The following is a 72089-nucleotide window of genomic DNA, read 5'->3' on the forward strand; positions in this document are numbered from 1 at the left end:
AAAATAAAGCTATGTAGCGAAACTTATGAGATAGGCAATTGATTTAAAATTATAAAAAAAACATATGTTGAGCTTTACAGATTCGGAGACAGTATCCTAAAGAAGCACTTAGTCCATACAAAATAAACGATCAAAATACATATCAAACAGTTCATGTTAAGGAACTGTAAGTAAGGAGCGACTCGGCTCAATAATAACCGAAACTCTAAAAAACGGAATTTTAGTATTAATAGATACATCAAAATAATCAGCTAATTATAATGATTCCAAATATATAAAATTCATCAAGTTTAGTGATACTCATCAAAAGTTATGAGCCTGAGAAAATTTACCGAATTTTTGAAATAAGGAAGAAACACCCCCTAAAATTAAATGAAAATTAACAAAAATCGCACCATCAGATTCAGCGTACCAGAGAACCCAACAATAGAAGTTTCAAGCTCCTATCTGTAAAAAAGGTGAATTTTGCTATTTTTGCAAGAAGACAGATCACGGTTTTTGTTTTTGTTGTTTTTTTCCCAGGGGTGATGGTATCGAAATAATGGTCATAGAAGATCTAGAGAGGGTGCACTGCAATTGGAATTATAAGTTATAGTTCCCCTTTTAAGTTAACAAAGATATTGGAAAGTAACTGGCTCCCCTCCCACGCGCACTTTTCCCCATTTTACCTGATACAAATTTTGAGATAGCCATTTTGTTCAATATAGTTATAAATTAAATAATTATTTCTTTAGGAGTAAAATGGCCCCCCACAGTCAGTGGGGAGAGGCCTGTAAGTTATTAAATTCGCCCATTGTTTACTTATAGTATTTGTTATTGGGAAGTATACGTGCATTTTTTTTTTGGGGGGGGGGGGTTGTGCTTGGGGTGGATTTCAATAGGGAGGATCTTCCATGGAGAGGGAAATTTCTGGAGGGTGAATATTCCAGGGGAAATGCTACACTGGGGAGATTTGACAGAATTACTATGCGAATTTTTTTTAATTGTCTTACATTCTTTTTGCCAAATTTTTCATATGGAGATGTTCCGGGGGAATTATCCAGTCTTTTTTCCGCGTGTTTTGATTTCTGGGAAATAATTTCAACTAAAGGGGGCACTTCTGGAGTGATGAAGAAACTGATTAGAGATTAAAGTCTTATTCAAATGAAATAACGGTAAGGAGAAATTTTCAGACTGAATCGTCCACAAGCAATTTTACAGGGAAGGAGATTCTCAGCGAGGAGTGAACTGTCTGGAGGGAATTTGACCGGGGTGGGGGTGGGTGCACTTTACGTTGGTTGAATTTCCACGGAGTTTTTTTTGCGAGTGGGAGGCATAGATTTCATAGACGGTGAGCAAGATTTACCGGCATTATCTGAAAAACGAACAGAAATTGCTCCACATATGAAGGGCTGCCACCTCCTCAATATATTTCTCTTTGCGCTAAAGATTGACTGTTTGTCCCAATTTTTTAAGAGCGTCTACTGAAACACGGAGGCCGTTTAATTAGAATAGGAAGCTTTTTCATAAAAGTGCTAACAGCTTTAGCATAAAGAGCAAGGTATTGAGGAGGGGGCAACCCTTCTTATACAGAATAAATCTGCCAAAACTAATATATAAATTTTGTTTTAATTTTTTATGTACGGTGAGCCAAACTCGAACCTGCATTAGTGGAAAAACGTTCAGAAATTTAATAAAAACAAGTTTTTTTTAACTGAAAGTAAGGAGCGAGATTAAAACTTAAAACGAACAGAAATTATTCCGTACATGAAAGGGGCTGTCCCCTCCTCAACGCCTCACTTTGCGCTAAATTTTTTATTTTTTCGAAAAGTAGAGTTGTGACAAAGAGTCAAGCTTTAGCGTAAAGAGTGAGCCGTTGAGGAGGGGACAGCCCCTTTCACATACGGAATAATTTTGTTCACTAAGTTTTAATGTGGCTCCTTCCTTTCAGTTAAAAAAAAACTTGTTTTTTTTATTTAATTTATTTTAAATTTCATTTAACTAAGTTTATTCGTGTTAGGCTTGGTAAAATTACCTACAGTGGTATATAATTTTGCGTTAATCCTTATGAAGGATGCCCCTACTAGTATCCATGGGGGATTTGCCTAAGAAAAAGGTTGGTTCGAGGAATCCACCTTGAAATCCGAGGAAACGATGCCCTTTTAATTAGATTTTGATATTTCATGCCCTCCTCCTTATAAATAATTGAAGGGGTTCTTTTTCTCAGGGATGATTATCATTGTTGAATTGTTTTTCATACGAATATTAAACGACGTATTCGCTTAGGCATCTTAACCCCCCCCCCACAAACACACACAATGATATAATGCTCTTCCCTAATAATACATCGATGTGTTGTGAAGCAAATCACTAGTTAAATAAAGCATTAAAATAAACACCAAAAATTAAGGGTGATGTCACCCTGCAGCACCTTTGTGGACATTACCACATTTTCCACGGAAAAATCCTTCCTGACAATTTGATCCCCGCTAAAATTTGATCCCCGCTAAAATGCCTGCGGGGGTAAAAGGGATATGGGAAGGAGCTAGTTGCCCTCTATTATGTTTGGTCACTTAAAAGGGCAGTTAAACTTTTGTTTTTGTTTGAATGAGCCCTCTTCCGATCTTCAAGGACCCTTGATTTGACACAATCATCCCTGGAAGAAATAAAAAAAACACATATCTATGATTCTTTCTTTGGCAAAAAATACACAATTCCAAATATTTATAGGTGAAAGCTCGAAACCTCCACGGTAGGGTTCTCTGATTGTTTTTTGGTTAGGGAGGGGAACAGATGCCTCAAAGTTTGCATTTTATTGACAAAACATTCTAACTCTCACTGAGCCTTCGGATAAATACAGAATAAGTTCTGAGGAAGGGAGAGGGGTGGAAGTAGAAATTAATATAAAATCCCTTTTGATTTCTGGGAACATTTCTTGTCTACGCTGTTATTATGAAAGTAAAGAGTAGCATTAAACCTCAAAATGAGCAGAATTTATTTCGTATAGAAGAGGGGCTGTCCCCTCACGGTCGTAGAAACTTTGAAAGATGGTCGTTCGATTGGAAATTGAGAGTTCTAGTCTTTTTTTTTATAGTCAAAAGTGATTGGAGACCTACCGGCCCCTGTCCTGGGACTGTTTTGATATTTGGTCCTTTTGTTGCCACATAGGACATCTGATTGATATCTTGAGGTATCTATTTTATACTTTCTTTTTCCGTGGGGGAAGTTTCCGCGTCAAGCGAAGACGTCGGTAATTTGAGAAATCACAGACTAAGGACAAGGAAAGGAGGGCTCTAAAGGGGAAAAACCCTTTTTATTTGAAAAATATTGCGTTCTTAGTTTTTATTGTGTTTAATCCTTGTTTTTATTCCGTTCGGGAATAAAACTGCCGAATCGAATTTCATGGAAACTGTCCTAAAAACTAGCTCTTGGATCATTTTCAAATATAAGCTAACCTCCCAATGTTTGTAAAACTAACCAGTGTTTGTTATATTAAATGATCCGTAGCTCCTAGGGTAACTTTAAGACCTCAAAAAAAAGAAAAAAAATGAGAAAAGTTTAAAATAAACAAACTATTTTATTTCCGTTCCAGCGATAGGAATAAAAATAGATCTAAAATTAAAATCACTTAATTTAATTAACTATGAAAGATCCATCCTGCTGCGTCACTACATGACTAGAAAAGGGAAGCTTATAATAGCTTATCTCTTTTTCTAATGTCGCAATTTCCTGTTTAATCTTACTAATATCTTCCTTTAAAAGTATCCTGTCAAACATTTTATTGATTCCGTACATCTTAGCACTGTGTGCGCTCCTTGATTTTTTGTCTAGTAAGGGTGTCTCTTCTTTATTATTCTGGTAGCTATTTGACTTTCTTTTTCGACTCTTTTCCTGTGGAGCTGTAGCCTTCTTCTTTTTTTATTTAGTTGCTAAAGTCCACTTTCACTTTTTGAAGAAAAATCAATTACTTGGTCTTCAATATGGTTTGACGGCAATTTCCTTTTTAGATATGTTCCCTGAGCCATCGTATCTTTGTTTTTGCGTAAACTAACAAATTCATCATCACAGCGATCTTCATTATCTGCTTTTGGTAGCTTTAATTTATCTCCCTTGTCTTCGCAGTTACTAGGATCGTAGACGCTCCATCTAGCAAATCTCGCAAAATCTTCATCATCTTTTGGTGGTTTCAACTCATCTGTACTACCTTCCATGCCATTAAGATCATCCTCGTTGGTTAGCTTTTTTAGTAATTCTTCATCACATTTCGTTGACTTCAATTCAACTCCCCTGCCTTTCACTTGATCAAACATGCTGTTTACAGCTCTAAATAAATCATCATCATCACCTTCCACTTGATCAAACCCACCTTCCACTTGATCCCTTTCCACTTGCCCCTTGAGCTGACCACTTTCTCCTTGAAACACATCACCTAACATGGTGTTTACAGCTCTCAATAAATCATCATCATTACTTTCCTCTTGATCAAACTCACCTTCCACTCGACTACTTTCCACTTGCCACTTGAACTGACCTGTGAATAAATCTTCATCATTACATTCAGCTGGCTTCAATTCCTCTGCACTGTCTCCCAAGATACAAAGATCAATAGCGCTTTGTAATATATCAGAAGACATGGGATTGGAAGTTCCTTTTATTTGCAAAAACTGACTCGACTGTCCTGGCATTTGTGCTTGCATAATTTATTAAGCTAATTTGATTGTTTGTGATGTATCTTGCAACAAATTGATTTTGATACTGTGAACTTTGATAGTGTTGTAGCAGTATTTATAGCCGTTTATATGACGTCACGAAAATGACGTCATGTATGCATAACTTTTAGCCCTTGGATCCGATTTCTTGAGTTTGCTAATGTCAGAAAATGACGTCATCTAAAAACTGTTGCTATTAACTAGGTAACTTACACTAAGAAATAACTTTAGTTTTCTTTTTTGGTCATGCTTTTATTTTGAGTTGTATCGGTCTTTATATTTGTTATAGCTTTATTTACGAAAGAAAGAAAAAGAAATGAAACATTCTAAAGTTTATTTCATTAGAATTATCAAACTCGTCAGTATAGAGCAAGCAGGCAACTCTTTCTTAAAAATATAGTTTATTTTTTTATGAACTATTTCACTTGTAAATTAAAACATATAAAATGATACTACAGCACTACCTGTTAAAAATAAGAACAATTTCCTTTTATTCACATAGAATAATATAATTGGAAAAAAGATCTGTATTTACTTGTAGGCAGGGACGAATCCTCAGCAATTTTATTGGGGGGGGGGCGGTTGAGGGGTCTATATCTGGATCGTTAAGGGGCATGGGAAGTTTCATATTTTTTTTCTTCACATTATTGGGGGGGGGGGGCACTGGTCCCCCTTGCCACCCCCAAACGACCCCCCTGCTTGTAGGCTACTAGGGTACTGTTTTTTTTTAATTATTCCAGGGGAAATAGCCTACTATCTAGTGGCTAAGTTAGAAACAGGTGAAGTCTCAGTTGAAGGGCCATTTACTGTTTTGGAAAGTAAATTTGGCTATTTAGATGGTCTTGTTGAATGACACTTTCAGGCAGGGGCAAATCTCCAGCATTTTTATTGGATGAGGGGCAAGAGAGGTCCGTATCTGGATATTCAATGGTTATGGGATATATAATAATTGGTAAATTTCTACCAAATCATATTATTGAGTTAGGAATAAAGTAGATACACCATTTGATGCCTTTTTTTATGCTGATTACAAATATAATAGGCTAGTCATTTCTATTGGAAATGAATTTCAACCCCCCTCCTATATATGCCAATTCAGGGTTAGGTTAGGTTGTAGAAATATATACCCTGAATTGGCATATATAGGGAGGAGTGGGGCTGAAATTCATTTCTGATAGAAATGATTACTATATTCATAATTGGCATAAAAAAAGGCATCAAGTGGTATAGCCTATTCACTTTATGCGTAAGTCAATAATATGATTTGGTAGAAATTTACCTAGTGTAAGATACCCAGTAGTCAGCCACCTGCCTATTCTTGGACATAAATCTTTTATACTATTTTAATCACTATTTACAATGAGCCATTTGTATGTCCAACTTTAGGCAGAATTGTCACTTGTTAGTAAATTCAAAAATAGGAGACGCTATACAAGTGAAACTATTTGAATTAGTAACCTACTTGTTCAGAAATTCTTCAGAAATTTTTTGATACAAAAATTAAGTTTCTAGGTGGTATAATACAGTAATTAGAGTAGTTTAAATGTCAAAAAGTTTTCAAAGTGATTAAAGTGTCGGACTACTGGGTGTCTTACCCTAATAATTTTTCTGTATTATTGGGGGGGGGGGCAACTGCCCCCCTCCAAAAAAACACCCCTGCTTTCAGGAATGAATCTAGGGCTTAAAATTCATTCTGAAAATGTCTTATCAAACTAATATCTTTACCCAGTTCTTGTCTCAGTAAATATTACCTATACCAGATTCCACTGTTGATGTAGAGACAAGGTGACCACATTGCTTGATGTCTTTTTGCTCTTAATAGGCCGTATAGGCTAATTAGCTTGCTTGCAAATCAAATTTGAAGCCCTTAAGTGAATTCTGAAGTAGGCCTAATATCTAATTCCTTACTTTTTAAAAGCTGGTAAAATTCTACTTCAGCTACTTTTGGCTATCTTGGAAAGGGGTTAGGTTAGGAAAATGAAACTTTCAGGGATGGGTCTACAGGCTATAGCCTAATGGTGTCCAGGGAAGGTATTTTGAAGTACCTACCTCCACTCCTCCCTCTAGAGGGTCCTGAAATTTGCCTACATGGCAGGTCTTTAGGCTACCTATTGAAATTTTGACAAATAAACATTTACCTTAATTTTCAGGTATGAATTTCTTTTTCTATGGCTTTAGTTCTGAAAATGTAATTCCTGAGTAGAATTTTAAGCCATATCAATATTTTTTTTTCAAAATTTAGGAAATGTATTTGCATATCTTTAAAACCTTAAAAATTGGGATTGAGCAAAGTTGTGAAGCTGAAAAAAATTATGTTGCACTTCATTAAAGCAGAACATCTATTTTGCATAGATTCACTTTTATAAACACATCAAATTTTTAAATGTCATCAAAGGTCAGGACCCTTTACAGGGAGAAGAAGCAGAGGTAGGTGCTTCAAAATACCATCCTGGGACATACTTTAGCCTGTAGACCCATCTGTGAAAGTTTTTATTACCAAAAAAAATTTAAAATATTATAAAATGCTTAGCCTACTTAGGCTAATCTATCTTGTTTCAAAATGCAGACTGCTTTACTTTGCCCAATAGCCCCTCCCCCCCCCCCACTCACACTGAGACATACATCATTGTGCAAATACTTATATAGGCCAAATCATTTATCCTCATTATAGTTAGTTTATTATATTTTGATAAAACATGAAAAAAGGCATTGTCATAGAATAAAATCAGATGCACATTTACCCTTTGACTATTTCTATAGTTTTGGAGATTGCTTGGATAAGGGGTAAATTCTTACCTGAATTTTGACAAAAAATGTTTTCTAGATTTTGGGTTTTCAGTTTTTTTTTCATTTGCTCTAGTTTTGGAAATACAGTTCCCATTATTTCAGCAGGATTTCAAGTCATATCCAATTTTTTTTTTAAGTTTAAGAAATGGATAAAAGTTTTTATTTTAAATCTAATAAAGCAGAATTGAGCAAAGATGAGGCTCAAAATACTTTCCTTGTAAAAAATAAATAAATGACAAATGGTTTGGTAAAGGTCACCAAAGGCCACTACACAATAGAAAGAAAAGAGATGGAGGTTGGTGCTTCAAAATACCTTTCTAGAGGCTTGCCAAAGCTCTGGAACCATTTCTGAAAGTTTCATTCACCTTTCTCAACTATTTTCTGAGATAGACAAACTCATCTAGAATTTTAACCAAAAATATATTGTTAAAGAAGCATTATGCCTGTAGGCATAGGCCATAAATCAGGTAAGAAAAACAAATAGCCTACCACTAAATTCTGCATTCAGTGCTCTTTTAAACTATTACAATTGCTGCTATTGTAATGGTGTAACAGCTCCCTTTTCCCTGATAAAGCCAGATATAGCCCTAGGCTGTATGTAAAGGCTTGTGGAGTTTCAGAGGCCCCAATATACAAATATATAGGGGAGCAACCATGTTTTTCAAAATCCACAAGGCAGTTAGTTTTACATTTTTTTTTCTTCAATGAAAATATCAAAAAAACTATTGGTTCAAGTTTAGTAGTTGACGGATTATAAAGGAAATGCACAAATCAAAACAAAAGTACATTCATTATTTTATGTTCTTTCCAAATATCATGGTTGTTTTTCTGATAATGCACCCCCTTTTGTTGTCCCAATTGTCCAAGATATAGCATAAGAATGTCTTTAATTCTTATTACTCAGACAAAACTAGATTTCAGAAAGACTTGAGAATTCAGAAACCTCTTTTAACAGAGAAGCATGATGTATCACACAGAAGCATGATGTATCACAAAAAAAAAAAAAAATGTATATTGTCCGGCACTGGCTCAAAGCATCTTGGTCAGGGGGAGGGGGGTGACACCCCCTCATTTAAACAACTCCTAGATACCAGTATACAAGCCATTAAAATTTATCATACATTAATCCTATATCATTTATACTTATCTACAGAGACAAACAAGAAGCTGAAATAGAATATCTCATGTTTAAATGCGTACCTAAGAACAGCTATATTTGTATTCAACTCTTCTTTAAAGCGGACCACCACTGGACAATTTCGTTTAAGTCAATGGCATTGGTGAGTTCTTTTTCATTTGCCAACAACATGAGGGACTCTAGTCAAGAAACAATAATGGTAATTCCCAGGAAATTCTCAACAAAGCTGAGCTTGCTAAATGTTCTTTCTACAGCAGCAATTACATCAGGTACAAGTTGCAGCCAATTTTCAAAGGCAATCAGTGTGCTTAAGTTGATGTTGCTGGCTATTATCTTTGCCTAGGACATCTCTGAAACAAGAAGCATCTTGGCAAAACTGAAACAGAACTTCAAATTCTACTTAAAAAACAGTAGAATCTGGAGTTCTTTCTTGGTGTGGAAAAAACGTTGTTGCTAGCTCAATATCTTCAACTGAAACCCCATTTTTTTAAGGAAGCAGAAGTAAGGAGTAAAATAGCTATAAATCGACAAGGTAAGCTCTGAGATTATCTCCTGTAATTGTAGTCAACCTTTCAAGCAGGATTCTCAAATTTTGTCTATGGAATGGATACATTGGTATCTCAGCTTGACTGAGCTGGGCTGTCAAAATAAGATGGTCCAAGTCACAAACTATGATGTCTGACCAAATCTGCCTCTGGATTGACTTCTCTCATTCTGGCTAAAGCTTTTGTATTGTCAATGAAATTGTTCATTTCATCCTCCAATATTCTTTCAAAAGCTTCTGTCAAAGTTTCAAGCATCTCAATTGCATTGATAATGTGAATCTCCTCTTCTTCAAGTTTTTTGTTGCTACTTTTATTGTGCACATTGTTTTTCATAAACATGAGGCAAGCAATAAATTTGAAGTTTAGAATCATTTTTAGAAGGCTGCTACCTTGTGCCTTTGTCTTCACATTGGTGTTCTTTGTCTGTTTTGTAAATGGCTGAAACTATTTCTTAAAACAAAGTAACTACTGCTTGTATGGTTTCAGTCCTTACAGTTCACCAAGTCTGTGATAAGTTGTGGAGATTAAGGCTGTTTTCAATCAAAGATAGTTTTTCTTTAAGGGTGGCGAAGTGCTTTGTAGCTGAAGAGAAGAACACATATTTGTTGTCAAGGATGTTGAAAAGCTCAAGTATAAAACAAAGTGAATTGTAACTATGTTTATTCACAGTGTTTAGCCTAGGGGCCTGGCAGTGAATATAAGGCACGTGGCAATCAAGATGTTTAGATATTTTCTGCTGGGCTCCATTAAATTGACTAGACATCAAACTTACATAGTCATAAGACTGCGAAGCTAGTTTATCCAGAAGAATTCCTCTCCTTGACTATGTTCCTATTATTCTTTCTGCCATACCCTGCCAATTTTTTCATTAGTCTTGCTAACATCATAGTTTCCTTCAAGGTGTCTCTTCTGAGTTGATATTGTAGATTATGACCCCAAGGTTATCAGAATGTGATGCATTGGGTATTGTATCTGTTATCAAAGAATAAAGTTCTGAACCCTAGACTTAGCTGAGGATCTTCTCCCTAATTTCTGCTGAAAGAAAGTCAATGAAATCGTTCTGGGGAATTATTTGTAAGTAAGTAAATTTGTATGGTCTATATTGGGTATCAAGAGCTGCCACATATCTTGCTAGAAGTTGAACAGTTTGAAAAAAGTTGTGTTTTATTTTTCAATTCTCCTAAAGCAAATACTTATCTTGTTAAGGTCCTTGCAATGTCCAACAAATTTTCACAATTTTTCTGTTTGTCTCTTCACCTTTTGTTTGCTGCAAAACCTTAGTTTGAAGGCTTTTTTCAAGTAGGAAATCCATATAATTACTGTTACTGACAAAAATGACAAAAACAGGACATAGCTGCTTTGTGTAGCCCAACGAAAAAATGACTTGCTTGTTTTTTGCAACTCAGAGGTGTGTGTGACTTGGAGGAAAAATGACCTGCTAGTTTTCCTTTTTTTTGCCTTTACTTTACTCTTAATTTTGTGATATTTCTGCAGACCGTCTTCCACCTAAGCTTTTCTGGATTGGTTGCTCCTGAAACCACTAGAGAAAAGAAAACACACAAAGGAGAAGGCAGTATCTTTCTCAATATTGTATTCTAAGAACTGGTAATCCTTATACCATCCTGAAAGAAATCGCCACTGTTTCCTTTTTTATATTGAAGGATGAACTGGGAATACACTCAGCTTTGGCTGAATAGGACCACATGAAATAAGGTACTTCCTTTGGTTTTGCTAGAGATTAGCTTCCTTATTCCTGGACCCTTGTGAGCTATAATATAAAAATTGTCACTGTGACTTTTGAAAAGAACTCCACTTCTTGTTGAAATATTAAGAAGTTCTTCAGTGCAATCGACTGCTAACTCTTTACACAGTTCAAACACAGAAGATGATGTGGATCGTATTTTCACCATGATATGTCTTGCATTCTACATACAATTTTATTGGGCAGTCTTAACATTATCATTGGAATCAGTAACTATTGTTATAATGTATTCCAGCTTGGTAACACATGTAACAATATCTTGTTGGGTCTTTGATTTGAAGTGTCTTGCCCTATATTTGACTTCTTCTCATCATCTTTTCAATTGATGATGTGATATCAAAAAATACTGTAAAGAGCCATAGGCATACATTTGGAGTAATTTCTTATCTAATTTCTGTTCCTTGGAACTTTTAATGTTGCTCATAAATTTTGTCCCAGGCAAAAACTTACCTCCCAACTTGAATGAGCTATCCCAGCGTCTTCAAAAAGAGCTGTTGTCCTGGGGAAAAAAAATTCTGGGTACACAGACAAATCTTGCTTCCCCTGCTCAAGCATTGTATTTGTCTCTACCTCATATTGTAATTGAGTTTTTTTTTTCACTGTCCTGTATACTCTTATTTTGAAAGAGTCTCGTGGAGCTCCTTTTCTTTGAATTTTAATCGCTTTTCCATTGTGTACAGTAATTTCTTGCCTTCTTTTCCACTTGTTGTGAAAGTTTGACCAACACTCCATACATATAACCCTGTCTGTTGCTTTTGGTTTTTTCATATTATCTTGTCAAGCTTCAGTTGAATTTTTCCAAACTACTGAACCACCACACAAAGGCAAAGGCACATTTTTAAGGCAAGTTGCAAGGCTATCCATTCAAGATTGTTTTATATTGAACGACTCTTTTTAAATCCTAAATTATAAAAAAAATTAATTAAACAATAAAATAAAACGACCCTGTTCTATTAACATGTAAACTTGGTTTTTGGTATCTACAAATGAAGGTAAGAAGTGCTAAAATCAACCATTTCTCTATTCAGAATTCTGAAAATTCCAAAGTCTTTTCAGGAGAAGGAAAATGCAACAGACTATCTCTGACTGAATTGAACATCTAGAAACCGGACGAGGCCAAAATAAACGACTTAAATGACTTCATAAAAAGTAGCGGCTAGTTCTTAATGACCAGACAAAAACAAATCATAATCAAGCATAAGCAGGTTTTTGAGGCACAAGCTGCTACCAGTCCTGTCCCTTTAATCCTGGTTTAATTTAAACAAATCTATTTAAAAATAAAATTTAAAAATTACATGATAAAGTAAAAAGACTGTATTCTGTTTACTTGCGAATTCAGCTTTTGGTATCAAACAGTTTGTGGTAATGAACTGTAAGTAAGGAGTCACCCAGCTCAATAGTAACCGAAACTTTAAAAAACGGAACTTCGATACCAATAGATACATCAAAAGATTCATATTTTTAAGCTTATTTCAAATATATAAGTTTCATCAAGTTTAATCATACCCATCAAAAGTTACGCGCCTGAGAAAATTTCCCTTAGTTTTCGAAAAAAGGAGGAAACAACCCCTAAAAGTCATGGAACTTTAACGAAAAACTTAGCATCAGATTTAGCGTATCAGAGAACCCTACTATAGAAGTTTCAAGCTCCTATATGCAAAAATGTAGAATTTTGTATTTTTGCCAGAAGAAAGATCACAGATGCGTGTTTATTCTTTTTTTTTTTTCTCCAGCGGTGATCGTATCAATCCAGTAGTCCCAGAATATCGTGAGAGAGCTCATTCGAACGGAGATTGAAAGTTCTAGTGCCCTTTTTAACTTACCAAAAAAAATTGGAGGGCAACTGGGCCCCCTCCCACGCTCATTTTTTCCCCAAAGTCACCCAATCAAAATTTTGCGATAGCCATTTTGTTCAGGATAGTCGAAAATCTAATTAATATGTCTTTGAAGGTGACTTAATCCCCCACAATTGCCAGGGGAAGGGCTGTAAATTATAAACTTTGCCCATTGTTTACATATAAAATTAGTTATTGGGAAGTTTACAGGCGTTTTCAGGAGGAATTTTTTATGGTTGGGGTGGGGTCGGAGTAGGGGTTACGGGGGAGAATCCTGTCCATGGAGAATGTTTCCTTGGGGGAAGGGACATTTCTGTAAGGGGGCGCCAGATTTCCAAGCATTATTTTAAAAACAAATCAGAAATTAGATAAAAAAACAAGTTTTTTTCAACTGAAAGTAATAAGCAATATTTAAACTTAAAACGAACAGAAGTTCTTATGTATTTGAGGGAGATCGCTCCTTAGTCAGTAACTCGCTCTTCACACTAAAGTTTTTTTATCACTTTAAAATTAGATATCTATTCTATCTATCTATCTATCTATCTATTCGCTATCAGAAATAGCGAAAATTGTGGACAGTAGCATAAAAAGGTCTCTAGGTGGTCTTGATGACACAATAAAGAACCTGGATGTGAAAATCAAAGAAGCGGTTAAAGACTCCTTTTTGAGCTTGAAAGATGAACTGAAAGCTGAAATAGACACTAAGTTCACCGGCCTTGAAGATAGAGTACGCTCCCTGGAGCAGCACTCGGGAGCTGCCACAGACCAAAAAGTGTTGAAAGACATTGTGACTGCTGAAACAACTGCTCTAAAGGAAGCCCTAAAAGAACAATTTGAAAGCAGGGTGAAGGTGCTAATCTTCAAAGACCGCGATAGACAGAAGAGAAAATTGAATATAGTAGTCTTTGGAGTTACTACTCAAACTGATGATGCCCAGTTTGTCCGCAAGCACCTAGCTAACGAATACGGCTTACCTGGTATCCTTATTTCAAATATCCGCCGCCTAGTGAATCCCACTGTTTTCATAACCCAAAATCCACTACGCCAACCCCCAATCATGTTCACTGTTCCCAACTTCAAGATCAAGAAGCTAATTCTCCAGAAATCTTTTGAGATAAAAGGGGCAGTTCAGTTCAGAAATGATGTATCAAAAACAGACTCTGACAAAAGGCAGAAGTTATATGAAGAACTATACAGAAGGCGGGCAGGTGGTGAATCAAATATTGTGATTAAAGGCAACAAGATTGTCCCAAAAAACTTCCAGCAGCCTCCAGCTACGCTGGGGTCACAGGTGATGGAGATCTAGGAGTTGATGCCTGCAAAACAATGTAAATAGTACCGTACATAGAAACTTTAGTGTGAGTGATTCAAGCGCAAGCCCCACATTTGAGATCAATAATGATGAATCGTTTGCAAGTGCATTATCAAGTATTCATAGCGGAGAACCTTTGGACAGTTCCACTTTCAAATCTTGTGAGTCGGAATTTAGAGATATTGGTGATGCCCATATTGAAAATGACGATGGAATATTAATGCTTTACAGTAACGTGGATTGCATCACCACAAAAATGGACGAAATAAAAGCTGTAGTTTCGGCAAGACCTGAAGTGAGTGTGTTTGCCTTCACTGAAGTTAAACCAAAGTATTCTTCAGTGCCACTGACTGATGTACAAATCCAGATTACCGGATTCAGAATAATCTCAAATCTGTCAAAACCAGAAGGAAGAGGAATTGTCCTGTACGTCAAATCATCACTGAAGGTAGGAGACCTTAATCTTGGTTCTCAGTATGAGCCGTGGGTGGAGCAGATCTGGATAAAAATTGAGCTAAAGGGTCACCCCTTAATTATAGGGTGTATTTATAGAAGCTCAAGCTCTCCCTGCCAGAAAAGTTCTCACCTTGTAATTACAAATTCTATAAGTTCGGTGATGAGTCGTCCTTGCCATAATATTGTAATTGTTGGAGACTTCAACCTGCCTCAGATCCAATGGATTAGTGTTTATGCTGCCACAGGAGATAACAATGACCAGATTGGCACACTCCTTGAATGCCTGCAAGAACATTCATTGTACCAGACAATCAATTTCCCGACTAGGTACAGAGAGGGCCAGAACCCATCTCTCTTAGATCTCCTATTTGTCAAAGATGAGGAGGCCATCCAAAGTATAGACTCAGAGCCAACTTTTGGCGCAAGCGACCATATAGCCATAACTTGTCAACTAAAGTTGTACCCGCAGACAAATAATTTTAGAAAACATGTGTTTACAAATTACAACAAGGTCAGGCAAGATTTGGCTAACCAAGATTGATCTTTTGTCTAAAAGAATAATGTACAGGGAGCTTGGCTTGAGATGAAAAGGGTCCTCAGTGAGACAATTGCAAAACACATAACAACCACTTGCAAATAAAGACCAAGAACACTCCCTTTCATCACACGAGAAATCAAACTAGCAGTTCGGAAGAAGAAGAAGTTCTGGAGAAGGTACAAGGACGTCCCAACGCAGCCTAATCATGACAAATTCAAACAAATACGAAACAAAGTCCGCTACCTTACAAGAGAAGTTACTAGCAAGTATGATGAGTCTTTAGCTTCAGCATCGAAAACAAATCTGAAGAAATTTTGGAAGTATGCCTCCACTCAAAAGCCCGGAAGACATTTAGTAACCAAACTCTCAGTTAATGGGAATACCATAATCAACCCTGGAAATATAGCTGAAGCTCTGAACCAGCAGTTCAAGTCAGTTTTTACACCTCCAGATAATGACCTCTTGCCACAAATTACGGAATATGATATTCAGAAACCGATCCAAATTATTACTATCAGCACTTTGGATGTTGAATCACAGCTCAAAAGATTGAACCCAAATAAGCCAGTTGGCCCTGATTGAGTACATCCTCAAACTTTGAAAGAGGCTCATACGGAGCGTGCCCTCTCCTTAGTTAAACTGTTTCGGAAGTCTCGTGACATAAAACAAGTCTCTCAAGATTGGAGAAATGCAAATATTACACCTGTTCACAAGGCTGGAAGTAGGAACTGTGCTGCCAATTACCGACCAATTAGCATCACCTCGACAGTCAGTAAAATTCTCGAAGGAATTGCAAACACCGCTGTTATGAAACACCTGATTGACAATAAACTACTTACCAATAGCCAACATGGATTCAGATCTGGACGCTCGGTCGGGACAAATCTTATTGACGCATATGAATGTGTCACCGAACTGCTGGACCAGGATATCCCTGTTGATATGATTTTATTAGACTTTGCAAAAGCTTTTGACAAAGTTTGCCATCGTCGTTTGAAGGCTAAACTTTTAGCTACCGGGATACATGTGGAGGCTGTTGAATGGGTGATGCAGTTCATCTCAGGAAGAAAGCAGAGAGTTAGAGTGTTTGGGGATAATGGGCAAGAGTTTTTCTCAGAAGTTGCTGGAGTTGATAGTGGCGTGCCCCAGGGAACGATCTTGGGCCCAACACTTTTCAATATTTATATTAATGATGCTCCACGGGCTGTAAGGAATAAGATGAGCTTCTATGCTGATGATGCAAAGCTTATTGGGCCCTCGGAGTTGTCAGCGACTAGAGCCACCATACAGGAAGACCTGGATGCACTTTCCCTTTGGGCCTGCCAATGGAAGCTTGAGTTTAACATCCAGAAGTGCAAGGTGGTATATTTCGGGAAAAAGAACGAGAAGTGGCAGTACCATATGAGTGGGGGGGGATGGCTCTAGACGATTGATTGGGTTCTTAGTAGCTGAAAGAGATTTGGGAATAGCCGTTGATGAAAAATTATAATTCAACAAACACACACAAACAGCGGTTGCCAAAGCATCTCAGACCCTCAGAATAATTAAGCGTACAGTGTGTAGCAGATCATCTAAAGTCATGACAAAGCTGCACAAGGGTCTTGTACGACCATTGCTGGAGTTTGGGATGTGTGTTGCCACGCCTCTGAATAAGAGTGACCAACAGAAAATAGAATCTGTTCAAAGGCGCACAACCAAAGCTATTGATGGATGCAAGAACCTTGACTATCCATCCCACCTGAACAAATACAGCTCCCAACACTCGTCTACAGACGGCGGAGGGGCGATTTCATTATGGCTTACAAGCTACTGAATGTTGATTCCTCGTCTCACAGTTCTTTACAAGTTGACGAATCATTCAGGACCAGAGGGCATAGTAAGAAGCTGCTCAGGAAGAGAGCTCACAGCAGACTCCGCAACCACTACTTCTCGAATAGAGTGGTGGGCCCCTGGAACAGTCTTCCCAATGCAGCTGTCACCGCTCCCTCTGTCAATGCATTCAAGATTGCCATTGATAAGAATTGGTCCACCAAACCATGGAAAACAGAGTGGGACGCCGCCGAACCAGTGACTCCCCATCGTCACTGGCCAGCGACTCTACAGGATCTTTCCTTATTTCGCTGGACAATGCGATTTAAGGTAATTTAAGGTAATTCTAATTAACCGGCCTTTGTGATTCAGGGGTTTGTAATTTGAACAAAATTCAAAGTTTAGCGTAAAGAGCGAGGTATTGACTAGGGGATGAACTCCCTAATATACGTAATAAAAACATACGAATATAGAAATTCGTTACGTAAATTAATTCGTAAGTTACGTCAGAACAAAATTTTGAGAAAGCCATTTAGACAAAAAAAGAAAATTAATATGCGAATTTCATTTTAATTATTCATATACGGTGAGCCAAAATCAAAGCTGCATTAATTCAAAAATGTTCAGAAAAAAAACAATTTTTTTCAACTGAAAGTAAGGAGCGACATTAAAACTTAAAACTAACAGAAATTTTTCCGTATATGAAAGGGGCTGTCCCCTCCTCAACGCCTCGCTGTTTACGCTAAAGTTTGATTCTGTCTCACAACTTTATTTTTTAAAACAATAAACTTTAGCGTAAAGAGCAAGGCGTTGAGGAGGGGACAGCCCCTTTCATATACGGAATAATTTAGGTTCGTTTTAAGTTTTAATGTCGCTCCTTACTTTCTGTTGAAAAAAACGTTTTTTTTTATTTAATCTATGACTAAAGCCAACTTTTCTCAAAATCAACTATTCTTTACTGTGAAGTTTGAAAATGCAAAAGTCTTTCCAGGAAAAGGAAATGCAACATAGACTGTTTCATAATGGGACACCTGGGACCTCAATATCTTCAAAATAAACGACTTGTAAAACTTTGCAAAAACCAGGGGGGTCGATTCACCCCCCTTCGAGCCACCCCTGATATTATCTGGACTATATATAGGACCATCAAGAGGGGAGGGTGTTGCGCATTGTCAGAAAAGTGACCACAATGTTTGAAAAGAACATAATATAAGGAGTCTAATGTTTCTACTTTCATTTTTTTGTTTTCTTTAGAAGTGGTACACCACTAGCCTGATACCAAGATAATTTTCACTGAAGATTTTATTTCAAAATAAAAGTGGGGGGGCTCAAGCTGATTCTGTTCATTTTTTAAATTGGATTTATTTGGCATTGTAAGCCAACTGCTGATGAACAATAAGGGCAGTAAGACCATTCTGAAACCAGCTGAAAGAAACCATGATAATTCAAAAACCACTTTAAAAGAATCATAAATAGACTTACTTGCTTATCTTATATCTAAGCAGGGGCTTAGCTCCAGCATTTATATTTGAGGGCAAGAGGGGTCTCCATCTGGATAGTCAAGGGTCATGGGCTACATAATAATTTTTTCTCCAAATCATTGCGAGGGGGCAGCCCCCCCCCCCCCGAAACGTCGCCACTCTATCTAAGATACATTACTTCACTTTAACCACTCCCCTCCCCGAAGTGAATGAATATATAGCTTGCTTTATATATTCCTAATATATTTTACAATTGCAATACTCGTTTTTTATTGCTGCTTAATTAGTATCTACTGCTGTAAAACTTGGTATTTTTCATTCACATTGTAAAATCTAATAGTAATTGGTCTATTACAAGTTGAATGGTTATTACAAGTTATTGTAATAACCGTATACATGGTTATTGGTAATTTACAAGTTGAATGGTTAGCTTCATGACAGTGAATGAATGAAATTATTTTGTACCTGCAAATACAACAAAGCAAATTCAGAGTTCAATAAAAAAGAAGAAAAATAAAAATAAACAAGACAGAAATAAAATAGAAAATAACCACAAAAATACACAATGAACATCATCCCTTTTAAGAAGGCTAAATGTAGCCTTAGAGTAAGATACCCAGAATTCAGTCCACTAATCACCATCTTATTGGTTCAATTGGAATAAAATGTATTGTGCAGGTTAGAAATCAAATTTTTTCACTTTTAGAATTGTAGATTTTCTCAATAAATGTGTCTAGTTTAAACTTTTAGCCATATACAATTCTACCTAGGGCTGTTTTAAAAGCATCAACAGTCAGTAGTAGAGTCTAATCACAAATGTAATTTTTTTAAGCTAAGCCAAATTAAAAAACAACAACATACTGCTTAATCTTGGACACATAATATTAAAGTTAGAACTGAACATCTCAAATCACAGACAAATAAGGCCGTACCCTGAATTTCGTTTTCGGGGGGGGGGGGGTACAAAAAAACAAAAAAACACATAAAAACTTGTTTATATCCTTTTTGTTGCGTTTTTACGAGTCAGACATACATTTCGGGGGGAGGGGGTTCAAAACCCCTACCCCCTGGGTTCGGCCTTGCAGACAAACTCAGTAATTGACATATTTAACCAAAGACAAGTGTTGAGAAAAAGATTAGTTGTATCTAAATAGACTAAGCTATAATGGGAAATTGCTTGAGCCTAGACATTGAAAAAATAAGGTTGTGTAGATTTTAGTCAACCAATCCCACCTAGTCTCTTCCCAACTACCACCCAATCCAAATTATTTCATCATGGTCCAAGATTAACAAGGCCATGTCTAAGGGGGCGGGGGGGGGGGGGGTATTGGGCTTGACCCTGCTTACCCCTGGAATTTTTGTTATACATGTAACAAAATAAGAAAAATACGTATAAACAATTTTTTGATATATCTTGTAAAGTTTTCTTTGTCTGGAATAGTCTGCGATCTTGAATTCAATGGTACCATTAATTTGGTAGGTGTCTGGATGTTTCCCTCCTGCTGATTAATGAACCCTCCCCCCCCCCCCTGTGAAGACAATTTCCCCCTCTCACTTATAAAATTCTTTCCCCCTATGAACTTGAGCAGCCAAAGGGAAAGTAATAAGGGTGACCACAGAAAATTTTCCTGGGAGGGCCAGACACCAGAATAGCAAGCTTGGATGGGGGGGGGGCACAAGAATATATTTTAGGATATATTTTCTTAGGAGTAAGTTTATTTCTAAATGCATTTAGAAAAAAAATAATTCTCAAGTAAAAAAAATAAACTAAATTTGCATGCAAAACTCAAGACACCCTAGAGTAAAAGAAAATCAGACTCAAACCAAATTTATTAAAAAATTTATTGTTAGCCAAGATTACTAGTTTTTATGCAATATCCTAAGCGTTAGAATAGGCTACTGAAGAAATAGAGAAATCATAGGCAGCGCAATAGCGCTGCCGAGGTTTCAAGCTCATATCTGCAAAAATGTCTATTTGTATAATGTCTATTTGTATCATACATTTTTTGGGTGGGGAGGGAAGGGAAGGATGAATTTTCTGCTGGAAGGATTTTTTACGGGGAGAGTTTTCCTTAGAGAGGGAGGTTTCAAGCGGGTGACCTTTTCAGGGGAAATTTTATACTGGGTGAATTTGCCAGAACTCCTATACGAAATTTCTTTATACGTGTTGCTTTCTCTTTACCGATTCAATTTTACGCGTGGAGGGGTTAAAGATAATTTTCCGGGGTAAATTTTTTCCAGGATTGAATTGTCTGGAGGATATTTCGGTGTGGAGGGATTTTTCCAGGGAGGTGGAGCCAGACATCCTGGCGTTATTTAAAAAACGATCAGAAATTAAATTTGAAAAAAAAAATAAGTTTTTCAACTGAAATTATGGAGCAACATGAAGACTTAAAGCAAACAGAAGTTATTACTTATATGAGGGAGGTTGCTATCTCTTCAACACCTCGCTCTTTAAGCTAGAGTTTAAATTTTGTCCCAATTCTTTAAAAATGACTCCTGAAACACAAGGGTCATTTAATTTGAACAATGAGTAACGTTTTTTAAAGTGTCGAAAAACTATACCGTGAAGAGCGAGGCTTTGAGGAGGTGGCAACCTCCATCATATACGTAATAATTTCTGTTCGTTTTAAGTTTTAATATTACTCCTTACTGTCAGTTGAAAGAAAACTTGTGTTTTTTATTTAATGAAGCTTAGAGACAAACATTTTTCTAAAGACAATGGAAAAAGTATGTCAATTAAAATAAAAGTAAATAAAAATGAAAAAAGTAATTAATTACAAAAAAAACAAAAAACAATAGCCTACTTACAAAAACTAAGATATAAACTCCTAGCATTCAGTTGTGTTGAGCAATGCTGAAGCATTGGATGGATATTTTTTAACAATATCGACAATTTTTAACTTTGTTATCAAACACCAAAATATTTAATGCCTTTACACTCAGTGTTTATAAACAAGCAATGCATTATCAATGTAGTTTGTTCAAAGTAAAACATTGAAACTAAGAATAAGAAAATCAAATAAATTTTTTTAATTCAATATTTTTAATTTAATTTTGAATACAAAAAAATAATATATTTGACACCTTTATACCTCATAACTGTACAAAAATAAATCTTTTTCGAAGTGACAACAAGATAAAAACAATCACTTCTAGAAAACAAAAATGATAATAAAACGCAAAAAACGTATCCGTTCAGGGGGAAAATTCAGAAATTCTCAGCATTCCGTCCAGGGGAAACGTTTCTGTTTATGTTGGCTTCATATATCAGCTGATGGGTGCTCTTGCAGTGGAAGCAAAAAATGACGGCATATTTTTACCGAAGTTGCCCCTTATTAAGTTGTTTTCCTTGTGTTTTCTATAATTATATTAACTTGCTTTTGTACTAATAACTGCACTAATTACTAATAAACAGATGCATATTCAGGATCATCATAAAAAGCTGATTCTTTGATTTAATGTTTGCAAAAGTTAGGCTCTTATACTTTCGATATTGACAAGGATCGTTATTTACTTACCATTCATTACTATGAAGAATTTGATTTGTTTTGTTGCTCCGACCAAATCATATCGAAAAAATGTCTGTGGAAAACTGGAAAGGGGTCACTCGGTCACAAATTAGAACTTACATCTTCCTTATCAAGGGTCAAAATTTATTGACAGGCAGCCAGCATTGGGGCAACACACATTTTTTCAATGCTTTTCCCCTATTCTGCTCTCTTTTCTTTGGCTTCCTTATAATTAATTTATAGTTCCAAATTTCCGTTGGGGGGTGGGGCCTGCCCCCCCCCCCGCGGCTCCCTCTGCCGGCACCCATGCTTCCAAGGGGATATATTAGGCTCTGATTTTATTCTTGGGAGTTTCATTTATCTTCCCTCAATCAACAAATTTTCAAGATCTCAACAGCTCCTTAAGTAGGGTTTTGCCAAGATCTTCACATTCTCAAGGGCTCATACTCAAAACTCCCCCTGCCTACATAGATACCACGTTTTGATTTTATAATGGCCATGTAAAATGCACCTCTTTCATAACATGACAATTCTCCCCCTCTAACAGAAGTCCCTTGTATCTTAGGACATTTGTAAAAAAAACAACAACAAAATTGTGCAATAAAAACTAAATTTAAACTCACAATTCTGCTTTCAAATTGACCTTGACCAAAATTCAACTGAATAAAATGAATACATTCAAATAAAATTGTTTATCACAAGGGAATCTTATCAAATTGTTCGTTATAATGAACTGCAAGTAAGTGGTGATTAGGGCCATTATTCACCAAGACTAAAAACAGAATTTTGATGACAATTGACACATCAATAGAAATGACTTTTTATTCTAAATACATAAGATTTATTCAGTGTATTGTTACCTACCAAAAGCTACAAATCTGAGAAAAGTTGCCTGATTTTTGAAAAAAGAGCAAAACACCCCCCAAAAAGCAAGTTATCTTAGTGAAAATCGCATTCCTTGATTCATCATACCAGAGAACCCCTACCATTGAGGTTTCAAGCTCTAATCTACAACACGCGGAATTTTATTTTCTTTTTTTTAGAAAAAAAAATTGTGGGTGCATGTTTATATTTTTTTTTATTCCGGTTTTAGGGAAAGTGTAAAAATTGAAAAATGTGTGAAAACGGAAAAAGATGAGGAAAACTGTGCCCAAAATATAATTTTATGTGAATTCCATTGTGACATTCTGTTAGAATGCTTGACCCACTTATGTTAAATGGCATACAATTTTTCTTTGTGACATACAACATTATGTTTCCTAATTTTTTTTCCCTCAGAGATATCTTCTATGTTTAGTGTGGGATGAGGCTAGATGTTGACGACACTTTACTCAAGAAGATATTTATCTAATTGGTAGACTTGTTTTGCTTTATAGATTGTTCTCCCTTTTTCTGTTTTTAATTTTGAACAATTCAACATTTTTATTTATTTTTCAATGTTATACTTACAAAGAACAATGTTTTCTATACATTTGGTTTTTCAATTAAGTGCAAATGACGTAATGGCTGTTAAAGGCTTATGGATGGGGGGGGGGCTCTTAGTGGCCAAGCTCTAAATAAAATACTATGAAGGCTTATGGCTCTTCACTACTCGTGAAACTAGAGCTTTGCCTTTGATACTTGAGACTGTTGAAGTTGAATGGAGTAAAAGTAATAGATCAGAGATGAGTGAATTCAACCTTGAAAGGATTCAAATCTGAAACAAAAGAACGGTTGTTTAGACAGCAATTCATATACTTCTTTTTTAATGTTAGAAACCTTTGGAGTCCGTTCCGGTCTCCTTTTGGCTTTATGATGATATTTTACTGAATGTTTGGGATCAATGTATAATATTAACCTGTATACACTCTTCTATGCAACTTCGGAACCTCTTGTGAAATTTATGACGCTTCTATACGGCAATCTTTAAGAATGAACTGGGAGGTATGAGAGCAGCAACTCCTCAGTGTTGGGTTGGAGGTTCGCATTTCTGAAGACATTCTTTATATGTAGGCCTACTATTTATTTTTATTTTTTATGGATGGATTTACATCCATTTGAATGATTTGAGTGGTCATTCAAAGAGGAACATTCTTGCTTCTCAAAGAGGAGGAACAACTTGTTTAAAGTTCTTGGGCCACTTTGCTTGCCATTTTGTTCTGTATATTTTCTAATTTGGTAATATTCGTCTTACTACATATCCCTTAGGTTTCGATGGCACGAATTCTCTCGGGTACCCCTCTAACCTACTGTATTTCAAAAAATAAGCTTTGCAAAAAAAGTGGTTCTATCCCAAGTTCTGGGACTATAATCAAAGAAAGGTTGAGTTAGCTAGGACACGGTCCGCGGACGAAGAATGACAGATTGCCAAAGATTGTGCTTTGGACCAACCATCTAGGGCCAAACCAAAAGTACGTCATCTCCCAATTGGGTGAGAAGAGGTCATAAGAAAGGATTTAAAGGAAATTGAAACTACTTAGGAGGGTGTAAACAAGGAAGCTTAGGATTAGATTGTATTTGAGGACGAGTTTGAGCCACTGTGTTGGCCCCAGGTGGCTAGGTGCTGCTGTGAGTCGTTAATAGTAGTGGTATCAGAAAGGATACACCTCTGTAAAGGTCAAGCAAGATTAGTTGAGAATCAGCCCTCTGATCCAGGTGTACTCCTAATAACTTATGTGCTTCAGTGTACTGATTTCTGTATCGTTGAGGATTTTGTGCAATTTACATACTCTAGGCCTTGCTCCAAGTAGCATGGATACCTTTTTTTGTGAATGAGTGGCAAAACTTGAGCAATGTCTTTGTCAGTCTTTAAGGTAGTTTCTACTGTTGTAAAACAGTAGAAACCTTTGCATTATTAGTTTTGTAATTGCCGGTAATTCTATTCATGAACAAATGATATTTCATTTGAAGGGATGTTGAGGTCATTTTGATAAGTACTCTTTCCAGGTTGAGCACTCGCCTTGAAAACCGTTTTGTTCACTACCGCTTTGGCTTCCTCAGAGCAATGAATGTTTCTTGGCTCATATGTATCTGGAAGCAGTTCCTCTTTTTATTGAACTCTTCTGTTTTGTATTCTCTGGCTGTCCAAATTTGGTAGGCATCCCTGAAGAAAGGAGTGGGTTAGAGGGGCCATTTGATTGCCCCTCTGTCCAGTGGACATTGTCCATCACGCGTCAACCCAAAATCAATCCAATCTTTCATCCCTTAATTCTATGACTAGCCTATCTACCTTTGTTCTGCCCTAGGAATGACACATGGATGGATGATAGATAGACTTATCTATCAACAAATGAAATGACATCATTTTTATACAATCCTAAAAAGGGCTTATCCCAGATTTGCCTCTCAATTTCTCGGACTATCTGTCTTGACTTTTTCTACAATCACCACCTACCATTCTTGTGGCTACCAATTCTGGCCTTCTGCTACCTCAAATTAGAACCATAATTAAATTCAAGTTGTCTTAACCATAGTTAAGACAACTTAACCATAAAGAACTTAACCATAGTTAAGATCAAATTCAATAGTTAAATTCATTCAATAAAATTGCTACCCCTCGTCTGAGGAAGAGGGTGAAATCCCCTCTCTCGATTAACATGGCCTTGGAACAGGTTAATTTTTCATTTTCCTAATGTTAGGCTATTGCTTAAATTTCATCAGAAAAATCATACGACTTTTTTTAGACTTTTTGTTGGATTTTTTTTCGCCCAAATCTTGAAACCCTTATTTCATCACGCTCTATTTGAATGTGAAATTTCGTCCAATTTCGGCTATTTTTTTTAGTGGAAGAACACTTCATTTTCAGTTCTGTATCCCAGTAAAAATAGTCAATATTAGCATTGAAAGATATTCTAGTACTATAGTTTGTAATCAAAAGGCAATAAAAACGATGTAAAGTAAATTCACCTTCAATTTTTTACGGGATTAATTTTGCTTATAAACCTCAGCTTTTCTGAACGAAAAATGGAAAATGTATATATACGTCCAGTCATTCTTGCAAAAGTGGGTAGGATAGACACCCATCCTTCTGTCTAAAATTTCGGCTGTATATACTTCCGCATCTAGCAAACGATTAAAATTGCAATTAAACAACTAAATTTGGGCTCTAAAATTTGTTTGATAAGCTAATTGATTGTGTCAAGTGAATTACTGTCTGTATCGCCTATCGACGTTATTTTGCGTAATTTGTGGCGGAGTGGACCCAAGTGTATCGAGGCCCAAGCTTTAAAGGCCCATTGTCTATTGACGTTAGTACTACAATGATAAATAATTTCTAAGACCACTCTAGCTATTCTTGACAAAATGGAAAAAACTATCGAAGAAGAAAAAACGAGGATAATTCCAGCCAGTGAAAAAAGGAAGGATGAATGTGCAGACATTTCCGTCGAGAAAGCTTCGCTCGACCGTCCTCAGTGCACAAAAGTAAATAAACAGTAAAAAAAAATATACCAATGAAAGTCCTAAGGACAAATTGAAACAAAGCAAACCTCGAAAACAAACACTAAATTAAAAAATGCCCTCGCCAAACAACGGTAAAAGAGCAACTCAAAGTTGCCCTTTCAAAAATAGCGAGTTGCCCTTTTCAAAACTGTTTTCAAAAAGGGATTTTGGTATTTATCCTTCTATCCTCGTTTTCCTTCTTCAAAATTCTTTTCATCGCATTATTGTCTCTAATAGTGTTTCTAGTTGTACTTTTATTTATTTTATTTTTCTTACTTTTGTTTTTGTCTTCTGTAAATGAAGGGTTTGACAGATATTTGTCTCTGTCATTTTTGTTATGATGAGTTTTTAATAAATAAATATTATTTGCAGACATTTATTTGAAAACGAGTTTCCATTATAATTGATATTTTCTAGGTGGTGGAAATGCTCAAAATCAAACACCAATGGTACAGCCTTTCTATCAGATGATGCAAAGAGGAATACCATCAAGGAATAGTATCCAGCCGATGGTGCAGTCTCAGACACGCTCAATGTATTCATAGCCCACATCTGGTGTTCTTCCACCTCACATTACAAATCAACTTCCTCATGTCTCGCTGCCCACTCTTATGACAATTGGTCATCAGTCAGCATCCCTCTACCCAGTAAGGTCTAATTTCTAAATCTGTTAAAACGTAATTTAGTTGTACAATTTGACTAACAACATAGGAGATAATTGTTGAAGTACGTCACTATTAATAAGTGATCTTATCCTTTTTGTGTTTTTTTTTTGTGACTTTAAGACTCAGAAACCTCGATGCTTGGTTACATTTTAATTTGGCGAACTGGTAAAAGAGGTAAGCAACAGACATTAGCATATTATAATCTAGCTTCTAAATTAATTTAAAAATGGATTCGCTTATTATACTGCGGATTTTTTAACGTTTGATTCATTTTTTTTCTTTTTTTATGTATTCATTGAGTTGAAATTGTAGTAAGTCTCATTTTTCATTCAATTATCAAACGTTTAGTGAGGAGGATCTTTGTGGTCTTGTGAATAATTGTGCTGAGGCCTCTCAGATCGGTAAAACGAGATCGTTCAGACTGAAATTTGTGACCAAGCAGCATCTACCCTCCGCAATGAAACCTCTGCTTATTATAGGCTACGAACGAATTCCAGTCGAGGGCTTTCATTTTCTCCCGAGGCGTTGCTATAAGTGTCAGGCCTATGGGCATATTGCAAAGGATTGCTCTAATAAAGCAAGATGCTCAAACTGTGGAGGAGACCACACTAATTCCAAAGACACCCGTGCCAGAACCAGATGAAGTGCGGCCTGTGTGGCTCCGATAAGTACCCCTGCTACAGTTTCAGTTGTCGAGAAGCCAAAAAGGCCCTATCTAAGCGATGACTAGCTCCAGCACTCTGAAAATAGTGACGTGGAACATAAATGGCGGAGTACTATCTAAATTACCATTTTTAGAAAACCTTGCTGACAAATTTGACATTGTTTGCGAGCAGGAATATTTCCTGTCGGCTGAGGGACTCCAGCTCTTACAACTAAACGAAAACGTAAATGTGTTTGGCATTCCTTCTAGGAGGTCGGGAAGAGGTCGTCTCTCTGGTGGTGTTGCTATCATTGTCCGTGCCTCGCTTCGAGCCTCGACGTTTAAAGAAGCGGACTTTTATATTGCAGTGAAAATTGAAAATACTGTTGTGCTCTCAGTCTATATGCCAACGAACTACAGGAATGTCCAATCTGACAATAAGTTTAATATTGCTTGTGGAAAAGTAGCCGCTGTTTTTACATTATGCGCGGCGGAAAAAGTTTCCTGTTTTATTACCGGAGATATGAACTCTAACCTCTCTGATGCTAATGATCCGAGAGGTCAAATCCTGCTCGATGCCTGCCCAAGTTTGCGGGTACTGAGAAACAGAGTAGATTTCACGTATGTGCATAATTCCGGTTCCACGTCCTCGCTCGAATTTCTGCTGTGCTCTCCCGACTTGAGGACTCATGGTGATTGTGAGGTTGATATCAGCTTCTATGTTTCTGATCACCTTCCGGTGGCTAATGCCTTCATTATTAATGACCTCCTGAATTATGCCCCAAATGATGCTCCAAAGGAGAAAAAGTGGTTCCAGAAGACTGAAAGGCAAAAAGCTAATTTAGCCATGTTCAGGTCTGTGTGTGATGGAATCCTGGAAAAGATTAAAGTCCCTTCCTAGCTACTACTCCAAAGCTCGCCGATTGCATGTGATGAAAAACAAATACTTCTAAATATCTATTGTAGTGAAATAACTCACGCCTTGCGCTGTGCAAAAAAAACCGCGGTTCCTATTCGTAAAGTGAGAATTGGGTCATAAGTTCCAGGATGGTCGGAAAACCCAGCTTTGGTTAATGCGTTTCAACAAGCTAAAATGTGGTATAGTGTGTGGATTGATTCGAGCAGTCCTAAACAAGGCATTGTAAACAATGTTCAATTGTATACAAAGCGGTAGTTCTCCAAATGTCTTGCCTTGCATCGCTCTCATGTGATTGATGAAAGCAGTGAGTTGCTACGAGTCGATCCAAATAAAATTTCGAAATTCATAAAGAAAAATCGATCTTCAAAAGCGCCCAGTAACGAATCCGCCCCTGGTCAAAGTGAATGGAATAGTTATCTCATGAGCGAGTTTGCTTCAACTGTTCTTGAATTGGAGTTTACTTTTGAGAGAGATCTTGATCTCTGTTTATAATCTTTGGAACCGGATCCTGGCTATGTAGCCAGGGTGTCAGATGTTTGTTCAGCTATCTTTAAACTAAAAAAGAAGTACTCTAAAGGAGTAGATAATATTTGTGGTATGCATCTGATTTTCGGTAGTGAACTGTTAACAGTACATCTAGCATTTATGTTCCAAATGATTTTTAGTTGCGGTCTAGTGCCAGATATTTTTTGTACCGGTGTAATCACCCCTGTCATCAAGAAAGGTGAAGATCCATCTGAATGTTGTTCTTACCGCCCGATAACCGTTGCTCCTGTTTTTGTAAATTGATGGAGTTATTAGTTATTGAGGAGATAAAGTATGTCTGTAGTACGCCAGAATCGCAGTTCGGTTTCAAGAGAAATATTAGCCGCGAACACGTGCATAGCCTATTGTCTAATGTTTTGTTGGACGCAGATGCTAAAGGAGAAACCGTGGTACTTGCAGGCCATGACGTCCGCGGGGCATTTGATTCGGGTATCCATGCACGACTGCTTGTCTCTGCGTTTAAGAGAGGTCTTGACAGATCTATAATTGCTACTTATGGGAACATGTATTTTAAGTTGAAGGTTAGAGTAAGGGTACTAAAAAACCAGAGCCCGACTGTATCCGATTTCCTCATACAAGTACGAAAAGGCATTCGCCAAGGGGCTTCATCATCACCTTCTCTTTATAATAACAGTATCATCGAGGCTCAGAAGACGGTGAAAACGTGCTTTATTTTTCGTGGAATTGATTTGTCTCTTGTTAATTATACCGATGATATTTTAAGTCTGAGTAGATCCGTCAGTGGCATAGAGAGTAATTTCAGAGCTTTGTTTAACGAATATGCTAACATACGCCTAGAATCCAACTCCAGCAAAAGTGAGGTGGTCGTCTTTAATTGTCGTAAGAAAGAGTTGGTGCCTGTCATATTTGCACTAGGTTGTAATACTGTTACTGCAGCAGCATCAATGACTTACCTTGGTTTGCCAATGGGTCCGAAAAGCGTATGGGATGATTTTGTCATGCAAACGCCTATATAACCGCCGCATTCTAGCACGGATCTTCAATTCCTTTGCCACCCCTCATATCTTAGCTTTGTCACCTTTTTGGTCTTTGTTTAGTTTTGATGATAAAAAAACAATCCGTACAGTGTTCTATAAGTTTGCAAAATATCTGCTTAGCCTTCCCCCCTGGCGAAGAAACCGCCAGATTTCAGCACGTTACGGACTCGATGACCCCTTCGTCGTGATCGCGACCAGGAGGGAAAAGTTCCCGAAGTCTTTAGACCCAACGCATAGTATGTTTGAAGCTATAGTCAGTAATGTGTAATGGTTGTCTTTTTATGTAAATAGTTTAGCCATTGGTTTGTTGTTGTTTTTTCTTAGTTATTGAAGTATTAATTTAAGTATTTCGTTTGTTCGATGTGTTTTGTTGTTTTCTTTTCATTTTCTCTCTACTCCATTTTTACTTTTTTGTATTGCTAAAGATGGGTAATAAAAATCATTCATTCAGTATTAATATAATACCGATTAGGTTTTTTTTAAGACTACAAGTGTTCTAAGATGATTTTTTAACTTGGGTGTCTAAATAAAAACTTTATTTAACTGGCTTCGCGTATCCTGGACATTCTCAAAACCTGATTGCAGTGCCATCATACTATTTGCATACGGGATCCTATTCAAGAAATCCCTGAAAATCTAACCACTTCAGTACTAACAGAAAGTAGGCTGGTAACAAGAATTTTGATTATTGTTTGATGATAATGATGACCCATAGCCTATTAGTGACTTTAGAAAATGTGGTTGACACTGGGGCAAAGAGTGTTATTTGTAGAACAACTATCCTTGTATGACAGCCAATGGCACCAATTCAACCAATTCAAATGTTGGGTTGGGGGGACAAAATGTATTAAATCTGGGGGGGGGGGGGCAGTTTGTCTATTTTTCGTTTTTTTTTCAACGAAATACCAAAAAAGTTTTTTTTTTAATCTGGGAGGGGAGTAAAAACTCTGAGGAGTGGGATTACCTTTCCATAGAACAGTGGAGAAAGATCTACCATCCTAGGGCGATGTATCTACTATCTTCGTAAATTTTCTTTTTTTGCTACAACAAGACTTAGAAAGCTCAATACTTAGTTTCATTTCAATTTTGCCAACTTTCATGGACTATTAATCGTTTAATTACTACACTGTAGTTTTTTCTTCAGTGCCGGATTCCCTTTTTTTATATTTTTGTGGATTGGAAATTGTTGAAAATCTTGATTTTCTTTATTCAGTTATGACATCTTTGGTTGTTTATGTTTTATTAGAATACAAGGGCTTCTTTGAAATCACCACCTTTAGACATACAGATCTATCAATATATGGCAATATCTGCAGAAAATATAATAAAGTTAGAGAAGGATGTGGATAATTTTTAACATGTTATTTTCTGTCCATTTTAGAAAATTTGCCCAGTTGTATCAAAACCATCAGTAATGTATTTTATTTTATATTAAAGTTCTATTCCCAATTTACTGCTCCTTAAATGCAGTATTTTCTTTCAGTATTTTAAGAGCATAGAAAATGACCAACCGGTATTTCCCAGAAAAGGAAGCATTTTCTTGGCAAACATTTTAAATTTGTTCAAACAGACGCTATAAGAAGAAAGATCCCTTTACAGAAGCATCATCAATTTGTTGAGGCACCACAAAATCACATAGAAAAGCGTACTCCAGATTTTCCCCTCCTTAGGTCTTGGGATATTTACATTGAAAGTTGCCTTCTTTGGTATTGTCATTGACCCCCCCCCCCGCCCCCTCTAAATTATGGAAATTGACACCAGAACTCCTCTCTTGCCAAGATGATCCCTTCCAGAGACGAGGCGAAAAGGATGAGTCATCAAGACTTATAGGCGTGAACTGTGTTCACTATGCAACACGTTTAAAGAGAAACTAATCTGAAACTTGTCTGTGGCAATTTATTACTGCTTTGTGTTCAGAATGGCTAGAAAAAATATTGAATTGAAAGTTATTTTCGATTTTTAAATAAACACGGCTGATTTTTGCATAAAAACTTCTATGCCTTTTCAGCTATTTTTCGGCAAAAAGTATTTTGTAATGCTTCCATTAATAGCCTTAATATCTGTACTTTTGGTTTTTTTAATTAGAGAGAGAGAGAGATTTATTCTAAACAAACAAACAATTTAACATAAGTTTAGTGGCCACCCCAAGAAGTAAAAGATTGTCCAAGGGGGTGGCAAAAATAAACTAACATAACAAAACAATAAAAAAAAAAAACGAAAAAAATAATAACCTATCTATATCACAGTCCCCAAACAGCACCACAAACCTTAAACCTTAACATTTTCATTAAATTTGCAATAATATTCATAATCATCACCCCCAGGAGCCATAAAAATTTACCAATATCATTAAAAAAACTATATACTTATAAAAAAATAAATTAATTGTAACAACAAAAAAAAAAAATTCATGCATACTAAAAAGCATCCTTTTAATTACTATCTTAAACGAAGAAATATCAACTATATTTTTTATATTTTGATCAAGATGGTTCCAACTTCTGATTCCCCTGTGAAGCAAAGAAAACATCGATCGGGCCGAAACTACCAGTGGAATATTAATCTCTGCAGATGACCTAGTATCATAATCATGGACAGAAGATCTCAGGTTAGCCAAGCTATCAAAACACGGGAGGTTTATACCCCTCTGAATCCTAAAAATGAATAGAAGTGTATACAACTCCCTTAATCCGGAAGCTGGCAGTATCTTTACACGCTCATACACGTTTCGTACCGAATCCCGGGGTTGTAAGCCATCTAACAGCCGAACAGCGTTGTTTTGTAGAACTCGTATTGGCCGAACAATAGAAGGAAATGTTTCAAGCCAAACGCTACTACAATACAATATATATGGATGGATAAGAGAATAATAAAGAAGGCGCATAACAAAAGGAGGAAAAAATGCTTAAGTTTTCTCATTATACCCAGGTTCCGAGACACGGTTTTACAAACATAATGTACATGGCGCTTGAATGATAAAACATCATTAATATAAACCCCCAGGTACTTATAAGAACACACCCGCTTTAAAGCTCCATACTGTGTTGCAATATCCTGAAACCATGGATAAAAATCTGGTGAACGGGAAAAAATAACAAAATTAGTCTTACCCAGATTAATCTTTAATCTATTCACCCTCAACCAGGAATATAACCTTTCAATAGCATCTTTCAACGATGTCTGAAGTAATTCTTCTGTCTTCGCGGTACTAACAGCAACTGTGTCATCAGCAAATAATGACACCGTCTCATTCCTGGGATTTTTGACCATATCACTAACATTAAAACAACAACCTGGGATACAATCAGGCAAATCATTAATATACAATAAAAAAATAATCGGACCAAGAACTGACCCCTGCGGCAGTGTGGCCAGATCGTGAACAAAAAAGTAAGCCGCAGCCTTTGAAAAACAAGCCAAAAATAAGCCAGACAATTTTTTGCCCAAAATCTAACTTTACTTTTAATGGTGTCCAAGTTTTGACTGCCATTTTATAGAAATACTTACTACTTTTCAGGTCCTTTGATCCTAATGGCATTATCCACCTTTCAATTTGTTCCCTGTCTTGCGGAAGTTCAGTTCCAGTGTAGAGATTATTTTGAGGCTGCATTTAGTAGAATTGCGATAAACCGCTACCCCATGTGGAACTCTAGAGACGTTACAGAAATTCCCGCGCGCTATGCTCAGAAAATGCTCGACCATGCTTACTTTCCTGTCCAACAGTTCGGGGAAAATTATTGACGAGGACGCCCACCGGCTCAATTTCTCCTGTGTTGGTTCGAGCACTGTCCGTGTGTGTGCTGCAATTTCTGTATCCCATAATTTCACTGAGTCGGACCTCTGATTACTATAATGATACTCTGTGACCCAATGCAGCACAACTTACAATGCCTGCCCCAGGCCCTGGGGGGTAGTGAGGACACCTGAATTTTTGCTATCTGACTTTTGAGCAATTTTTAACTTAATGGTTATCGCAAAATTTTTATTGGATGCATTTGGGGACAAGGAGCATGGGGGGGGGGGGCTAGTTGCCCTCCAATCTCTTTGTACTCTAAAAAATTGAACTATAACTTGCAATTTCCAATAAAATAAGCCATCTCTGAAGTTTTTACAAGCATCCCTTCAATAAGAGCCATATATTCCCCAGGGCGTAACTTACAACACCTGCCCCTGGGCCCTGGGGGGCTGTGCTGACCCTGGAGTTTTTGTTAGATGATCTTTGAACTATTTAAAAAAAAAACTATCTCAAAGTTCTTATTGGATGTATTTGAGGAAAAAAGGGAATCGAGGGGAGGGGGGCTAGGTGCCCTCAAATCCCTATTGACTCTAAAAATTGTACGAGGACAGTAAATTTCCCATCAAATGAGCCCTCGTTGAAGTTAATATGAGAATCACTTCCATAGGACTTATATATGCCCCTAGGGCACAACGTACAATGCCTACCCGGGTCCTGGGGGGGTTGTATTGTCGCCAGAATTTTTTTTATATGATCTTTGAACATTTTTATTGGATACATTTAAAATTTTTATTGGATGCATCAGGAAAAAAAGAGGTTTGGGGGGGGGGGAGCTGGCTACCCACCAAAATCTTGTGATGCTTAAAAAGTGAACTAGAACTTTCAATTTTCAATCAAATGAGCCCTCTCTGAAGTTTATATGAGTATTCCTTCCATTAGGCCTAATGCCCAAAACCTCCCCCCCCATGGAAAAAATTCATACATATTTCTCAATAGCAAATACTTTATATAAACAATGGACAAATGTCATAACTTAAATACCTTTCTCCAGGGGTTTTGTGGGGTCAAGTTACGCTTGTAGTTATGTTATTTCGACTGATTAAATCTTTTAAAAATTAATATTTTCCTGGTTAATTTTTATTATAAGCCCACCCAGCATGAGCAGTCTGGAGGAGAGTATGGAGGAGTTGAATTCGAATTTACTTGGGGATCAATCACCCCAGGGTTAAACTAGAATTCCTCCCCTCAAAATAGGAACAAATTGAATCCCAAACTGCAATCCATGATATCAAACAGCTCTTAAAAAGGGAATTTAATGGATATGCCCAAGTATATGTTGATTGATCTTTAAGTGAAGAGGGATGTGGAAGTGGATGCTTTTTAAAAGAGCTCAGCCTATGCATTGTGAAAAAACACAAGGCAGGGACCAGCACACTAACAGCTGTAATCAAAAGTAGCTGCAATCAATTTGTGCTTAGAGACCCTAATTAAAGTGAAACAGAACAATTAACATATAGTAATATTCTCTGACTCTAAATCTGCTCTCTATATCCTATGAAACACTAACTTTGAAACACTGGGCATAGGCCTAAATCAAACCAAAGAAAACCTAAGCAGCCTTGGAAGATTAGGCTTTGTTACTAAGTTTCAATATATACCTAGTCATCTAGGTAAAGAAGGAAATGAAAAAGCAGACAAGATAGAAAAGCAAAAAGCCAAATGGAACCAGTGAAATCTCTAACTATAAGGGATACAACTAGATTATGACTAAAAACATTGCTTGAATTAAAGCCACCAAATTTATCCCCCTTTCCGACCAGCATACAATCAGTCTGGTTCAACTGCCCATGTTCAAGTACAGCTAACTTCAACCACCACTCTCCTTCATACAAAATAAAGCAGCCAAATGCAGAAGTTGCCAATAGCCCATTTTGCAGGTACTGTAAAAACACAGAAGAAACCCATGAGCACATACTATTGAATTGTAAAATACTGGAAAGAAAACTGTCAATGGATCTAAATCTACAACACCATATATAGTAGGTCAAAATACACTGACTATATTGAATTAGATAAACCCTACTATGATGTTACCTCACATTATTAGCTAATAACTGATTTACATCTTTCCATATTCATCCACATTTTGAATATTAATAAGCAGTGTTTACAACAAGGCAGTTTGCTATAGCAGTAACATAATTTTTAGAACAAGATAAACGATGTAGTAAGGGATTATCTCATTCAGTAAAAATTGAATTCTCCCAAGAAGAAGTGCTTGAGCTTATCATGAGAAAAGAAAAACACACTAAAGATTTGGATATATTGTCAACCCAACCCAGAAAGAAGAGGGGTCAATCTTCTGATTTTCAGGACACTTGCATTGACTGTCTACAGTTGATTGATTTAATTTAATATAACAATGGACCTTGTTTATTTCAAAATCTGAAAGGTTTTTTTCTAAATAACAAAACTATAGGATAACTTCCATAGTCGCTGTCTGTTAAAGCTAATGTCTCATGTTTAATTATCAATTTTGTGGTCAAGATTTGTAGACTATTGGCCAAGATTGATAATTCTGAAAATTAGTAGTGGTCAAGATTAAAGTCTCAGCTGCCAGGTAAAGGACATACTGCATTCTAATCAGAGATACAGATCAGATTAGGCACTGGCTAATCACTAGGAGTCTTACCCTATAGGCCTAGGCTACAGCAACAGTAACAAAGAAATCAGACATCAAAGCAAGGGTAACTCATCTACTCATCCTGCTTCTGTACTTATATATCTCTTTCTGATATTTTCATTAGTATTATATGGTACTTTATTACATATTAGCTATTAGTCTATATTATATATAACTAATTTCTCTGGTATATAACTATAGGCTAATACATTGGGGCAAATGAATATAAGTGAGTCTGAAACAAGATTGATTGCTTCAGGTTCGATTATGTCACATGCTGATGCTCATTACCGCTAAATATGGGGTTGCAAACCAGTCATGTACACCAGCTATTTTTCTGTGGCATGTACCCAATTTGCTGGTAGCCAATGCATTGAGGTACACACCTCAATGGATTGGGTACCTCCCCCCATACCAGTTAGGGATTAATTGTTTTATATACAAACATCAACATATAATATACTCCTTCACCACTGTAGCAGTATACAACAGGATCTGGACCTTAGAATTTGATACCTACATCTAACCAAGTGTACTTCTCCATATATAGCATAGCAGGACCTACTCCATATATAGCGTAGTAGGATCTATGCCATGTTTTATGTAGTACTGATTGTGGGATGTAGCACTCAAATTCTTAGGTACAGATCCTGTGGTGTACTACTGCAGGGGTGAAGTAGTACATTATGTTGATGGTAGTACATAAAACAATTAATATCCCCAACTGCCCCATAATGATTTTCACTTTTGCATGTATTCTGAGAAAACCAATGACCAATTTGCTTCTTCCTTTGAGCATATTTAAACTGATGTGATGCAAAGAAAACCTCAAATATAAATAAATGTATTTTCTCAGAATAGGCCTAGACAAAAAGTGAAAATGGGTTGGGGTACCCAACATATTGGGGGCAGTACCCAATGCATTGGGGTGTGTACCCAGTCGGCTAGGCTGTGTACCCAATCTGTTTGTACAGAGATACAAACCACAGAAAATAGCTAGAGCGTACATGACGACTCCTGGACGACTCACATGAACTGAACAGTTAAACAGGATCTGTAGATGTTACAGACATGCCTGTTATGAGTTTGATTCCTGGCGTTATTCTATACTAATAAATAACAGCTAATATATTGTACCTTCAGCTGTAGTTCAACCCCATGACTTAATGGCTAATGCTTTTTATGCTGTTGTTACGAAGCCACGTGTCTCTTAGGATTTGAAAACTTCACCGCAGTGCTGCGGTTAGATTCGTATTTTGACCATAGAGTTAAAACGTGATTTTGACCTTTCGTGAGCATTCGTTCGTTCGAAAATCGGATGAATTGCCAAAAAATATAAATTCTTCCCGAAAAAGTAAATCACGCCAAGAAATAAGCCAGCTCAAAATAAAAATAGCCAAGTTTTAAGCCACAAGCCAGTTCCAAAAAATTTTTCGCCAGTCGCCAACAAAATAAGCCAGTTTGGCGTAAAATAAGCCAATCTGGCCACACTGCCCTGCGGGACACCACTAGTCACTGGGCGGGCGCCTGATTGTATACAAGTCATCTTTACAAACTGGTACCGGTTACTAAGGAAACTCCGTATAAAGTCAAGAGCTTTACCTCGGATCCCATAGACCTCGCATTTTCCCAGGAGTAGGCCATGGTCAACTGTATCAAAAGCCTTCTGTAAGTCTAGAAACACTGCACCAACCTTAAATCCTTCATCTAAAGCTATGTTAATTATACTAGTAAAAAATATCAATGCATCCTCTGTCTTCCTATCTTTTCTGAAACCGAACTGATTATTATTCAACAATTTAAACTTCTCTAAAAAATAGGTCAACCGATTACTAAAACATTTTTCAATAAGACGAGAAATAACTGGCAAGACTGATATTGGGCGATAATTACCCAAATCATTTCTATCACCACCTTTATAAACCGGTGTCACTCTTGCATTTTTTAAACAATCTGGAAACCTTCCTTGACGGAAGAAATCATTAATCAGTGATGTCAGAACACCAGATATACAAGGGAAAATGTATTTTAGAATTTTTAGGCTAACTAGGTCACTACCGGACGAACTATTTTTCATACTATAGATAATATCCCTTAACTCATCTAATGTAATCATCTTTAGATTTAGCGATACATTTGCAGGAGATGGTAGAGTAGATCCAAAGGGTGGGTCATCTGGAGACGAGAAAATCATCTCGGCTCTTTGTAGGCCTACTGAACAAAAATTATTTAAAAACTCATTACATATCCCAGTACCATCTGCAATTATAACCTCATTAACAGTCACTTCAGTTGGTAGAATATTAGAACGCTGACCTATAACATTACGGATTATTTGCCAAGTTTTCAACGGGTTACCTTTAACATCATTGAACTTCATACCAAAATATTTTTGTTTAGCCTCACGGAGGAGATTATTCAAACAATTACGAAAAACACGGTATCGCTCTTTATTCTCATCCGTCGGTCTTAAAGCTTGTGACTTAAACAGTCTATCTCTTACATTTATTTTTCGAAGAAGGTCATGCGTTATCCATGGCTTCCTCCCATTATGTTTTCGACCTTTCGAATTCTTCACTGCTCCCACTTCCTTAACCATTTCTAAAAGCTTACTATAAAAGAGTGAAAATTTAGTATTTACATCACTCTCATTTCCAAACAGAGATACCCAATCAATATGAACCATATTATTTTTTAGTTTCGACAGGGCACTGCGATCAAAAACTACAACTCTTTTACTCCGTTCAGGAGTTTCTCGCTTAGGGATAGATACCTCAAAATCTGCAAAAACACCAAAGTGGTCAGATTCCACATTTACAAGAACTCTTGGCGATCTAAAAGGTGAATTGGAAAAAACATTATCCAAAAGTTTTGCAGACTTCCTAGAAACTCTAGTTGGGATGTTAATCGTTGGGAACAGCCCATAAGACATACACAAATTTAATAACTGAGAAGTCACAGAAGACTCCATATCCAGCATGTTAATATTAAAGTCACCTAGAAAGCTTATAAATTGTTCCTTTCTGTTTTATTGACTCAAACTCTTAATCTTAAACAGTCTAGCATAAAACATGTTCAAAATAAGCATTAATTGAATTTTTTTTTTTTGAAAGCTTTTAACTTCAGTTTTTATTGTTGAATAAATACGACTGACTTTAGTCTGAAATACGCTATATCTAGCTCTTATATCAGCAAAAATACTTTGTACAACTTTTCTTTAAATAGTGTTAATATCTCTTGTGTTTTCAGATTTTAGTATGTAGAGTATATAATTTTTTTATTTTTATTCCTAAATTTGGGGTGCTAGGTATTGTTAGATATCTGATTTGTCACTAGTCATTTATCAAGATTCTAGGTGACTATTGAACCTTTTTTTGAAAGAGCCAACAGAAAAACTTTTAGAGATAACTTCCCCAGGAAGATCATTCTAGATCAAAGTGCAACGTCGAATGAACCTAATTATTGTTTTGTTTATTTTTTAAGAAGTGCTTTGTTTCTTCTTTTTCTTTATTTTTGTTTTGAATTATTTAACTTGAACTTTCAGATAATGCAGCAAGTGAGCTCTTATGCCCCAATGCAGTCTCCAGGGCCTTCGCCAATAACTCCTGCCTCTTTTACTTTGAGTGTAGGGAGTTCACAGCAAAGTCCAATGTCACAAACTCCCATTCATCCATCTCAGACTCAACGCTCCCAGTACAGATGCATGAGCAGATTTCACACAAATATCCTCCAATTGTGTATGCAAGTAGTTTTGGCTCACCAGTGCAGGTTGTACAAAACAATGTGTAAAAGCCAAATGTCGGAATGTAAATATCAATAAAATGGATGGTCATGTACCTCAGTCACAGACTTTGACAACAGTGAATGAACCTCCTTTTGAACAAGTGCTCCTTTAACCTCCTTCAGTTGAATATAGCTGTAAAATATCTGTGAGTGGTGAAGTGGATAAGGAAAACAAAGTTGAAGAAGTTCAAAAACCTGTTGTGAACTGTGCTTGTGAGCAAATCCCAATTTTAAATGACACAAAAACACCTAATAAAGGGCCTCAAGAAAAGGGCAGAGCGTAAATTTTTCATCATAGGCATAAAATATCTAGATTTCCAGTACGAACTCTTCCAATCACCAAACAGGGAGAAGGATATAATATTATGCCTTTCTCTACTACTATCACATGTGATATTTGATGACAATAAGATCTGCAGCTCTTCTGCTTTTACGTTTTGGTTGTCTTGTCTATTACATTCACATTGTTTTGTATAGAACATTACCATACATAATAAAATAATTTTTTTTCATTATTGTGATCTTGGAACAGCGACCCTCCTATCACCCGACAATAAATAACAAAATAAAATTCTCTACATTATTGAGGATCCAACACCAAAAAAACAAACCCCCCCCCCCCCAAAAAAAGCCATAAAACAGCTAAAAAGTATTTAATATTTCCCTTTAATAAGAGACTTTTCATATGTCTTTTAAAGGAGCCAAGTGTTCGTGACTGACGAATCTCAGCAGGAACCAAGTTCCAGGCACGTCCCACAGTAACGACCAGATCAAAGTCTGAAGTAACCGAGGGAGTAGCCGGAATCATCACATCCTCTCAGTTTCGAACTGTATACAAATTTACTTCCCTGACTAGTTTAAGTAGTCCAGAAAAACAACATGGGAGATCTCCGTGGAAGAATTGATATGCCAACGAAGATAGAGATATAACATAAATATCTTTAATCTTAAGGAGATCAACAGGAGTGTGTGTAGCCGACTGGAGAACTCTTACCTCTTTCTCATGAAGAGCATGAACAGGAGCAGGTACAGAAGGAAATTTAGACATCCACACAGACGAACAGTAACATACATAAGGAAAAATTAGGGAGAAATATAAAAGACAGAATATGGGAAAAGGAAATAAACGCTTTAATTTACGGATGATTCCAAGTCCACGGGAAATTTTCACTCTTATTACTTGAACGTACCATTTAAACAATATATTTTCATCCAAAAGAACTCCCAGGAATCGCACATATCGATCCGTGGGGTGACTTATGGAGCCTCTTGGTGTAGGAAGCTCAGTAATTGTGGGACAGCTCACACCTGTACGGGAAAAATTAGAAGGTATGACTTTTTTACTTTTAAAGCTAGTTGATTTATATCAAACCAATTGAGTATCTTCTCAGTCATTGCTTGAAGCTTTAGAGTAAGGGATGACTCATCCGGAGCTGCAGCACCTAGACTAGTGTCATCTGCAAATGCTACCAGTTCTTCTCGACTATCAGATGTGGACGCCGACATAGTCTGAGAGTAACATTTGTGACACAATCCACAGCAAACATTGGTAATTGGGGTGTTAAGAAGTCAGTAGAGGTCGTTCACATAAATCAGGAAGAGGGTTGGCCCAAGAATAGAACCTTGGGGTACTCCGTATTTAATTAGAACTTCTTTGCCTGTATCTTCCATGGCGATAGATCTGTCAGTGAGGTATGAAGAGAACCAAGACAATGCTTCCCCAAGCACACCATGATGAGAATGTTTACAAATGAGGATCTTGTGTCAAAAGCTTTCTTTACATCAATAAAAATGGTTGAAGGAATAAGATTAGAATCTAAATATCGTCGTATAAACTGAAGAAGTTTATTACAAGCATGTTCTGTAGAATACTTCGCGCGAACCCCAAACTGATGCTAATGGAAAAAAAAATATTCTTCAAGAGATCTCACCAGACGTTTGAGCATAGCCTATCTACCTTTGCTCTGCCCTAGGAATGACACATGGACGGATGATGGATAGACTTTCCTATCAACAAATGAAACGACATCATTTTTATACAATCTTAAAAAGAGCTTATTCCAGATTTGCCTCTCAATTACTCGGACTATCTGTCTTGACTTTTTCTACAATCACCACCTACCATTCTTGTGGCCACCAATTCTGGCCTTCTGCTTCCTAAAATTAGAACCATAGTTAAATTCAAGTTGTCTTAACCATAGTTAAGACAACAAAGAACTTAACCATAGTTAAGTTCAAATTCAATAGTTAAATTTATGTAATAAAATTGCTACCCCTCTACTGAGGAAGAGGGTGAAATCCCTCTCTCGATTAACATGGCCTTGGAACAGGTTAATTTTCATTTTCCTAATGTTAGGCTATTGCTTAAATTTCATCAGAAAAATCATATGACTTTTTTTTAGACTTTTTGTTGGATTTTTTTTTTCGCCCAAATCTTGAAACCCTTGTTTCATCACGCTCTATTTGAATATGAATTTATGTCTTATTTTGGCTTTTTTTTTGAGTGGAAGAACGCTTCATTTTCATTTTTGTATTCCAATAAAAATAGTCAATATTAGCATTGAAAGATATTCTAGTACTATAGTTTGTAATCAAAAGGCAATAAAAGTAATGTAAAGTAAATTCACCTTCAATTTTTTACGGGATTAATTTTGCTTATAAACCTCAGCTTTTCTGAATGAAAAATGAAAAATGTGTATATACGTCCAGTCATTCTTGCAAAAGCGGGTAGGATAGACACTCATCCCTCTGTCTAAAATTTCGGCTGTATGTATTCCGCATCTAGCAAACGATTAAAAAAGCAATTAAACAACTAAATTTGGGCTCTAAAAAATTGTTTGATAAGCTAATTGATTGTGTCAAGTTAATTACTGTCTATATTGCCTATCGACGTTATTTTGCGTAATTTGTGGCGGAGTAGTAGAATATGAGTAGAATATTTTTATTTATAACACGTAAATAAATAAATGTCACATAACAGCGCACATGCCTGGTGGCATACTTTAGCGCTGAAAATATTGCCAACGAAAATACACAGCGATTTTCTTACTAAATTTTACAACAACGAAAAAGAAAACCCTAATGAACAAAATGCTTAGCATGTCATAAGATATTTCTTCACCAGTCTTAGAAAATGTCGCTTGTTGCTGCATTCTCGAACTGATGCTGGAATTGAGTTCCAGATTTTTGGGCCAATGTGACGGATGCTGAATCCCGCTCTCGATGTCGGGCGAATTTCGCACGAAAAGTCTGAACGATGCGTAGTAGGATAATTATGAAATTGAGAATTAGTTGAGAAAATGCTGGAGAAATTTACAGGTAAATTACTATATTGATAATCGTGACAAATACTAGAGATAGTAATTAAATGAAGTTGGTCCAAAGAAAAAATTCTTGAAGTCCCATATAGGTGTCTAACTGAAGTTCTGCAATCAACATTAAAAAGAATCCTCATTGCTTTATTCTGAAGTATTTGGAGAGACTTGAAAACAGACGGAAAGGTAGATGCCCAAACTGAAATGCAACAGAGAAAATATGGGTGGACGAAAGAATAATAAATAGATTTTAGAATAGCTTTAGGAAAAAAGTGACAAAGACGAGTTAGCATGCAGATATTTCGGTAAATTTTTAACGACAGTGTTTTTACATATTTATGAAACGACAAATTTTCATCTAAAATAATCCCAAGATATTTGAACTGATCTACCGGTCTTAATTCAAGACCATTCAAAAAAAGAGAGAAGGTATCTGACACTACTGATCCAGTTCGCGAAAATAACATATATTGGCATTTTTTTCATTAAGAGCTAGTAAATTCCTTGAATACCAATGAGATACAGTTAGTAACATACTTTCGAGGTTCTGGAAAAGAACTGATAGGTCCCGGTGAGAAGCAAAAATTACTACATCATCAGCAAACATTAAAATTTTACAAAGAGGCAAAACTTCTGGCAAATCATTTATAAAAAGAATAAATAGAATAGGCCCAAGAACAGAGCCCTGAGGCACTCCGTAATTAATTGGAAAAGTTTCGGAACGGAGATCTCGAGATTTATCAACACAATCTAGTCGTCTCCCAGAAAGGTAAGATTAAAAAAATTTAACAGCTTGTGTTGAAAACCCATAAGACTTTAGTTTAAAAAGAAGCAACGAATGATTTACGGTGTCAAACGCCTTTGCGACATCAAGAAAAATCGCCAACGCGTGTTGACCATCATCTAGTGAATCATTAATATTTAGTAAAAGCTCATGAATTGCCAGTTCAGTTGACTTTCCTTTTAAACCATATTGAGACGCGTGTAAAATCTTACTATCAAATAAATATTTTTGTAATTTACTATTTGCAAGTTTTTCCAAAATTTTGCTAAAAACCGAAAGTAGAGAAATGCCTCTATAATCTGAAGGGTCAGTTGAACTCCCAGCTTTAGGTAATGCTATAACATTTGCTTTTTTCAGAAGCTCAGGAAAAACCCCATGCATAAGTGATAGATTAAAAATATGTGCCAACAAAGGTGAAATGCTTGACGCTGTTTGCTTTACGGTTTGAGCCGAAAATCCAAATTCGTCCTTAGAAAAACTCCGTTTAAGCTTCAGAATAACTTTTTCAATCTCATGAGGCTTAATCTCAGAAAAAGAAAACGAATTTTCCGCATGTTGCTCATTAACAGTAGTAAGCGCCTAATGCATTGAAAATATACCCGCAAACCTACGCCTGAGGCATGAATATGCGTGTATATTTTCAACGAATTGGGGTTACCAGGGTCATTTGCCTATTACAATGACCTTCCGGTTTTTCTGGTAGGTAATTCTAATCTAGAGGTCAATACATCTTTCAAAGAAGAACGAGTACGCAATACCGGTCCTAGTGTGATTGATTTTTTGGACAATTGCCTTTAGTCAAGACTAGTTTGTTAGGAATGTGTCGTTGCTAAAGCTAACTCTCATTGGAAAAAAGGGGTATAAAGCTTTTTGTTTTTGATAAGAATTGCACAATGAATTTATAGTTTTACGTGGGAATTTTTTATGAGACAATCAGATGTTGTTCAATATACGATAAATTGATTTGTTGTTGGGATTTGAATAAAAGAAATGTTTATGTTATTTGCTTGCGTGTATAGGAATTCCCATGTTATTTGCTTGCAGGTATAGATATTCCCTTGTTATTTGCTTGCATGTATAGGAATTCCCATGTTATTTGCTTGCTTTTATAGGAATTCCTTTGTTATTTTCTTGCATGTATAGGAATTCCCATGTTATTTGCTTGCGTGTATAGGAATTCCTATGTTATTTGCTTGCATGTATAGGAATTCCCTTGTTATTTGCTTGCATGTATAGGAATTCCCATGTTATTTGCTTGCATGTATAGGAATTCCTATGTTATTTGCTTGCGTGTATAGGAATTCCCATGTTATTTGCTTGCGTGTATAGGAATTCCCATGTTATTTGCTTGCATGTATAGGAATTCCCATGTTATTTGATTGCGTGTATAGGAATTCCCATGTTATTTGATTGCATGTAAAGGAATTACCATGTTATTTGATTGCGTGTATAGGAATTCCCATGTTATATGAATTCATTTATAGGAATTCACATTTTAATTGTTTGCGTGTATAGGAATTCCCTTGTTATTTGCTTGCATGTATATGAACTCCCATGTTATTTGCTTGCATGTATATGAATTGTCAAGTTTTTTTGATTGCGTGTATAGGAATACCCATGTTATTTGATTGCGTGTACAGGAATTCCCATGTTATTTGCTTGCATGTATAGGAATTCCCTTGTTATTTGCTTGCATCTATAGGAATTCCAATGTTATTTGCTTGCGTGTATAGGAATTCCCATGGTTTTAGCTTTCAATTATACGAATTACCAGGTTATTTGATTGCGGGTATAGGAAGTCCCAGGTTATTTGCTTGAGGGTATAGGAATTCCCTTGTTATTTGCTTGCATGTATAGGAATTCCCATGTTATTTGCTTGCATGTATAGGAATTCCTATGTTATTTGCTTGCGTGTATAGGAATTCCCATGTTATTTGCTTGAGTGTATAGGAATTCAATTGTTATTTGATTGCATGTATAGGAATTCACATGTTATTTGGTTGAGAGTTTTTTACATCGGAAGTAATTTTCTTGATTGTATATGAATTCCCTTGTTATTTGCGTGCGTGTATAGGAATTCCCATTTTCTTTGCTTGCATGGATAGGAATTCCCAAGTTATTTGATTGCGTGTATAGGAATTCCCATGTTATTTGCTTGCATGTATAGGAAATCCCATGTTATTTGCTTGAATTTTTATGTATTCCCATGTTATTTTGCTTGCATGTATAGGAATTCCCAGGTTATTTGCTTGCATGTCTAGGAATTCCCATGTTATTTGCTTGCACCTCTTTGTGAGCCTCTTTTGGATGTTTGTGTGTTTTCGGGCATTGAGTAACTTTGTTGGATGTGTGCGTCTCTTGTCTCCGTGGACTCTGCGTCTCTTTGAGCTGTTTGAGTCTTTTTGGTCTGTTTGTGTGTCTCTTTGAGCTGTTTGATTCTTTTTTATCTGTTTGTGTCTCTTTGGGCTGTTTGAGTCTTTTTTGGGTTGTGTTTGTCTCTTTTTGCGTCTGTCTCTTTGGGCTGTTTGTGTTTCTTTTGGCTCTGTGTATCTCTTTGGGTTGTTTGAGTCATTTTGGTCTATGTGTCTTTCTTTTGGTTGTTTGTGTCTCTTTGGGGTTGTGTGTGCCTCTTTGGGCTTTGTGTGTCTATTTGGGACGTTTGAATCTTTTGGTCTGTGTGTCGGTATGGGCGGGTGTTTTTTTTTGTGGTTTTTTGGTTCTTTTTGAGTTTTTCGTCTCTTTTGGCTGTTCTTCTAGTTTGACGGTTTTAGTAATTTTTATCTGTGTTGTTATCTTTTAGCTGTTTTAGTATTTTTTGTGATGTGTTTGTCTCTTTGGGCTTCTGTCTCTTTTGGCTGTTTGTGTTTCTTTGGGGTATGTGTGTCTCTTTGGTGTGTTTGAATCATTTTGGTATGTGTGTGTGTCTCCTTATTCTGCATGTCTATTTGGTCAGTTTTAATCTTTGTTGTCTGTGTATGTTTATTGTGGCTGTTTGGGTCTATTAGAGGCCTCGTTTGTCTCTTTGTGTAATGTGTGTCTGTTTGGTGGGTTTTAATATTTTGGGTTCGTCTGTCTCTGTATGGTCGTGTTTTTTGTCTCGTTTATCTGTGTGTGTGTCGCGTTTGTGGGTTTGTGTCAATTAGGTATGTTTGTTTTTATACTGATCCATGGTGTTTCTCTTTTGGAAGTGTGTGTATACTTATGCTGTATATATCTTTTGGCAGTTTGAATCTGTATGGTCTGTGTGTGCCTCTTTTGGTTGTTTGTGTCGTTTTGGGCTGTTTGTCTCTGTGTTTGATCTGTGCTTATCTTGGGGCCGTCTAAGTCTATATGAGCTGTATGTCCCTCTTTGGGCTGTGGGTGTCTCAGTGTGATTAGTGTGTCTCTTTAGGCTGTGTGTGTCTCGTTGGACTGTGTGTCTTTTTTGGGGTGTCTGAGTCTTTTTGGTCTATGTTTGTCTCTTTGAGCTGTGTATGTTTCTTTGGGCTTTGTGTGTCTCTTTGAGCTATGTGTCAATACGTTTAAGCAATAAATATCTTTAAGCTTAACCCGTCTTTATTCTTTAGAATAGTTCTATTGTAAGCAAGTAACAAACTCTTTCCTGAAGTCACCTCTTGGATACACAATGCAGAAACTTCATTTAAGAAACTATGAAAAAATTGTAAGTAAGTAACAAATTCTTTCTTGAGGTCACCTCTTGGATACACAATACAGAAATTTCATTACATAAATTATGAAAAAATTGTAAGTAAATAGCAAATTCTTTCTTGAATTCACCAGCTGGATAAACAAAAAGACATTTCGTTCAAGAAATTATGACAAAATTCTAAGTAAGTAACAAACTCTTTCTTGAAGTTACATCATGGATACACAATGCAGAAATTTCATTTGAGAAATAATGAAAAAAATTTAAGCAAGTAACAAACTCTTTCATGAAGTCACCTAGTGGATATGAAAAAGTTGTTAGTAAGTAGCAAATTCTTTTTTGAATTCACCTGCTGGATAAACAAAAAAAGACATTTCGTTCAAGAAACTATGACAAAATTCAAAGTAAGTAACAAACTCTTTATTGTTTTCATGACTTAGATACACGATGTAGAAATTAAATTCAAGAAATTATGAAAAAATTCTCAGTTTAAGTAGCAAATTCTTTCTTGAATTCACCTGTTGGATAAACAAAAAGACATTTCGTTCAAGAAATTATGACAAAATTCTAAGTAAGTAACAAACTCTTTATTGTTTTCGCGAGTTAGATAAACGACGTAGAAATTAATTTCAAGAAATTATGAAAAAATTCTCAGTAAGTAACTATTTCTTTCTTGAAGTCAACTCGTAAGTAACAATTTCTTTCTTGAAGTCAACTCTTGGATACGCAATACGTTAATTTCATTCAAGAAACTTTAAAACAATTATAACTAAGTATCAAATTCTTTCTCGAATTCACTTGTTGAATAAACAAAGAGACATTTAATTCAGGGAATTATTACAAAATTCTAAGTAATTAACAAACTCCATATTGCTTTCAAGAGTTAGATATAGGATGTAGAAATTAAGTTCAATAAATGATTAAAAAATTCTCAGTCTAGGTAGCAAATTCTTTCTTGAATTCACCTGTTTGATAAAAAAAAAAGACATTTCGTTCAAGAAATTATGACAAAATTCTAAGTAAGTAACAAACTCTTTATTGTTTTCACGAGTTAGATAAACGATGTAGAAATTAATTTCAAGAAATTATGAAAAATTCTCAGTAAGTAACCATTTCTTTCTTGAAGTCAACTCTTGGATACACAGTACTGAAATTTCATTCAAGAAATTTTGAAAATTTCTGTAAGTAAGTAACAAAATCTATTTTGATTCCACCTCAGGGATATACAATACAGATTCTTCATTCAAAAAATTCTGAAAAAATTGCAAAGAAGTGACTTTATTTTCTCTTTATCAAATATAATTTTTACTTAGCTACATGATTCGGACATTTGATTCAGGAAATTATGAAAAAATTCTCAGTAAGTAACAATTTCTTTCTTGAATTCAACTCTTAGATACACAATACGGGAATTTCATTCAAGAAATTATGAAAAAATTGTAACTAAGTAGCAAATTCTTTCTTGAATTCACTAGTTGAATAAACAAAAAGAAATTTCGTTCAAGAAATTATGACAAAAATCTAAGTAAGTAACAAACTCTTTATTGTTTTCACGAGTTAGATATACGATGTAGAAAATAAATTCAAGAAATTATGAAAAAATTCTCAGTCCAAGTAGCAAATTCTTTCTTGATTTCAGCTGCTGGATAAACAAAAAGACAATTTTTTCAATAGATTGTGAAAAAATTCTAAGTAAGTAACAAACTCTATATGGTTTTCACGAGTTAGATGAATGACGCTGAAATTCATTTCAAGACACTATGAAAAAAATTCTCAGTTACTATAAAAGATTCTTTCTTCAATTCACCTGTTTGATAAACAAAAAGACATTTCTTTCAAGAAATAATGACAAAATTCTAAGTAAGTAACAAACTCTTTATTTTTTTCACGAGTTATATAAACGATGTAGAAATTAATTTCAAGAAATTATGAAAAAATTTTCAGTAAGTAACCATTTCTTTCTTGAAGTCAACTCTTGAATACACAGTACTGAAATTTCATTCCAGAAATTATGAAAATATTTGTAAGTAAGTAACACACTCTTTATTGATTCCACCTCTTGGATATACAGTACAGATACTTCATTCAAGAAACTATGAAAAAATCGCAAGTAAGTAACTTTTTTTTCTCTTTATCACAAACAATTTTCACTTAGCTACATGATGCAGAAATTTAATTCAAGAAATTATGAAAAAATTCTCAGTAGGTAACAATTTCATTCTTGAAGTCAACTCTTAGATACACAGTACTGGAAATTAGTTCATGAAATTTTGAAAAAATTGTAACTAAGTAGCGAATTCTTTCTTGAATTCACTTGTTTAATAAACAAAAAGACATTTCATTCAAGAAATTAGGACAAAATTCTAAATAAGTAACAAACTCTTTATTGTTTTCACGAGTAAGATATACGATGTAGAAATTAAATTCAAGAAATTATGAAAAAATTCTCAGTCTAAGTAGCAAATTCTTTCTTGAATTCACCCGTTGTATAAACAAAAAGACATTTCGCTCAAGAAATTATGAAAAAGTTCTAAGTAAGTAACAAACTTTTTATTGTTTTCACGAGTTAGATAAACGATGTAGAAATTAATTTCAAGAAATTATGAAACAATTCTCAGTAAGTAACCATTTATTTCTTGAAGTCAACTCTTGGATACACAGTACGTAAATTTCATTCAAGAAATTATGAAAAAATTTGTAAGTAACAAACTCTTTATTGATTCCACCTCTTGGATATACAGTACAGATACTTCAATCAAGAAATTATCAAAAAATCTCAAGTAAGTAACTTTTTTTTTCTCTTTATCATAAACACTTGTCACGTAGCTGTATGATGTAGTAATTTAATTCGAAAAATTATTAAAAAATTCTCAGTAAGTAAAAATTTCTTTCCTGAAGTCAACTCATAGACAGACGAGACAGAAACTTGATTCAAGAAATTATGAAAGCATTTATAAGTAAGTAAGCAACAATCTCTTTATTGATTTCACCTCTTGAATATACAGTACAGATGCTTCATTCAAGAAACGTGAATAAACACGTTTTGAAACTACATGCTATTTGCATGCCTTTGCTTGGCACCTTTCCAAATGAGCGGGGATTCCCCACTGCTTCCTACACATTGCAAAAAGTGAGCAGTACGAAAACTCCACGTTTTCAACCAGACTGGTTTTTTAGACAACACACCCACAGAGATGACACACACACATAGAGACGAGACACGCACAGACACGACACACAAACAGAGACATAGTGAGAGAGATATCCAAAAAGCTGGGTTGATCTAGGTTCACTTAGAGTGGCGCGCCAAACACACAAACACACACACACACATTGAAAATTGTTTGTGATATAAAAAAAAGAATTTAAAAACTCCCATTACCCAAAAAACCCTCCCACCCAATTTGTACTTTTTTAATGAATATAAGTTAATTTTTCTAGACCGAGTTGTTTTCTGTACTCTATACATTCAACTCGGTCTGAAATTAAATAATGTCCGTGTGGCAGTACCTTCAAACCATCCTCAAGTACGTAGACTTTGTCCGATATGGCTGACATGGCCTTTTTCTTAACTTTAACTGGGTAGGTGTTAAATTGTAAAGAGTATATCAACATGACTTTTCCTCTTGGTACTATTTTATTTTCCACACCGTTTTCTATAGGCACTCATGTCGAAATTATTTTTTACAAAGTGTGTAGGTACCCCCTTGCAAACTTGTTTGATATCCTTGTTGTGCGTATAATATAATAAAATAAAATAAAATGACAATATCATTTTATAATAAAATGTCATTTTATAATAAAATGACAACATAAGTCTCTTAGATATTTCAGTTATTGCACTCGCGCCTGCAATATTTTTATTTAAAACAATGTTTCTTTTCTTGTGGTGTAGGAGCACCATATCAGAGTCTATGATTGTGAACGATGTGAAGTTTGGATCCGCAATGATTCGAGCACAATCTTTGCAATTGGCCACAATGTAACATCGACTTCTGTTTCGTACGCTTTCGCAAAATTTACCGAAAGCTGTGTTCAAAATGAGTTTATAGACTTCTTTTTCAACTTTCGTTTTCGCTTGTGAACGCTTACTGACAAAGGTGTCAGTGAACGTTTTCATGTAAGGATTTTGATCAAATTGGAGGGCTCTATGAACCTTTGTGACTTTGAAACCATTGGACACCATCCATTTCAATAGCAGGTGATGAACAACGATATTCTGTTTTGGGTTGAGGTCGGCAATTAGTTTTTGTTTTGAAGGTACCCAGTGCATACTCCCACCCTCTACTAAAGATAAATTGTAGGGGCTCAGAGAGTCCCTACCCACCGGTCTATTTATGCACGGAAAAACAAAGTCTTTTACCAAGTCATGGATTTCCATGGGTATTTCACTGTCAATTTAAAAAAAAAAACATCCCTGTGCCCCATTCTCCTCAACACTGGCAATGTTGGGGAAATTCGAAGCACACGGATTTTCAAGCCATTTATGATTGCCACACGGCAAACAGTAGTGACACATTGCCGATGGGTAGAGAATTCACATCCAAAAAAACTGCGCCCAACTTTTCATCGGTGTGTTGTCCGGTCGGATCAGTTTTCATGTTACGGTCCCCATGAAAAACATACCCACCCCTCATTGATCTCTCTACAAACAGATGCTGATCCACACCGGCATTCAGACCTATTTCTTCTTTGCTGGTTTTAAGTATCAAGTCCATCACTAGATGAGGAGTGGAAAAATAATAACCTAAATCCAACCCAAATTCCCCATAAATTGTATCCGTATTTTTGCACACAATGTCCAGAAGAGTGAGTACGTCACTGGCCAAGTATAGTTTACAATAATCCCACCCATTTTTACATCCACCCTTTGCCCAAACCCTCTTAGCAAATTCGTAGTCGCTAGTGGTGCACTCACTCTCAGTAAGAAAATTGTAAAAAGCTTCGATGGGTGGTAATGACACCTCATCTAGCCTCGAGCCAGAGTTGTAAAAATCATATGCATACATGCCCTTAAACGGTCATAAATCATACATGTCACCATTGGAGACCCGGTTTTTGAAGAGGCGAATACTATCACAATTATCACTTTTCTTTACCTGAATCAATTAACTTAAAGATTTGGGGAAGAAACTGAAAAAGACTAAAAACCGGATTTTATTCAGGCATTTATTACCCTTGTCAGTTATATTCCACATAAGTTCTAGCAGCAGTAGCTTTTCCGATAATTTGAGTATAATTTTATATGAAAAAAACCATATATCCATGCATCATCTACGACGCGACCCTTGACAATGCGGGCTAACACTGAAAGAAGAAACTTTAAGTCGTAATTGGTATTGTGTAAAAAAACAAGTAGAAATATTACTGTATAACGTTTAAATTGCAAGATTGATATGCTACCCTCTCTAAAATTACTCCCCCCCGATGTAATTTCCTGCCACAAATGATCATGGTCAATTTCCTTCTTCCTCCCCCCATTCCCAACACCATCATTAAATTCTCACTTGCAAACCCAACACATTTTATGATTTTTAATGGCCAATATGTCATCTGGTGAAGGGAGCATAGGATAGTTTGTGTAACGAAGGCGCGAAATTGCACCGTTTACTGTGTTGATTAGACTGACCAATGGTAAGCGCATGCAGTCTTCACCGTCACCGAACATCTCAACTACATCCAGCACTTGCATGGTATTATTGGAATCTCTTTGCGCGTGAGCGTAAGAGACCCCTATGGCTTCATATATTTTAACTTGATTTGAATTTGAAGAATCGTACACGTCTGTCAGTTTCGCTTCGCTGTCTAAAGCGATCTTATTGCTCTGCAGAAGCTTGTTTTGGAAATTTTTTAAACGTAAGATCGCTCTATCTCCGCTTACCGTCTCCACAGCCTGGTATCCATGACGTTTACAGTGTTTCATGTGATGCTTTAATTTTAAATCTTGAGAGGCATGTTGGACAGTAATAACACACACCACCCCGTTTTTACCCTCACTTAGAACCCTACTAATATCGGTAATTGGATTAAAATGTCCATTTGAATGAGGGTCTGTGGGTGGTGTGTATAGAAGCCACACCCAATGTTCCACTGATTCAATTGAAGGAGCCCTCACTGGAAATAATACGCCCTTCTTATCGGAACGATGACCCTCCTCAAATTATGTTTCATACTGTAACACCGTGACACCAATCTTTAAATGTCCATTAGCCAATTCAAAAATATCAATTTCTTTTAGTATCACGGGCAATTGATCATTCAAACAATTAAAATATACTTTGTGGAACTTTGAACCCATTCTACCATTAACTATCATTTTATTCAACTGTCTTTTATATGCATCTATTTGAAGGGGTCTCTATGCGCCTATTAAAAATGCACACTTGAAACACTGTAGCCTCGTATCGAAACAGATTAGTTGTATCCCCCTACATCCCTCTAAATCTGAATGATATTTTAAAACTATAGCCCTATCACTATGCCCACCTCTTAAAATAAAATGCCCTTTAAATCTACAAATTCTAACGTATAAACTTTCAATAAATAAAACCACCGACCCACTACCCCCCTCGTTATAATTTTCCCAATTACTTTTAATACTAATAACCATTTAGAAAAACCTCCTCATAATTTGATAAGTGGGCGAATTGCCAACATCTCTGTCTGCAAGTATTTCAAATGCAGCTCGCTCGCATTTTCATTAAAAAAATATTTTTAGTGCTATTGATGCTCTTAAACTGACCCCCACTCCCCACACCCCCATCTGTTATTCAAGAATGGCTCGAATCTTATTAGTATATAAATGTGTAATTACCGAGGGATCTGTTATTATATCCCCCGAAACTAGAGAGTTAAAGGGGTCACCGAATTTGGAGCTGTAGACCTTTGTGTGGTGCAAGACAGAGTTGGAAAGAAAAAAAATCTGGAAGAGGGGATGCTTGTTTTGTTGCTGTATCGTTATTACTACTACTACTACTACTACTATTACTACTACTAGATGTAACATTAAGCGGAATGGTGGGGGGGTGACATAGAATTGTCAATAGCACCACCACCAGTCTGTTCAATTGCAATGAACGGATGTGGCATGAAGTTCTTTAAGCCTGTTATTATGTATTCCAAGGTGTTTGGGGATAGCTGATCAAGCCAGCCTGTATTGTCCTGTGACGTAATTTCTTTATGAGGACCCGGTTCAGATACACTACTAACATCGCCTAAATGCTCTGGCATAAATATATCTTTCCATTCCGGGTCCTCCACCATGTCAATGTCACAAGTTAAATCGTCTAGGCTGGCCATGCCCCCAAAAAAATCATTTAGAAAACCCCTATGCCATTCCATATTGTCTAGAACTAACGTAGGTTCATCTCTAAGCTCCATTGGTGGTGCTAGAATTGGTTCAGGTCCACTAAATGTTGATATTTCATGAACCAATGAAGATATCGTTGCTATTTCATTAATCTATAGAAAAAGGGTTTATTTTCTGTGTGAAATAACCATTATTTTATAAAGTTGAAAAAAAGTTCATTTTTCACCCCACCCTCAAAACTCAATTCCTCCTAGCATTATTTAAACTAAATACTTGCCTCCACCCCCTCCTAAGAAAGTTCAGAAAGACGCAATACCCATATTTATGCTGAAGCATTTCTAGTCGTATGTTTACCAGGATATTGAATAAGTGCCATTTTTCACCCCACCCACAAAACTCAATTCCTCCTAGCACTATTTAAACTAAATGCTTGCCCCCCACCCCCTCCCCAGAAAGTTCAGAAAAACGCAATATCCTATTTATACTGAAGCATTTCTAGTCGTATGTTTACCAGGATATTGAATAAGTACCATTTTTCACCCCACCCACAAAACTCAATTCCCCCTAGCATTATTTAAGTAAATACTTGCCTCCATCCCCCTCCCCAGAAATTTCAGAAAGACGCAATACCCCGATTTATGCTGAAGAATTTCTAGTCGTATCTTTACCTAGTACTATCTAGTCGTATCTAGTACTATTTTTCACCCCCCCCCCTCAAAACTCAATTCCTCCTAGCATTATTTAAACTAAATACTTGCCTCCATCCCCTCCCCAAAAAGTTCAGAAAGACGCAATACCCTATTTATGCGGAAGTATTTCTAGTCGTATATTTACCAGGATGTTGAATAAGTACCATTTTTTACACCACCCACAAAAATCTATTCCTCCTAGCATTATTTGTGTAAATACTTGCCTCCACCCCCTCCCCAGAAATTTCAGAAAGACGCAATACCCATATCTATGCTGAAGCATTTTTACTCGTATGTCTACCAGGATATTGAATAAGTACCTTTTTCACACCACCCACAAAAATAAATTCCTCCTAGCATTATTTAAACTAAATACTTGCCTCCATCCCCCTCCCCAGAAAATTCAGAAAAAAAGCAAAAGAGTGCTTTCTTTGACAATAAAAAAAAATATTATATTCAGGTATCTCTGAGGGGGGCAGAGAAATTTAAAACAATGGTTTGGGGCGAGGGATTAATATTTTAATATCTCTGACATACACTCTTAGAGTGTTGAAAAGAAAAGACTAAAAAAAATGATGGAAAGAAATAGGTAGATATTTCTATTATCAAGGAGGCACACTTGTGCCTCTATAAAGAGACGACCCACCACAATGTTAAGCGATTTCAGGTCCTAGAGGTCGCAGAGAGACGGCGGTGATCGCATTTTGTAGCCCAAGCTCAAACTAAGAAACTCGCAAAATTTCATCCTCCTCCGACTTTATCTTCATGGGGTAAACTGGGCCGGAAGTTTGGACCCTCCCACCACAGCCCCCTTTAACGTTGTCCGATTGGGCTGAAATTTAGAGGTTCAGCTTTCCTAGGGCCCGGGAGCTTATCCTCGAAATTTCAGCTCAATCCGATCACTCCTTCCTTGTTTTCAAAAAACCAAATATAGCCACTTAAAATTGATTTCTTTTTTTTTCTTAGCCACGCCTACAGGCCACAGTTGGCAACGGATCCGGTTGAATGAGGACTCATTCGAAGCAGAATTCGACCTGTTAGGGCCTTTTGATATTTTCAGACCGAAAAAATTATCCCCCGAATTTACATTTACGAAAAACCTTGTTTTCCTATATTAGCCCATGTTAATTTTTCCCACCACAACCCCCCTTTAACGTTGTCTGATCGGGCTGAAATTTGGAGGATAAGCTTTCCTGGGGCCTGGGAGCTTATCCTCGAAATTTCAGCTCAGTCTGATCACTCCTTTTTTTCAAAAACGAAATATCAAGTTTTGCTTGCGTCAAAAAGGTTCATTACCTTACTAAAAAACAATTTCAATTATGTCTCTTTAGTGTAGCGGTGAGATTCCTGGCTGTGAGGCGGAAAACCCGAGTTCGATTCACCGTTAGATCAAATTTTTTATATACTGAATTTAAATTTTTTTTAAAAAACTCAGTTTCTTTTTTAAATTGTTTGAAAAAAATTATGTTTTCTAAAGAGTTAAAGAGGCTGAGTTACAAGGTCGACCCTTAAAACACCCTGTCGAGAAAGAAAAGAATAATACACAATCATCTAACAGTTAGTCAAGCAATAATAAGTAATAAACTGTACAAAAACGTGCAGAAATTGTTTGAAAAAACTATGTTTTCTAAAGAGTTAAAGAGGCTGAGTTACAAGGTCGAACCTTAAAACGTACAGGGATTAGGAGGCACAGTTGGGGGGCTGCCGCCCCCAAACCCCCGCTTTCGCAGCCTTTAAATAAAAAAAAGTTTTTTAAACTGAAAGTAAGGAGCGACATTAAATCTTAAAACGAACAGAAATTATTCCGTATGTGAAAGAGGCTGTGCCCTCCTCAACGCCTCGCTCTTTACGCTAAAGTTTGACTTTCTCACAACTCTTTTTTTAAACAATAAAAACTTTAGCGTAAAGAGCGAGGCGTTGAGGAGGGCACAGCCTCTTTCACATACGGAATAATTTCTGTTCGTTTTAAGATTTAATGTCGCTCCTTACTTTCAGTTTAAAAAACTTTTTTTTATTTAAAGGCTGCGAAAGCGGAGTTTGGGGGCGGCAGCCCCCAACTGTGCCTCCTAATCCCTGTACGTTTTAAGGTTCGACCTTGTAACTCAGCCTCTTTAACTCTTTAGAAAACGTAGTTTTTTTCAAATAATAAAGTAGAAGATAGAGGTAAAATACCTACATTTCCAAATTCAGACTGCACGTGTATGCCTGAAGTCCCTGGCAAACCATGAAAGGGTTTGCCCTCACGATATTTAGTGCACGAGCTTATGCATTATGAGAAGCCATCGCTTCCCTCTTGAATTTTCTGCCAGGTTGCATAGAGGTTTGTGCAGAGCTGACACTGGCATGAGAGGGTCCTGGCATTAAAAGTTAGGAACTTTTCATGGAGCTAGCATGTCTGATGATGGAAGGCCTTGCAGCTTGCATTGATGTGGTATTGTTCCATCTTGCTCTCTTTTCAGGGGGAGAGTAATTGTATGAATCCACCTCCTCCTTAAAAAAGAAGAAAAATTTAGTATGGAAAAACGATTTCCCTTTCTACAGAAGAAAAAATGAAGATATTTATGCATTTTTTCAACTAACTACGGCTAAGTTCGTTAAAGGCGAGCTATTTTCTTGCGAAAGCACAAAAAATTGCTCATTGTTCCTTTAGTAGCCACGCAATTAGACTAAAAATTAAGATATTTATGCACACTTTCAACTAACTACGGCTAAGTTCGTTAAAGGCGAGCTATTTTCTTGAGAAAGCACAAAAAAAAGAAAAAAAATGCTCATTGTTCCTTTAGTAGCCACGCAATTAGACTAAAAATTAAGATATTTATGCACACTTTCAACTAACTACGACTATGTTTGTTAAGTGCGAGCTAAAATCCAAATTTATACAAAACTTAAAATTTCTTCCCAAGAAAATATTTTGAATACGATTTGGCTGTATATCAATTCTGAGTTTAATCTACTATTCCTTAATTAGCAACTTTCCTAATGATATAACTCAATGAATATCCATAGATATCCAAAATTATTATAAAACTTAAATTTCTTTCCATGAAAAGATTTTGAATACGATTTGAGTGTATATCAATTCTGAGTTTCTGGCTAGAATTGTACAAAGCCCGTCTTAATCACCAAGCTTTTGTTTTCATAACTCAGATAAGACACGTTTGAAGTCTGGTTCCAAAAAGGACCCTTTCTGTAATTATAAACACAAGCGTTTTTAGACCGGAAAAAAGATTTTTGATAATGGAAAAAAGGACATTTCGAACGAAAAGAACAAAAACTAATGAATTAAACTCGTAAACATAGGAGGTGAGGGGGGGGGTTAGATTTACATAATAGAAAAAAGTGTGTATTTCACGTTTTCTAGCGACTATAATCATCATATTGTAGGGTTTGTATTGCTGGGGGGAGGGATATGCCCCCTGAAATTTGAATTTACTGGAGGAGTGGTAAAATTATTATATTTTGAAATAAATTAAGAAATTCACTAAGCTGTACTCACATTATAAATTGATGTATCCATAACTTCAATGTCAATAATATTTAGTGTATTATCCATGATATATTAAATCATTATGAAAATTTAGTCGTAAGGTATGAGCATTTTATACAAAATCTCAAGGACGAATGTAAGTTACTCTTGTTTATTTGTAACCAATCAACTTACCGTATATTGAGCAACCTCCGATGTCTCTGATTGGTCCCCTAAAAAACGGATGTTGCCTCAAAAACCACTCTTTGGTTGAGTTATATAATTTCGACTATACTCTCAAATCATGTTGGACCACTTTATAGGTTGCCAGCTATTTTAAAATTTGCACGTGAAGCTACGCTGCACATTCTTGTACAGTTGATATCAATAACAAAAACCTAGTCTGGTTGTCTTCTTGTAGGTTGATTTCTTGTAGATAAGTCAACTCTTTTAGGTTTATGATTTACTAAATAATTTTAGGCTTGTTTAACCCTCGAGCCCTTCGAAATTATAAATCTGGTCACATTACTGGTTTCCTGGATCGAAGACCCTGCCAGGAGTTGTCAGTATTTTTTGGGTACTTGTACATTATTCAGAACACACCCAAGTCTATTCTGTTTACAGGTACACGGGTCGAAATAACTGAGAAGCATTGGAAGATAGATAGGATATATAGAATTTGGGCTATATATTTGCACATTAGGTAGGGTTGGGGGTTAAGTGTGATGGGGCTGAATGCAAAATGTAACCTAACCTAACCAAAGTACCAACCCTATATATTTAATTGTAATATACCTACAAAGTGGTTTTTCCACTGAGCCTAAGCTAATTGTATCCGAATACAGAAACCTAAACCGGTTCTTGTCAGGTCTTGCAGATCAAAATTCTTGGGTGTGTTCTGAATAATGGACAAGTACCTTTTTTTGGTTCAAACTTACTAAAAAGGAAAAATCCCCTTTTCCCAACTTTATTGGAAACTGTCTGAAAATGTTGTTTCTGAATCTGGAAAAAATGTATGAGTAGGAACGTTAATCAGTTATGAGATGGGACGTTAGGCTAGGGAAGTTATTTGAAATCAGAGCAATCACAGTATCGAGTTTCAATTTCAAAACAACCTTTATACTGTATTGTTGCTACACCTTAAGGTCGTCAGTATGTTCAGTTTGAGCTGAAAAATGAGTTTTTCGGATAGTGAAGGACATGGGGTTTTGAAACAGACCTAAAAATCATAGGTATTGGCATGGCAGTAGCTGCAACCTGGTAACGAGCGAACCAACCCCACGAGTAACCAGATGCTTAAAAACTAGATTTAACAGAATAATAAGGTATAAATGTAAAAACGACATTTTGGGAATTTCAAAAAGAACCTGAAACCCCTTAAACAGGAATACAAATTGCACTCTTGACATCGCTATCGTTAAAAATCTTTAACTGGAGATTGAATTATCCCCTTACTGAGAACATAGAACATCATATTTTTGGATGGTTGGCAATGATGTTGGCCACCCTAGCGGAGTGAAGGGCATGCTGGAGTTGTAATAATGTGTCCTTCGGGTCCAGGGTGTTAGTCCAAAGTCACAACCCAATGAGCATCCAGTAGGCTGCTGAAGCTGATGCAAAAAAAATATATGGCACATGGAATTGTTGGTTTTTCGTGCCCTATGGCACTTCGTCCTGGCGCCGACGACAAGAATCAAGAATTTTGAGTTACGGAACGACAAATGTTCACTAGAGGGTTTTCAGTTATGCAACTTCCGACGATGAATTGACTTTAAACAAGGCACCATTTTTAAGGGGTTTCAGGCTCCTTTTCCAAATGTTTGATAATGTCTTGTTCCAAGTATAAAATGTTTTTAAGTCGGATCTAGATAAAAATTTTCAGTTTCAATTGACTGGCCATTGGAACTGACGCTTATTGCAAAAACAGACTTTTTACTTTTTTGTTAAAATGAGTAGGGTTTCACTATTTACTAGGTTGCAGCTATACCTCTACAATCATGAGTAGTATCGGTATACGCACTTTCAACCCTACATTAACACCTACAAGACCATACACACTTTCAACCCTACATTCACGCCTACAAGACCATACAAAGTTTCACACCTACATTCACGCCTACAAGAAGCTCAAAAGTGTAATAGATATGAACCATACAAGAAACTGGTTTTTTGTTATTGATAAGAATTGTATAAGATTGTACCGTTTGACGTAGACATTTTTTAGGAGCCAATCAGAAACATCGATGGTTGCTCAATATACGATAACATGATTGGTGATTGAATTTGAATAAAAGGAATGGTTTTCGTTACAATTCATATTAGTAAGAGAATTGAATTCAGAGAGAATAGTTTATTTGAGAGGATATTAGTAGAGAAAAATGAGTGGTGCATTTACATTATTGGAGATTAATGATGGAGCCGGTAGCAGTAATGATTTACGAGTATACATTATGGCTGTGGAAATAAACGATGGTTGTAGACTATGCCTTGAATGGGACGATATTTATGCAAGATACGTGATATCATTAAGCAAATTTAAGCAGGAGGAACAACTATGCTTTGCTGTAAAAGTGAATATTGTCCATATAAATATACTTCGGTCAGCATTAGATGTCCTATCGAAATATATTAATAAGAAAAAAATGCATCAGTGAATATTATTGTTGTAATTATGCTCAATAAAATTGTTTCTAAATCAAAGGTATTTTTCTTTCTATAGTAGATTAGCTTATATTTTTTAGAGTAGAAAAAAAATTTCTTGTTAGTCTGTAGTTGGTTGTGAGAGTGTTAGGACTCTAAAAAATGGATAGATTCGAGAAAGAGTAAATCATGGTGAATCTAGTGTTTATGGAAAAACGTTTGATTCTAGATGACTATTTTCTAGAGCTGTCTATTCATCGGAAGATATTTTCTCGGGGAATGCTTGTCGATATAATGAAAACTGAGTCTCCATCATTAGACTAATGTATGAAGCTTCTAAATCGTGGTGCTATTTGGGTACTTTACGTTCCTTGGCACCTTTCCAGAGCATGTACTTATGGATTTGCATACTTTATGTTCCTTCATGTGCTATTTGGGTACCTTACGTTCCTTGGCACCTTTATTGATGCTATTGATATCAACCATACATTCAACCATACATTCACGCCTACAAGAAAATGAAATAATTTAGGTCGTATGATCAATTTAATTTTTTTTTAATGCAGTAGTTTTTAGTAAGGGCACTCGATATCCTAAAAGTGTCTGATTCAAACTTTTATCTTGAGTATCAACGTTGTTAGGAGAATTTCAAAAGGATCGTTTATGAGTGCTAGCGTATCTGATGAAATAATTTAAGTCGTATGATAAATTTAATTTATTTTTTTAATGCAGTAGTTTTTCAGTAAGGACACTCGATATCCTAAAAGTATTTGATTCAGACTTTTACCTTGAGAATCGATGTTGTTAACAGAATTTCAAAAGGATTGTTTATGAGTGCTGGCGTATCTGATGAAATAATTTAGGTCATATGATAAATTTAATTTTTTTAATGCAGTAGTTTTTCAGTAAGGACACTCGATATCCTAAAAGTGTCTGATTAAATCTTTTACCTTGAGCATCGATGTTGTTAGCAGAATGTGTGTGTGTGTCATGTGTGTGTGTGTGTGTGTGTGTGTGTGTGTGTGTGTGTGTGTGTGTGTGTGTGTGTGTGTGTGTGTGTGTGTGTGTGTGTGTGTGTGTGTGTGTGTGTGTGTGTGTGTGTGTGTGTGTGTGTGTGTGTGTGTGTGTGTGTGTGTGTGTGTGTGTGTGTGTGTGTGTGTGTGTGTGTGTGTGTGTGTGTGTGTGTGTGTGTGTGTGTGTGTGTGTGTGTGTGTGTGTGTGTGTGTGTGTGTGTGTGTGTGTGTGTGTGTGTGTGTGTGTGTGTGTGTGTGTGTGTGTGTGTGTGTGTGTGTGTGTGTGTGTGTGTGTGTGTGTGTGTGTGTGTGTGTGTGTGTGTGTGTGTGTGTGTGTGTGTGTGTGTGTGTGTGTGTGTGTGTGTGTGTGTGTGTGTGTGTGTGTGTGTGTGTGTGTGTGTGTGTGTGTGTGTGTGTGTGTGTGTGTGTGTGTGTGTGTGTGTGTGTGTGTGTGTGTGTGTGTGTGTGTGTGTGTGTGTGTGTGTGTGTGTGTGTGTGTGTGTGTGTGTGTGTGTGTGTGTGTGTGTGTGTGTGTGTGTGTGTGTGTGTGTGTGTGTGTGTGTGTGTGTGTGTGTGTGTGTGTGTGTGTGTGTGTGTGTGTGTGTGTGTGTGTGTGTGTGTGTGTGTGTGTGTGTGTGTGTGTGTGTGTGTGTGTGTGTGTGTGTGTGTGTGTGTGTGTGTGTGTGTGTGTGTGTGTGTGTGTGTGTGTGTGTGTGTGTGTGTGTGTGTGTGTGTGTGTGTGTGTGTGTGTGTGTGTGTGTGTGTGTGTGTGTGTGTGTGTGTGTGTGTGTGTGTGTGTGTGTGTGTGTGTGTGTGTGTGTGTGTGTGTGTGTGTGTGTGTGTGTGTGTGTGTGTGTGTGTGTGTGTGTGTGTGTGTGTGTGTGTGTGTGTGTGTGTGTGTGTGTGTGTGTGTGTGTGTGTGTGTGTGTGTGTGTGTGTGTGTGTGTGTGTGTGTGTGTGTGTGTGTGTGTGTGTGTGTGTGTGTGTGTGTGTGTGTGTGTGTGTGTGTGTGTGTGTGTGTGTGTGTGTGTGTGTGTGTGTGTGTGTGTGTGTGTGTGTGTGTGTGTGTGTGTGTGTGTGTGTGTGTGTGTGTGTGTGTGTGTGTGTGTGTGTGTGTGTGTGTGTGTGTGTGTGTGTGTGTGTGTGTGTGTGTGTGTGTGTGTGTGTGTGTGTGTGTGTGTGTGTGTGTGTGTGTGTGTGTGTGTGTGTGTGTGTGTGTGTGTGTGTGTGTGTGTGTGTGTGTGTGTGTGTGTGTGTGTGTGTGTGTGTGTGTGTGTGTGTGTGTGTGTGTGTGTGTGTGTGTGTGTGTGTGTGTGTGTGTGTGTGTGTGTGTGTGCACACACACACACACACATGTGTGTGTGTGTGTGTGTATTTGTGTGTGTGTGTGTGTGTGTGTGTGTGTGTGTGTGTGTGTGTGTGTGTGTGTGTGTGTGTGTGTGTGTGTGTGTGTGTGTGTGTGTGTGTGTGTGTGTGTGTGTGTGTGTGTGTGTGTGTGTGTGTGTGTGTGTGTGTGTGTGTGTGTGTGTGTGTGTGTGTGTGTGTGTGTGTGTGTGTGTGTGTGTGTGTGTGTGTGTGTGTGTGTGTGTGTGTGTGTGTGTGTGTGTGTGTGTGTGTGTGTGTGTGTGTGTGTGTGTGTGTGTGTGTGTGTGTGTGTGTGTGTGTGTGTGTGTGTGTGTGTGTGTGTGTGTGTGTTTGTCTGTGTGTGTGTGTGTTTGTGTGTGTGTTTCTGTGTGTTTTTTTTTGTTTGTTTGTGTGTTTGTGTGTGTTTGTGTGTCTGTGTTTGTGTGTGTGTTTGTGTGTGTGTGTGTGTGTGTGAGTGTGTGTGTGTGTGTGTTTGTGTGTGTGAACATTGATGCTCAAGGTAAAAGTTTGAATCGAACACTTTTAGTATATCGAATGTCCTTACTGAAAAACTACTGCATTAAAAATATAAATTAAATTTATCATAGGACCTAAATTATTTCATCAGATACGCCAGCACTCATAAACGATCCTTTTGAAATTCAGCTAAAGACATCGATTCTCAAGGTAAAAGTTTGAATCAAATACTTTTAGGATATCGAGTGTCCTTACTGAAAAACTACTGCTTTAAAAAAATAAATTAAATTTATTATAGGACCTAAATTATTTCATCAGATACGCCAGCACTCATAAACGATCCTTTTGAAATTCAGCTAAAGACATCGATTCTCAAGGTAAAAGTTTGAAACAAATACTTTTAAGATATCGATTGTCCTTACTGAAAAACTACTGCATTAAAACAAAAAATAAATCAAATTTATCATACGACCTAAATTATTTCATCAGATACGCCAGCACTCATAAACGATCTTTTTGAAATTCTGCTAACAACATCAATTCTCAAGTTAAAAGTTTGAATCAAATACTTTTAGGATATTGAGTGTCCTTACTGAAAAACTACTGCATTAAAAAAAATAAATTAAATTTATCATAGGACCTAAATTATTTCATCATATACGCCAGCACTCATAAACGATCCTTTTGAAATTCTGCTAACAACGTCGATGCTCAAGGTAAAAGTTTGAATCAGACATTTTTAGGATATCGAGTGTCCTTACTAAAAAACAACTGCATTAAAAAAATAAATTAAATTTATCATACGACCTAAATTATTTCATCAGATACGCCAGCACTCATAAGCGATCCATTTGAAATTCTGCTAAGAACATCGATTCTCAAGGTAAAAGTTGGAATCAAACACTCTTAGGATATCGAGTGTCCTTATTGAATAAATACTGTATTAAAAAAAAATTATCATGCGAAATGAATTAGTTCATCAAAGACAGGTCAGCACTTTTAAACGATCCTTTTGAAATTCTACTAAGAACTTCGATGCTCAAGGTAAAAATTGAATCAAACATTTTTAGGATATCGAGTGTGCTTATTAAATAACTACTGCAAAAAAAATAATTAAAATTAAATTAATCATACAATCTAAATTATTTCATCAGATACGCTAGCACTTATGAACGATCCTTTTAAAATTCTGCTAACAACGTCGATGCTCAAGGTAAAAGTTTGAATCAGACACTTGTAGGATATCGAGTGTCCTTAATAAAAAACTACTGCATTAAAAAAAAATTAAATTTATCACACGACCTAAATTATTTCATCAGATACGCCAGCACTCATAAACGATCCTTTTGAAATTCAGCTAGACATCGATTCTCAAGGTAAAAGTTTGAATCAAATACTTTTAGGATATCGAGTGTCCTTACTGAAAAACTACTGCATTAAAAAAAATAAATTAAATTTATCATAGGACCTAAATTATTTCATCAGATACGCCAGCACTCATAAACGATCCTTTTGAAATTCAGCTAAAGACATCGATTCTCAAGGTAAAAGTTTGAAACAAATACTTTTAGGATATCGAGTGTCCTTACTGAAAAACTACTGCATTAAAAAAATAAATTAAATTTATCATACGACCTAAATTATTTCATCAGATACGCCAGCACTCATAAACGATCCTTTTGAAATTCTGCTAACAACATCGATTCTCAAGGTAAAAGTTTGAATCAAATAATTTTAGGATATCGAGTGTCCTTACTGAAAAACAACTGCATTAGAAAAAATAAATTAAATTTATCACAAGACCTAAATTATTTCATCAGATACGCCAGCACTCATAAACGATCCTTTTGAAATTCTGCTAACAACGTCGATGCTCAAGGTAAAAGTTTGAATCAGACACTTTTAGGATATCGAGTGTCCTTACTAAAAAACAACTGCATTAAAAAAATAAATTAAATTTATCAGACGACCTAAATTATTTCATCAGATACGCCAGCACTCATAAAGGATCCTTTTGAAATTCTGCTAAGAACATCGATTCTCAAGGTAAAAGTTGGAATCAAACACTTTTAGGATATCGAGTGTCCTTATTGAATAACTACTGTATTAAAAAAAATTCTCATGCGAAATGAATTAGTTCATCAAAGACAGGTCAGCACTTTTAAACGATCCTTTTGAAATTCTACTAAGAACTTCGATGCTCAAGGTAAAAATTGAACCAAACATTTTTAGGATATCGAGTGTGCTTATTAAATAACTACTGCAAAAAAATAATTAAAAATTAAATACGCCAGCACTCATAAACGATCCTTTTGAAATTCTGCTAACAACGTTGATGCTCAAGGTAAAAGTTTGAATCAGACACTTTTAGGATATCGAGTGTCCTTAATAAAAAAAACTACTGCATTAAAAAAAAATTAAATTTATCATACGAACTAAATTATTTCATCAGATACGCCAGCACTCATAAACGATCCTTTTGAAATTCTGCTAACAGCATCAATTCTCAAGGTAAAAGTTTGAATCAAACACTTTTAGGATATCGAGTGCCCTTACTGACAAACTACTACTTTAAAAAAAATTAAATTTATCATACGACCTAAATTATTTCATCAGAAACGCCAGCACTCATAAACGATCCTTTTGAAATTCTGCTAACAACATTGATGCTCAAGGTAAAAGTTTGAAATAGACACTCTTAGTATATAGAGTGTCCTTACTAAAAAACTACTGCATTAAAAAAATAAATTAAATTTATCATACGACCTAAATTATTTCATCAGATACGCTAGCACTCATAAACGATCCTTTTGAAATTCTGCTAACAACATCGATGCTCAAGGTAAAAGTTTGAATCAGACACTTTTAGGATGTCGAGTGTCCTTACTGAAAAACTACTGCATTAAAAAAATAAATTAAATTTATCATACGACCTAAATTATTTCATCAGATCCGCCAGCACTCATAAACGATCCTTTTGAAATTTTGCTAACAACATCGATTTTTATGGTAGAAGTTTGAATCAAATACTTTTAAGATATCGAGTGTCCTTACTGAAAAACTACTGCATTAAAAAAACAAATTAAATTTATCATACGACTTAAATTATTTCATCAGATACGCTAGCACTCATAAACGATCCTTTTGAAATTCTGCTAACAACGTCGATGCTCAAGGTAAAAGTTTGAATCAGACACTTTTAGGATATTGAGTGTCCTTACTAAAAAACTACTGCATTAAGAAAAAAAAAATTAAATTGATCATACGACCTAAATTATTTCATTTTCTTGTAGGCGTGAATGTATGGTTGAATGTATGGTTGATATCAATAGCATCAATAAAGGTACCAAGAAGCGTAAAGTACCCAAATAGCATAGGAAGGAACATAATCGACTATGAATCCATAAGTAAATGCTCTGGAAAGGTGCCAAGGAACGTAAAGTACCCAAATAGCACCACGATGTAGAAGCTTCATACAATAGTCTAATGATGGAGAATCACTTTTCATTATATCGACAAGCAGTCCCCGAGAAAATATCTTCCTTTGAATAGACAGCTCTGGAAAATCGTTATCTAGAATCAAACGTTTTTCCACAAACACTAGATTCCCCATGATTCGCTCTTTATCAAATCTATCCATTTTTTAGAGTCCTAACACTCTCACAACCAACTACAGACTAATCAGAATTTTTTCTACTCTAAAAAATATACGCTAGTCTACTATAGAAAGAAAAATACCTTTGATTTATAAACAATTTTATTGAGCATAATTACAATAATAATATTCACTGATGCATTCTGTTCTCATCAATATATTTTGATATGACATCTAATGCTGACCGAATTTTATTTATATGGAGAAAATTTACTTTTCCAGCAAAACATAGTTGCTCCTCCGGCTTAAATTTGCTTAATGATATCACGTATCTAGCATAAATATCGTCCCATTCAAGGCATAGTCTACAACCACCGGTTATTTCCACAGCCACATTTGGTACTCGTAAATCATTACTGCTACCGGCTCCATCATTAATCTCCAATAATGTAAATGCACCACTCATTTTTCTCTACTAATATCCTCTCAAATAAACTATTCTCTCTGAATTCAATTCTCTTACTAATATGAATTGTAAAGAAAACCATTCCTTTTATTCATATCCAATCACCAATCAAGTTATCGTATATTGAGCAACCATCGCTGTCTCTGATTGGCTCCTAAAAAATGTCTACGTCAAACGGTACAATCTTATACAATTCTTATCAATAACAAAAAACCAGTTTCTTGTATGGTTCATATCTATTACACTTTTGAGCTTCTTGTAGGCGTGAATGTAGGTGTGAAACTGTGCATGGTCTTGTAGGTGTGAATGTAGGGTTGAAAGTGTGTATGGTCTTGTAGGTGTGAATATAGGGTTGAAAGTATGTATACCGATACTACTATCATGATACTCTGAGCAGTTGCATTTTATATATGATTTTAAAAAAAACAAGTTTTTTTTCAACTGAAAGTAAGGAGCAACATTAAATTTAAAACTAACAGAAATTATTATATATATTAAGGAGATTGCCCCCTCCTCAACACTTCGTTCTATACACTAAATTTTTTTAGTGCTTTTGAAAAAAGCTTCTTATTGTTCTAATTAAACGACCCTTGTGTTTCAGGAGTCATTCTTAAAGAATTGCGACAAAATTCAAACTTAAGCGTAAAGAGCAAGGTGTCGAGGTGGAAGTATTCCCCTTCATATACGTGATAATTTCTGTTCGTTTTAAGTTTTAATGTTGCTCCTTACTTTCAGTTAGAAAACTTGTTTTTGTATTTAATTTCTGACCTTTTTTTAAATAATGCCTAGAAATATGGCCTCATCTCCTCGGAGAAATCCCCCTCCCCACCGAAATATCCTCTTGAAAATTCAATCCCGGTGAAAATTTACCCCGGACAATTCCTTTTAACATCGCAACGCGTAAAATTGAGACGGAAAAGAGAAAGCAAGACATAAAAAGAAATTTTGTTTAGGAATTCGGGCATAATCCCCCCCGTGTATGATTTCACGCCCTGGAAACTTCCCTCCCCATGGAAAATTCACCCGTGGAAAATCCCCCAGCAGAAATTCGTCCGCCCATACGAAAATGAATGCATACTTACCAATAAAAAATACTATGTGTAAACAATGGGGAAATTTTATAAATTAAAAACCTTTCCCCTGGATCCGCTGGGGGGAAGGGGGTCATGTTATATTAAAAGGCATAGTATTTGGTTTTTTCAATTATGATGAACAAAATGGCCATCTCAAAATTTTGATCAGACGATTTTGGGGAAAAAGCGGCGAGGAAGGGGGCCTAGTTGCCCTCCAATCTTTTTGGTCACTTGAAAAAAGCACTAAAACTTTTAATTTGCATTCAAATGAACCTTCTCACGAAATTTTAGGATTGCTTGGTCGATACGATCACCTCTGAAAAAAAAATAAAAATAAATAAATAAACACGCATCCGGGATCTTTTCTTCTGGCAAAAAATACAAATTCCACATTTTTGCAGATAGAAGCTTGAAACCTCTACAGTAGGGTTTTCTAATACTCTGAATTTTCATTAAGATTCTATGACTTCTAGGGGGTGTTTTTCCCTCTTTTCGAAAATCAGGCAAATTTTCTCAGGCTCGTAGCCTTTAATGGGTAGAATTAAACTTAATAAATTTTATATATATTTGAAATCAGCATAACAAGCCGATTCTTTTGATATATCTATTATTATGAAAATTCCGGTTTTTAGAGTTTCAGTTAGTATTGAGCCGGCTCGCTCCATACATACAGTTCGTTACCACGAGCTGTTTGAAAGGCTGTTGCTACCTTAACCCGTTGTAGAATATTTCATAAGATGATACGATGCTTCACTCCACATCAGTATAATTGAGTTAAGTATCATTGCTAGTGATGGATGGCCTTGCTCATTACTGATAGATTTGTTGTAGATTTTCTTATTTTAAGTCTTTCTTCTCTAAATTTCTGGTCCGTAAAAGATAATGTAAGGAAAGATAATATCGACAATAAATAAATAAAACTTAGTTATGCTTTAAAATATATATATATATATATATATATATATATATATATATATAATTTGTCTTACTCGAGGGGGTGCCCACTTTCAGAAATCACGTGCATCAGGTGGTGCCTGCCAAGTGTGGACGAAGTGTCTGAAACATGGCGGAAATTGCAAAGCGTGGCGGAACTGCGTTTCACATGTGGTATTCCGGGATTTAAACCAAGCGGTGAAAAGCGGGACTCCCTTGTTCTTACTATAAAAACAAACCTCCAACTATTGACAAATAATACAAATGGGGTACTGTGATTATAGTTTGAAACTTAAAAGGGGTCTTAAACTTCTAAAATATTTTTAGTTGCTTTATATTGCAGAGGTGCCTAAAGAAGTAGCCTAAAACCCGTCGGAGTCCAATTGTGACTGAGTAAAATCTGCTAGGAATAAAAAAATCTAGCACGAGGATGCAGAGGCAGCCCTAATACAATAGCAACGAATCGTTATAAGAGACAAGGGAGCTAAAAGAGGGGGGGGGGGTACAAGTCACCTTCCCTTTAATTTATCAATGCTCCAATTTAAAATAAGTACATTTACTGTTTGACGGTTTTTTTAAAGAGACTAGAGAGCAACATACTATAATGGGTACTCCCGTACAATCCAGAACACACTTGAGAAGTGAAAGTAGGTTAATCACAATGAAATATACCAAAACATGGTGAAAATATAATGCTTTAGTTTAAATAATAATGTAATTTGGGCTATATATTTGCACATTAGGGGGGGGGGGGTAAAGTAACCTAGCGTAACCACACCCCCCCCTTAATTTCAAAATAAATAGACCAAAATGCACAAGTTCAATGCATTCTGTCACCCGTCATTAGTCTTTGTGGCTATGAAACCGGGTATCTTAGATCTTACATTAAGCAAACTTCTTGAGTGTGTTCTAGATTATATGGGAGTACCCTATAATGTTTAGACTTGTGATATTAATGAAATGGTAGTTATTTGATTTTTATATTTACCATGATGAAAAAGTAATTCTGAGGAAATATACTCACGATGTTCGTATTATATGCCAAAGTGTTCTAGAATAGTTATATCCACTGGGAATGGGAAGGG

At 36.2% G+C, this 72089-nt stretch overlaps 1 protein-coding gene across 3 annotated transcripts; it reads left to right on the top strand.

Moving 5' to 3' along the window:
• Window positions 1-5373: 5373 nt before the first annotated feature.
• Window positions 5374-40767, top strand: LOC148951935 (uncharacterized). 3 transcript variants are annotated; one of them, XM_089089417.1, is made up of 3 exons: window positions 5374-5640; window positions 26700-26929; window positions 40017-40766. In XM_089089417.1, the coding sequence occupies exons 2-3, from the start codon at window positions 26894-26896 to the stop codon at window positions 40290-40292; spliced, it is 312 nt and encodes a 103-aa protein (XP_088945543.1). In that variant the 5' UTR covers window positions 5374-5640; window positions 26700-26893; the 3' UTR covers window positions 40293-40766. The 3 variants fall into 3 exon arrangements, 2 of the variants coding, with proteins under 2 accessions (XP_088945543.1, XP_088945542.1); XM_089089416.1 differs by having other exon boundaries at window positions 5374-5596; XR_016141787.1 differs by lacking the exon at window positions 5374-5640 and adding an exon at window positions 7927-8882 and having other exon boundaries at window positions 40017-40767.
• The last annotated feature ends 31322 nt before the right edge of the window (window positions 40768-72089 follow it).

The sequence above is a fragment of the Artemia sp. Qi Xiang Cuo genome, chromosome 5 (assembly GCF_049724085.1).
Source record: "Artemia sp. Qi Xiang Cuo chromosome 5, ASM4972408v1, whole genome shotgun sequence".
In the NCBI taxonomy this organism is placed as follows: Eukaryota; Metazoa; Arthropoda; class Branchiopoda; order Anostraca; family Artemiidae; genus Artemia; species Artemia sp. Qi Xiang Cuo.

Excerpts from the sequence above, each read along its gene's own strand:
- LOC148951935 (XM_089089417.1), top strand. The coding sequence starts at position 26,894 with ATGACAATTGGTCATCAGTCAGCATCCCTCTACCCA. Across the intron at positions 26,930-40,016 it reads AGTCAGCATCCCTCTACCCA|ATAATGCAGCAAGTGAGCTC; the intron begins GTAAGGTCTAAT and ends TTGAACTTTCAG.